Source organism: Pinus tabuliformis, chromosome J (genome assembly GCF_031772625.1).
Source record: "Pinus tabuliformis cultivar Carrire ecotype Pingquan chromosome J, CPIR1, whole genome shotgun sequence".
Lineage (NCBI taxonomy): Eukaryota > Viridiplantae > Streptophyta > Pinopsida > Pinales > Pinaceae > Pinus > Pinus tabuliformis.
The window spans coordinates 909,374,198-909,446,286 of NC_142295.1; positions in this window are offsets into that span (position 1 = coordinate 909,374,198).

Genomic DNA, 72,089 nt, shown 5'->3' on the forward strand with positions numbered 1-72,089 from the left:
AACCACTCCAAGATTTTCACTTGAGTTGGTTTGTTGATGGCTGCTTGAACAAGATTTTCACTTGAATTGTGTGTTGTTGGCTGCTTGAATATGTGATGGCTGTAAAGACATTTGGGTGAAAAAGCTTTTTCATTTGTTTTGAAAAGCTTTAAGAACATTGTTGAAGTTAATTTGTTCAGTGACATCATAATGAAAACTTCTACAAGTGAAGTTTCGTCCTTCACAAGGTTCTTCGATGAGGATATGAAGCGTGAATTCCTTATATTGAAGGATATGGTGCAGATCCTATTTGAGGATAGAAGAGAAAGCACGGAGCTTTGTGAGAAATTGTTGGCCATGAAGCAGGAGAAGGAAGAAATTCTTCAAAGATTGCATGATAAGGAGTTGCAGCTTCATCAAGCCTAAGAGGCTTTGACCAAGAACATGCGTGAGAAAGAGGTAATCCATTCTGATTTGTCTTCAGTTTCCTCTTTAGAAAGATGTGTTGGATCTTTTGAAAAGCATACAAGGGGAGTAGGATCCAAGTTAATGATTAATATGGGTTATGAAGGCAAAGGTTTGGGCAAGCATGCACAAGGCATTGTTGAGCCTATTTGTGTTGAGGAACAACCCAAGAATCTTGGACTTGGTTATCTGCAATCTAATGGCGAAGACTCAAAAGCCATGAAGGCATGTGAGGCTAATTCAAAGAGAACTTTTGTTCCAAGTTCCATGAGGCAAATATGTCAAATTTGTTTCAAAGATGATTGCCATTGCTTTAAGCCTTTGTTGCAGCAAGAAGATGGTAGACATGCAGCTTATGGAAAGCATGCAATGTTATGCAGTTTTCAAGACAAGAACGATTATGTTAGTTTGCAATTGAAAGCTGGAGCCTCTACTAGTTCATCTCCTCATGGAGGCAAAAAAGATGAACATGCAAAGCAGCACAAGAGGTATAAATCTTCTCATGATCAATTTGATTGTGTTTCTGCAAGGCATGATAATTTTACATGCTTTAATGGAAGAAAGTTTTCTTGTACATATTGTGGTCAATTTAACCATCATGTTTCGAGATGCTGGATGAGGAAGAAAGCACATAAGAAATAGATGAAGCAAAGACTACCTTCAAAGAAGGTGCATAAGATTTGCACTTTTTTCCAAAAGAAGGGACATGTTGTTTCTCATTGTTGGACTTTACATCCAATTCGTCGTCCCATACACATGCAGCAAGAGGACGAGAAGATTGGCAAAGGTGGAACCGCAGATTCCATTATTGATGTGAAAAGGGAAGTTTCACATGAGAAAGAATTGCAGCAGCTAAAATCGCCATGGAAATGGCTTGGTGAGAAGTCGATGGACTTCTTGACACAGTAAGACGTACTCCATTTGTACATATACAAACTTTGGATGTATGCATGTTTTTTTATGTTGTTGCAAAATTTCGCCATGGAAGTAAAAGATGAGTATGGTACTCACTATTATTGCAGCAATGTCTTTCATTTTAGCTCTTTGTCACCCACATGTTGTTTTTTGGGTTTATGTACTTGTTGGTCTTTAAAAAAAAAAAGAGTTGAAGTTGCACCTGTACATAGAGGTTGTAGGTGTATTTGTCGAACTGTATATAGTTCATTGTACATGATACATGCATATGTGTTTGTAAATGTATCTTGTTGTTGGTCGACTAGTGTCACTTGTGAGCACACTTTTTACATTGTCGATTGTGTCACACAATGCTTATCGACTTGTGTCGAGGTGTCACACCTTGATTATCGACTTATGTTGATTGTGTTACATGTTTTGTCAACTTGTGTTGGTTGTGTACACACTTGCTACATTTATGGTTGAGTTCATTGTTCAACACATTTCAGGTCAACTTATTGTTGATGATTGTCTTGTTGCACAAAGTACCTTTGGTGTCATTTGGTGCAGGGAACGAAATTGGTGCAAAGCAGTGCACAATTCCATGAGCTGGAAAATCATGCAAGCAAAGAGGCCTCAAATTTCAGCATGGTTCTCTACTTGGTTCATTATGGTTTGCTTACTTTTATTGTTCGTGAATAGAACCATTGTACTTTTTTTTTGAGAATTTTTGCAGCACGTATCCCAAGATTTTGGGATGAGCATTTGCATTACTTTCAACATGCTACAACCGGTACAAGCATTCTTCTACAACTACTTCATTTTTGCAAGTTTGTTGTGGGTATTGGTCTAAGTCACATTCAGATTTCTTTTTGGAGAAAGAGGTCGCCATTGATGGGCATAATGACATTGGCAAGCCTACATATTCAGTGGGAGAATTCAGTTCATACATCAACAAGTGTCATTGTTGGTTTATGCAATTTTCAGATTTGTCTAGCGAGAAAACTTGGTCGGGATTCGACAAATACTTGGCTTATTCAACAAAAATTCGTCATGATGAAAGTTGGCAAGGCAGGAGATTTTGGTTATCTTTATGCTCATTTGGATGAACGGAAGAGGATGTTTCTCTCATTTTCTGTACAATTCAGTTCAGAGTTTTCAGTAAGATTTTGGGGACCAAAAGCCTCTCATCTGGGAGGTGTGATCAGGAGCTCAAGACCAAGTTTTGAAAAATTCTCAAAAATGAAAGTGCTTAGAACTAGTTCAAACCTAAATGATTGGATAAGTCTTGTCTTCGTGATTCCAGCACCACAAACGGTTCAAAAAACGGACTTCGTATGCAGAAGTTATTCCAATTTTAAAATCGCCCAATATCCTCCATTTTTTGAATTAAAAAAAATTATAATAAAATATTCCACAAAATATTCATTGGAATATTTTGTTTCTGACAACCAATAGAATGTTGCCACATGGCAGGCCCGGAAGCCACCATGTGGCCCAAGGTGACGTCAGCATATGGGTGGCGCATATTAAAAATTTTTGGCAGATTTGTGGGTTGAACCCACGACCTACTCACTACCAACACAATGTGTTACCATTAGACCACATGGGCCAAATTTGAAATGAAACAGAAACATTATAATGTTAAAGGAGCTAACCTCCCAGTGAACGGTCAGGTGCGCAATCCAAGGCGCACTAACCTAGCCATGTGACCACGCAACTGCAGTTCAAATTGATGGTTAAGGGCCTAATTGGCAGTTAGGTTGGCGGTGGTGCCATTTTTGGCGGTCCTGCCATATTTGGCGGGCTTATCTGGCCCTTAACTAAAGTTAACTTGAGTTTCTTTAGGGGTTGACTGGCAGTTCATGAATATGCCATAACTTTGGCTAGGAAAGGCCTTTTGAGACGATTTTTTTATTTTTATTTTGGGTCTCTTCAACATTATGAAGCCATTGGCACATGTTTCATAGCCAACAGAGGTCGTTTGCAGGTGTTTCTACTTCGGGGAAGTTCCAGGAGCCACTAGGGCCTATTTAGTGTTGGAGCTGCATTGGGTTGTGTGCAGCCATTGAATGTGAAACGAAGGTCATTCCTGACTGTATTCAGTGTTCTGAGTCCATTTCTACAACTCATTTCACCTATTTATGCTTTCTTCTCACTGTTTAGCTTAAGGGAAGCTTTCAGGGCCATTAGGGCCATTTCAGTGATTGAGTTGTGCTGGGCTAGGTTCATCTATTTGAGGTGAAAAAAAAGCCTATTTCTACTGTATTCGACCTTCTGAATTCATTGGCAGAGGTCTCAAAACCATTGGAGTACTTCTACAACTCGAGAAGTTGATGTGAAGTCGTGGGCAACCCTGGGCAAACCATGGAGGAGAGCCATTTTTGGGGATGCTGTGCTTGATGCATGCAAATAATCAGTTGGTATTTGGTGTCTGATCATTATTGGATACAACAATAGTAGTTTCAGTGATAGAAATAGAAATATGAGGGAGTTTGTGCCATTTAGAAGCTCAGAGAAGCTTAGTGCACCGACAGAAGGATGTGTATCCATGAAGCCTTAAGTTGTTTGCAGGAATTGGACAACCATTAAAGGGATTTAAAATGGTATTCTCAACCCTTTGAATCATTTTTGTATTCATTGTGGTTAAGTGTGGAACTTGTAAAAAAATTTAATTACCTTAATCCCAAAGAGTCTAGTCATGTTGACGAAGCTCAAAGGAGATGTAGCCCAAGAGTTGGAGTGAACTCCTATATTATATTGCTATTTTGCTTTGATATTCTATGGCTGAATTATGTTTCTGATATATATGTTAAGTTTCAGCAAAAACAAATAAACTTAGAACACATAAACATAAGAAAAGACATATACCTCTTTCAAGCTAAAATTCCGCGTAATGCCAGGTTCAAGCAAGGTTTTTTTTTAATTAAATCTGAGTGTTTACTTCTATTATTTCTTTAGGAAAAGTTTGTAGAGGGCCAGGTAACTTCTAGATCTCATCCTCTCTTTAGAGGTGACATATCCAGTAAATGTCCCTACAGTCTATCTCTGTATTAGAAATAAGAAGTTCTCACATTTTCAGATTTAAACTTGGAGTATTTTTGCACTCATTTACATAAATGAAAATGGATACCTTGCACCCTTTTTCAAGTACCTTCCATTTTCAAATCAGTAACACACGAGCATAATGGCATCACATGTTGGAAGCGGAATAGTCCACAATCCAAAGTGACGGTTAATACAACAACATGTCTTCAACAAGATTCATACAATTGCATACAAAATAGTCCATACACATGCATAAGTTAAATAACATACATTGCTAAAGTAACCTTAATAGTTGAAATACAATAACAACATATGCATGAAAATGTGTTGGCTTAGTTATATGATTAAGTGAAAGTTCCATCCATACATACACCATTGACAACCACTAGCCCCAATAATGGAACATTATAGTTAACACCGCCTTCTCCTCCAAAGAGATGTACTCACTCTACGCTATGGAGAAGCCAAGGCTCGTCACAATACTCTCCAAGCCTTCTCTAAGAAATGCCTAGCCAAAAGCTTGGCTCCCAAAAGCCCGTACTATGAGTTATGAGGTTCTATATATAACAAAGGGTGGGGTGACCCTTGACATTCCCCTTTGACTCTTTGACTACCCTCATGACTCTTCACATTACATAGTGACTGTTCACATTCCACTAATGACACTTGGAATTTCACTTACAATATATTTACAAATAATCATACAATTTCCACATATACCCATGTGGGACAAAATAGGCTTGATTCAACCTAACAAGACAAACATCATCACTCGGGGTATTGGGGAAATACCAACTCGACAACATCCCCTTGATGGTCTTAGGTGAAAAACTAATACCAAGCTTGGTACTGTGCTATTGTGTCCCCGTATTGTTTGGTGATGTCTTTCTCAAAATGAGTCTTGCCTCCATGGATTCCGTGTATATGGTTTTGGAATCTTTGTCCAACTCATATTAAAACATGGGTAGCATTTTCCTGAGTGTGGTTGGACCACCGATGTACTTCTACACATTTTTTGCGCTCGGTTGCAAGTCATCACTGGTGGCCTCTCACATCAACTTCTCTATGTACCTGTTGACCTCCAACAGGACTTGGTTCTTCTTCATGGCTTGAGTGAGGGATCTGATTGAAGGGATCATGTGTGTCCTCACTATGAAATCTAGACTCTTGAACAACCATGCATAGGAAGCCTCAATGCTGGTGATAAGTAGAGGGAGCTACTCATAATTCTGGATCAACATCTGAATCCGTGCTTTGTCTAGCTCTGCCTACGACTTCATTATCTTCTGCAAGTAAAGCGAGGATCCCTTGTACCTCATTGTCTAGTCCTATTCATGGGTAATATCAGCGTGGATTTCCTTAAGAGTTTGGGCTATATTCGCGCACTGCTGCTGAAAACCATATAGATGCACAACTGGCTTGTGCATGGTGACAAATCTGCCATATCATTTTTGCATGGTGGTCTCAAGAGTCGATACTTCAGCAAGTATCAATTTTCTCATCTCTTCCATAGTAGATCCTACAGATTGTTCTATTCTTTGCCTGACCTCTTGCAAGTCATTTGCCATCCGATCATTCTATGCTATGAAGAAATTGACCATTGAACTCGTGGCTTCTGCATAATCCTTAAAAGCATCGACCATGGCAGCTGGATGTCTTCTAACATATGACACAATCACCCTTTCCTCTACATGTGCAGGTGATGCGTGATCATTTGGGAGCTGATTTATTCATGCCTATACAATCATTTGTTTTGACTCATAAAATGACAAATTATACACATCCATCACTGGATAATCATCAAGGAGAAAAACCTCTCCTTGCTCGCTCGAGATTGGTTCTGATTCTAGAGGTGGCGGAGACTGTGGGGCGATCTTGGATGCTCTCAGCAAGAGGTCAGTGTCTTGGTCCCATTGATCCTATTCCAACTCCATGTTTGTTGCTTCGACCATCTGCTCAATCACTACAACAAAACATGCAATTTACGCCAGATTTAGCACCAGATTTTAGTGTATTTTTCTCTCCATTGGGATGAGCAGCCTGGCGCTAAATCTGGCTCTATTGTACAATTTTTAAAGCATCCTTTTTTGCGCCAAATTTTGCATCATTATTTTATGCCAAATTTTGCATCATTTTTTGCATCATATTTTGCACCAAGATTTGTATTTGGTTTTACAACAGGTTTTGCTTCTAGTTTTGTGCCATTTTTTGCATCATTTTTTGCTCCCTGTTTTGTGCCATTCTTTGCTTCTATTTTTGTGTCATAATTTGCATCGAGTTTTACACCATCTTTTGCATCTAATTTAGTGCCTTTTTTGCATCGAGTTTGTGCCAGTTTTTGCATCTAGTCTTATGCCATTTTTTGCTTCTAATTTTGCACTTATTTTTACATCTATTTTTGCACCAATTTTTCTGCCTTTTTTTACATCATTTTTTGCATCTAATTTTTCACCATATGTTGAATCTGATTATTGCCAAATTTTTCGTCCATTTTTGCACTATTTTTTTCATCCACTTTTTCGTTTCATTTGTCTCCCTTTTTTGCATCCTATTTTGCAGCTAATTTTGCATCATTTGTTGCATCCAATTTAGCATCATTTTTAACAACATTTTTTATATCCAATTTTGCATCCTTTTAGGCATCTAAATTTTCACCCTATGTTGGACCATGTGTTGCGTCCACCTTTGAATCCCATTTTGTGTCTAATGTTACGTTCAATTTTGAGCCATTTTTTCGTCTACTTTTGCATTTGTTTTTGCACCAAGTTTTGAATCATTTGTTGCACCTCATTTTTCATCCAATGTTGCATCCAAATTTGATCCATTTTTATGCCCATTTTTGCACCATTTTTTCTACATTTGTGTCCAATTTTTCACCATTTTTTTATGTCCCCTTTTTGGTGTCTAATTTTGCATCTTTTTTGGCATCCAAATTTGCATCATTTTTTCTGCCACATTTTATGTCCACATTTTCATCTCATTTTGCGCCTAGATTTTAGTTTGAATTTTCATCTAGTTATGCATCATTTTTGGCATCCTTAGTTTTACCCTTTTTTAGTCCCATTTTGCTTCTTTTTTTGTGTCTTTTCTTACATCCTTTGTGCACCCAATTTTGCATCCTAATTTTACACTATTCTTTGCATCCTCATTTTGGTGTCTATTTTTGCATCCTTGTTTGCGCCCAATTTGGTATCTTTTTGTATGCCCTATTTGGTTCCCTTCTTTGTGTCTAGTTTTGCACCCTTTTTTAATTCTACTTTAAAACCCTTTTTGTCTCATTGTTTGCATCTTGTTTTGATGGCTAGTTTAACATCCAATTCTACTCCCAATGTTGCATCGATGGCTACATCCACTTTTGGCTTCTTATTTAGAGTTTTACTTTTACTTCTATTTTACTAATTTTATTACATAGTGAAATATATTACAGTTTCTAAATATCATTTTGCTGTAGGATTTAATGCACAGTTAGATGAACATAAAACCCTCTCAGTTTATCCCAGAAACCTAAGATAGACTTATTAAGAGAAAGGTTTTTCTAAGGCTCAGGATTCTTAGTAGATCAAGATGTAGAGTATAGATTAAGAAAAGAAGAATGAATTCATGTGAGTCCTCGCATGCAGGTCTTGTTGGAGTTTTTAGTGTAGCTGGGAAGCGCTCCTAGATAGCTCTAAATCTTGGTCCTACACACAAGATAGAGAACAAAGAAAACTTCACAACATAATATCTTGATAATTGAAACTATCATAAACATAAATATTACTGAATAAATAAATATAAACCAAAATCCCATACATTCATTAGTTAAATAGGATAAGTAAAGAATGAATAGTAGCATATGGAAGGAAGAACAACTAATCTATATCAATAAATGAGTTGGAGGAAAATTACAACCATCAAATGCAGTTGCAACAACACCTCCCCTAACTCCTAGCTCCAAAACCATCCCTCTCAAGATAGATCTCAGTAGCACCTCCCCTAACTCCTAGCTCCAAAACCATCCCTCTCAAGATAGATCTCAGCAGCGTGACAATACACAAATTCCCATCATTTCCTCACTGGCCAAGCCTCCAACATATAGGAAAGTGAAGGCTATGAAGATTTCCCAAATTCCTCATTAGTTCAATTTTGGCAAAAGCTTTTGGGTGAATAATGTTTCCTCATATAAAAATGGCATTTTCCACTTTTTAGATGCTTTTGTGCTTAGGAAAAAGCTTCTCCATGCTTTATGGCTCTTTCCCACATTTGTATGATTTTATTTTTAGGAAAAATCTAAAGATGAGGATAAAGAGATCACATTCCACCATATGAGTTTCCGAAAGTGAACAAGAGTGTCAAATTCTAGTTAGCTTGAGCTTTTTTCCTCACATTAGAGGAATTTTCATTTTAAAATGTTAACATTGAATTTCCATGTCATAATGTGTAAGCCAATCAAAATCCTTTAAAATTTAAAAGACATACAGGTGTGACTAGGCAGTGGATTTTTTTTTAATAATATAACTTACCTAACTTAACTGTGAATGGTGCCCAAGTGACCCAAAATTATATTGAATATTAAAACTAAAATTAATATCTTAATCTAGAATATCAAGAATATTTTTAATGAAGGGTAAATCATGGCATGTTAAATAAATAAATATAAATATGAAATCCTAAATCCTAAATTTAATTTAAATTTTGTTAAATCGTGTATTGATAAATTTTTTTTGTTTTTTTTCTCGGTAAAGACTAATTCTATTAAGTAGAAAATATAGTACAATCAGGAAAAGCAAGAGACCGGCAGACCGGAAATGATGTATCCATCAACCTCGGTCCCGGTGAAAAGATTTAAACTAATGGCAACAGCAGATAGCATGTAATCACAGACAAACCAAATGATCTTTACCCCATGGGGGTAGAAGCTACAACGCATTGTTTTTTCCCTTTCTTTTTGTTGACTTTTGTCCAGCCATCCTGGGGAGGATGAGCTAGGACAACTTGAAGACTGGGAAACTCTGACATCTGGAATTCCTTTTCAGAGTCTGAGGAGGTCTCATGGCTGCGCTTCAGGGCGATTGCTGTGTCCGGGGGATGGCCCATGGTATCCATGGGAGGATCCATCGGCTGAGGCTCCTGATCTGGTTCTGAATCGCTATCCCCATCCTTAGAACCTGGGGAGCTGGGGCTCCCAGTCGGCGGAGGAGGGCAGGGAGCCCAACGCTTGGGCTTGGCTTTTGCGTTGAATCCCTTTTTCGATCTTGCTGTCAGCGATGGGCAGGAGTTCTGCAGGTGTCCTGTAAGGTGACAATGGCGGCACCGAAAGGCAGTGTTCTCGTAGTCTAGAAGCTGAGTCCAAACAGAGTCCTTGATCTTGAGATTGATTAGCTCTGGCAATCCCTTGCTTAAATCTAGCTCCACGCAAATTCTGGCATATGTGTAAAGACCCTGCATTTCCCTCTTGTAATCTCCCATTAAGAAGCAACCCAAAGTGTTGCCTATTTGCCTGTATACCTCTGTGCGCCACAGGTGAATTGGGAGGTTTGGAAGTCTGATCCAGACAGGGGCTTTTGTGATAACTGCAGAAGCTGGATCAAAGTCTGGGAACCATGGAGTTAAGAAGAGGCCTGCCGAACCCATGAACCAAGGGCCTTCTTTTAAGGCCTCTTCGTAGTCCTCGAGATTGTCGAACAACACTATAAAATATCCCTTTGCACAGAAGTAAATCTTGCATCGGTGAGTCCAGGTGTCCTTGATCCAGTCATAGAGATCCTTTGAGCGTGGCCAGAGTCCATTGAATCTGCAGATGATGGCCCTTTCAGCAAATTGCTGGGTGTCATCTGCTAAGTCAGGGTAAGAGATCTCAACAGAGGGGACCTCTTCCGATTTGTCAACCAGAAAGGGTTTGGGAGGAGCTTGAACTGGCGGATCTGTCTTTTCAGGCTTATTAGCATGGACTGCATCTTTATAAGAAAAAGCCTTAGCTGAGGAAGACTCTCCAGCAGCTCCTCCCCTTAAACGAAGGGTTAAAATAATGCATGCATCTTTCTCAATGCCGAAAAAAGAAATGGGATAGGGATCCTCAAGTTGTTTACCTTCATGGAGAAGCCGTTGAGCTGCAGAGGGGATTCCCAGTTTGATGCTCAGTGTATGCTTGAGATTCTGCACTAGATCCGTCTGGTTAACCCATTGTAGCATAGTTTTGCCTGTAATGAGCTTGATTTGTATCTGGAATGATGCAGAAAAGTCCGAATGCCTCTTTCCATTGCAGATCTGTGCAGAGAGGCTGCATGCGTGAAGATTGGTTTTCGTATCTTGGATTTGCCTCATTTGCGGGGGAGGCATACCGCCCATCGAAGCAGGCTTTTCCTTCCCAGTATCCAAGATCAGTGGATACGCTGCGTGGGGTTCTGCTGGAGCGCCCTTGGCTGCTGCGCCGACAGGCTGAGGATGGCTCCATGAGTTTTTTGCAAAAGCGGGGAGCTGATGCCGTGCTACTCCAGGGCACTCTGCAAAGAGATCCGCGCGAGTAATCTTGTTTGCGGCCACAGCATTCACAAAATGAGCATCCTGTGCGTCTGCAGTGAGGGATATATCCCTTGATCTGTGCCTGCGGTGCTCGATTCCATTCGCGGCAGGGGCGATCTGAGAAACTATGGCGGCCGAGGGCATGGCGGCGGCTGCAGAGCTAGGGTTCCCCCAAGTCATTTTTCGTTTAATCACGTATTGATAAATTAATTTAAATGTAAAATATAAATATATGGTTATTTTGATAAAAGTGCATTTATTTGAGTAACTTAAATTTATATATTAAATTTTCCTTTTAAATTTAAATTTTCTTAAATCTTGTGTTAATAAATTAATTTCAATATAAAATACATGTAAACGGTTATTTTTTATAAAAGTGACATTTATTTGGGTAATTTAAATTTAAATTTAAATTTCCTTTAAATTTTGAATTTGTTTTTTTTAATTTAAATTTTATTAAATCTTGTGCTAATATATTAATTTAAATATAAAATACATATACAATTATTTTGATAAATGTGGCATTTATTTGGGTAATTTTAGTAAAAGAATAATAAAAATGATATATTAAAAAATTGTCTACATGGCATTATTTTATTAGTTTCTTAATTTTTTCTTAGGTGGTTATTTTTTGAGTTGAAAATTCCTCTAATGTGAGAATTTTGGTAACAAAAGTTAGATGAAGGGGACAACTTGTTATAGACTAGGATACCGTGGTTCTCATGGTACATAACTTATATTATAGGCTTATATAGTTTAGGAGAAAGGGGTATTTCGACCAACAACATAGTATTCTCCTCCAAGATGATCAGGTGGCATTTTCATGTATAACACATTTAAGAACATATCACAATTCAAATTCATAACTTAGTATTTGTAAACAAATTTAGGGGTAATTGACAACATTCATAAAAAAATATAACAGTATCCTCATATATAACAATTCTCCATCAAAAAATCATTGACAGTTTTCAATATACATATATTACTACTAAATCAACATTTATCACAGATATCATTACTCCAAGGTAAATTCACAACATTACATCCAAAAATAGTAATATCATCATACATAATCATTCTCCATAAAAAAACATTGACAGGTTTCAACACATATATAAAGTAAAAAGATAATACTAATAATATCCTCATCATCTTTAATCAAATCAACTAAGATATGAATGTGTGATTATCATATCAAAATATTTTATGAACACCATTATTCTAAGGTAAATTCACAACATCCATCAAAAGAGAGTAATCTCATCATACATAATAATTCTCCATCAAAATAATGTTGATAATTTTCAATATATACATGAAATAACAAGATAAAAATGGTAATATCATCATCATATTTAATCAAATCAACTAAAAGTCAATGTAACATTACCAAATAAAAATGTTTCATAGATATCATTATGTTAAGGTAAATTCACAACATCCATAAAAAAATAGGAATCTCATCATACAAGACAATTCTTCATTAAAAAATTGTAAACAATTTTTAACATATTCATAAGGTAACAAGATAGTACTGATAGTATCATCATCATTAGTCAAATAAACTAAAATGTAAATGTATGATTACCATATTAAGACATCTAACTAAATATAAAAAATAATGCATGGCTAGCTAGCACCACGAAAATCATAGTCAATCTCATCCTCATGATCATTTCCATGATCATCATCTTGACCATCCTGATAATATCATCCACATAATCATCACCAATGTCATCGCCATCCTCATCATCATCATCTCTGATATGTGATGTAATCTAAACATAGTCTATATCATCATCTTCGTGGTCATTACCTATAGCGTTCTGGAAAAAAAATCAATATTACATGTTAGTACTAATTCTATAGCAAAATGCATATTTTAAATTACAATGCCAACAATAAAATGAGGTAGGACATAATAACATTTAATAGTACTAAAAAAAAAATGAAAATATGGCTTAAGATATATTGGAGATCCAACTAATATTACACTTGTAATTCCATTTAGTAGAAGCATTTTTTAATCCATATGAAGTAGGTACCCATTTGTTCTTCATATTATATTGTGAATGTTTCTTATGATTTCCATGTAGAATTGGTAAATTAATATTTACTCGAAGCTTTATTTCAAATTACAATTTTAATTCAGAATAGAAATAAAAGAAATTTTAACAAAAAATGAATTCACATGAAAAAGTAAGTTGTTTTTAATGAAAAATAAGTCGCATACAATATGAATGTCACATGAAATATTGAGTTGTTTTTAATGCATGTACTTTTCTCTATAATAAGATGGATCCTAATGTTCGTTCGAGAACAAATGCTCACAAATAATTACTGCATTTTATCCATTATCACACTTAATCCATTATACCTAGTGACGACAATGATTCCATTCAAATTGCTTTGAACTCCTTAAATATAATGTAAAAGAGAAAACTCCACGACCACGACCATGATCACAACCCCCTCCTTTGCCTCATCCACCATCAAAGACAATGAACTTGGAGTTATGACCACGATAGCAACCCCTCCCTTGCCTTGTGTCCACCATTAGAGGCATTGAACTTGGAATTAAGAGTACTCATGTTTTCTTTGCTCTAATTAATCTCCAAGGAATCAAAACTTGATCAATATATCAAGGACTCCATCAAGGAATAGATATATCATAAGAGAAGCTCAATAGGCTTTGCCAAAAGAGTGTGAAATAACACTTATCTTTGTTTTATGAAATAACTCGAGTGAGTGGAATGAATGGTGGGAAACACTTACCAAGGAAAGGAATATTTTTGGTCCGTCCTTATTTCTATTATTATTTTTGCTTCATATATATATATATATATATATATATATCTATTCTTAAGTTTAGTTTCTTTTTAAATATATATTCAGTTTAGTATTTTTTTATTTTCTAAAAAACTATATTTAGTTTCTGTTTTTTTTTATAACAAAAATTATATTTTCTTTTTATAAAAATGGATTTTAAACATCCATTCATGCTAAATTTGTGATTTTATGATATAAGTTTAAATTATATATAAAAAGTAACTTAATGCCATGCGTTGCGTCGCTGAGATGGGTATTATACATCTCTTCCTTGCTAAGTTATAGAATGTGCTTGGGTTTTCTTAGTGCAATAAAATTAATTCTTCTCTTCATTATATCTTGAGATGTTCAACTTGCACCTAATAAAACAATAAAGTTAAAATAGTTTTGCCTTTGTCCTTTGTAGATTTCTTTCCCCATTAATCCTTGCCTTAATAAATTAATTGTCTTATGGTGGCCTTGAGTGGTCACTCCCATAACATTTTATTTAATTTATGAAAATGTATTATTTTCCATACTAATGTTAAATATTAATATTAAATATGTTGGTTTTGAACATGGTTTAGCAAAAAGTTCCCAAAAGGTTTATAGATTGTAATTTATAATGTAATGCTTCATTGCTTGATGAAATTGTTTTGAGTATTTTTTTAAAGATTCATTGGTTGATGAAATTTTTATGGATATTTTTTTTAGTATATTAACTTGTATGTGATAAAGTCAAAAGTCACCTCTTTTTGAGATTTTCATTTGTTAATTTCCCTTAAGGCTATCAAGTTCACCATTCAGTCCTAGGTTAGGGAAATATAGGAGTCATGAAGTGGCATTGTCCAATAACTTAAATCTTGGAACATGTTTTTTTTAGTCACATTATACTTCATTTTTGTGTAAATTCTCCATGAAAATAGTCTCATGGAACATGAGGGACCTCAATAGTAAAGGAAAACAAATACTCCTAAAATAAAAATGGTACGCAAAGCACCCATCAATAATGTTGATATAAGAAATAAAAATATTAAGTGAGGTTCTACCTCATATAATTAGAAAATGGGGGAGGAATTTCCAAGTAGTAGTGATTGATGATTAGATATACTTGGGTGGAATGGCTATTTTTTGGAATGATCAGGACATCAAGGTTACCAATATGTTTACCTCTTTTCACATTATGACAATATAATTTTAGTTAATTGACATCTAGGACTACTACCATGTATCCAATGTCTATGACTCCAATATCACAAATGGAAAACCTCTATTTCTCAATTCTATTTCTAGCACAAGTAATTTATACTCCCCATCTGTGTGGATTATCGAGAGTGACTTCAATATTATCAAGTGTCTCGAGGAAAAGAAAGGATGAATCACAATGTTTACCAAGAGATTTTGTAAGATATACCATCAAGGCCCTAAAGTAGTATCCATTAAAGTTCTCAAGCAATGAGTCTCCAACCCACACATGTGGATCAATGACATGTAATACATGTGTGTGTGGTGACTAACTTAATACACTGTTCTAATAACTCCACAAACTTAAGTATTTCATTCTGTCACATGATTGACCGTAGTGTGACATAAGTAAACCAATAGTAGAAATGAAACCCTTAGGCAAGAAAAATTCCCTAGATCCTCAATTAGGTTCTTAAATGATGAAGTGAAAATGAAATGGGAAAAGAAGACTTCATGATTTAACCATAACAAACATATGATCAAGTGTGACTAGGACTGTATATATTCATATGTTTTCCAAAGAGGGTGTGAATACATGAGTTACCATTCATTGGGCCTTATTTTTCTTTCTTTTGATTTTTCTTATATATAGGACTTAGGGAATAAGGTTTTCATAAGTTTTGAACAACTCATAGATATAATATTTACATAAATTTTCACTTTAACCTTAGATTTTAGACTTAGATAAATCATTATAGTGTATCTTTAATGATTTTGGCTTTCACTTTTTGATTTTATTTCATCACAAATGACAAAAGGGGAAATATTTTGCCACAAATCTATGAATGCTCAATCATAAAGGCATCATGTGATGAAAACAAATTAATGATGTTATTCACTATGAAAATGATGGGTATTCTTGAGAAATGCTTATGCTTGTGGATGTCTCCTCCCTGGTTGAGAGGGAGTGAGCATTGACACCATATTATCCATTTGTCATGTACTATGGCCAAGACTAACAGTCATAAGCCTACTAAAGACACCAGTAGGGAGAATGGTGGATTAGATAAACATCTGGGACCAATATTCTTTGAGAATTTGTGCTTTGACTAGGACTAACCGCCATAAGTCAAGTACATTAATACAAGATAAGAATAGTAATGAGGATCAACATTTCCTGATATCAAATATTATGACAGTGGATTAGGAAATGATCATGTGAGGACATGCTTGATGAACATCCTAGTGCGGTAAGTGCCTAAAGAGGTAGTGGTGTCCAAATTTATGCCTCCCAACATTGTGCTATGATCTAATGGAGAGATATAACTTGTTAGTCAAGGCCTTTCTATTTTGACAATGTTGGCTATGATGATGTAAATCATCATTGATGCTTATCAATCCAAATCCCCTCTTATATGAATATTTCAAAATGAGAGTACTTTTTTGTCTCATTATGAATATCTCCCTAGTTTAGAGGGAGTGTCATCATCTTCATTATAATCATCATCACCACCATCAATCTCATCATTGCATTATTGTCATAATCACCATTCATGTCGTCATCGTCATCATCATCATCATCATGATTATGGACATTTTCGTCAATTTTTCATAATTATAGGTGTCGTAAGAAATATCATCAACCCAAAAAATATTACGAGTGCTCAAAAAGGGTTGTTAGGACACATGATATATGCAAGAGAAATGACAACTTTATTTTTTAGAGATGATCGATGATCATCATCATCACTACCATTATCATCATCATTATAATTTTCATCATCCCCATCATCATAATTAATGTAATTTCTATCATCATTGTTGTCAACTTCGTCATGAACATCATAATCATCATTCATGCCATTATTGTTGTTGATTATGACCAAGATGAAAATAATGATAATGATGATCAAATGATGATGACTTGGAAGATGACTCTAAAGATAATGATTATGATTATGACCATGACAACATTTAAAAATTGGGAAGATTGTCCAAGGTCATTAGCATCGCCATCATCATTTTCATTATAACCCCCATCATCTTTATCATCATTTTGATTATCATAATAATCACAATTCATGTCATTGTCATCATCTTCGTTATCATCATCGTCATAATTATTGACATTGTCATCAGTTGTTCATAATTGTTAATGTCATAAGAAATATCATCTATGCAAAAAAAAAATGTGGGAAAATGGATGCAAAAGTCAAAAAAAAAATTGGGGGCAATACTAGATGTAAAATTGGATGAAGAGTGGACACAACATAAGTAGATGCAAAACAAGACAGAAAAATTGACACAAAAGTGGATGAAAAAATAGATGCAATAGTTGATGCAAACTTGGACACAAAATAGGATGCAAACATGGATGAAAAAGTGGAAGAAAACATGGGTGTAATAGTAGGCATAAAAATTAGCATGAATTGTTGTGAAATAAATGGGGATACAATAATGAAAAAAAAAAAAAAGACACAAACTTGGATGCAAAAAGGAGGAAAAATTGGATTAAAAAATGGATGTAAACATGGACCAAACATGGGTGCAATAGTGGACACAAAATTAGATTCAAAATTGGATGCATCAGAAGTGGATGTAAAAGTAGATGCAAAATGGGATGCAAAAAACATAAAAATTATTTGATGCAAACTTGGACACAAAAAAGGATGCAAAATTAGAAGAAAATGTGGGTTTCAATGATAGGCACAAGATATGGGACAAAAAAAGTGGATGAGAAAGTGGATGTAATAAAAAACACAAAAAAAGATGAAAACTTGGATGCAAGACAAGATGCAATAAGTGATGCAAAAGTGGATGCAAACATGGGTGCAACAGTAGAAACAAAATTGGATAAAAAGTATGGATGTAATGGAAGTAGATGAAAAAGAATATACAAAATGAGATGCAAAACCCAATACAAAAGTGGATGCAAAGTTGGAAGCAAACATGGGTACAACAGTAAGTACAAAACATGGTACAAATAGTGTCACAACAAAAGTGGATGTAATGATAGATGCAAAAAAAAGAAGAAAATGAAGATGAAAAATAAGATGCAAAAAGGGATGCAAAAGTGGACGTAAACATGGGTGCAACAATGGATGAAAAATATGATGCAACAAAATTCGATGCAAAAGTAGATGCAATATGAGACACAAAACATGATTCAAATCTTGACACAAAGGGGATGCAAAAAATGATGTAAAAATGGATGCAAAAAATTATTTAAAAAACGATGCAAAAGAGGATGCAAGAGATGATGAAAAAGTTGATGCAAGTGTAGAAGCAAAAAGTGGATGGAATAAATGATACAAAAGTTGGAGAAACAAAATTAGGTGCCAAACTTGATGCAAAACATGATGCAAAGGATGGCACAAAACTTGGCATAAAACCTGGCGTAAAACCTGGTGTAAAACCTAATGCAAAACCTATTACAATTCTTGGTGCTAAACTTGGTGTAATACTTCGTGAAAAACTCGATGCAAACTTTGCATCAAGTTTTGCACCATATTTGATAAATGGACACAAATAGCACAAAAAATGGGCTCTAGACACAAAAAAGGAAGAAAAAAGGGACGCTAATCATAGGGTTTTGTTGTAGTGAATCTGTTGAGAAAGTTCCTAAACCTGCACCTGCTCACCATCTTCTTCATCTATTGGTTGCTCTAACTCCTACATTTTCTTCTCTCTCTTCCTCCGTTCTACTCTCCTTTCACCTGTCACCTCTTCGCATTTATTTCCAAAGCTACTTTCTCAACAAGAGGATCTTCTCTGAACTTTTATCTTTGTTCAGCCTCTAGGTTCTCGATAATCTTCCTCTTGCCTTTGTCTTATGTCGATTTGCTGCTCATTACAATTATTATTGCTACTTCCTTTGGTGCTACTACCTGCAAAGATTCTTTCCATTCTATAGCCATGTTGACTGGTTCATTGAGCCTAGAGGAGTTGTAGCAATACCTCCAAGGGTCTTCCTCTGGCTAATGACATGCCCTGTGGACCCATGGATAAGACACCTTCACACCATTGTTCTTTCATTTTCAGTGAGGATCATACAGATTGAAACTCTTGGTGCTGAACTCAAACTTCTTCAAGTCCTCAGCCTCAACATCCACATCCTTCAAGCTCCGGATCTCATACAATCCAATCTGCAAAGGAAGAGCATGCCATGGTGCCTTCTTCCTCATTTGATGTCCTACTAATAACCTTGTGGAGATGTGATACACAACCTCTTGCATGAAAAAATTATCCATGGAAAACCTTGGTAGCACATGTGGAGGCTTCTCTCTGCAAAACATCCTGATGAAGGTGCCACTAGGTCAAGCATACCAATCTACAATGTTAAGCAATGGCTGCATTTCTTCTTGGGACATGCAAGGTGGATCCTGTTCAAATATCATCTTGTCAACTGCAGTGATGAAGTGATCAGATAACCTCATCATGACTCCTCGGTAGCTGCACTCAAAGAGAAACTTTCAATAGATGTTCACAACATCATCTGATGGTTTCCATGTCCAACCCATGCCAATAAACTGTTGTTGGGAACATATTGCATCAAGTAGGTATGCAGACATATAGAATCACGCTTTCTTGTCCTTAGGTGGATTCTAGATATTAGACACATGCACTTTCAGCTAAAGAGCCAACATGTTTGACCAGTTGAATGACCTTCCTTCATTTTCCAACTGATCCAACACAACCACCCAACTCTGTGGAAAGGTCTCCGTGCTCTCTTGACCATACAAGAGGCATGCAAAGATGATCAAGAGTTGGTAGGCCTTCTTGAGTGACTTAGTCTTGTAGACCTAGTTGGGTGTCGACCTGAACTTCAATGGCTCTTTTACCCAACGCTTCATGATGTCTCTAGTGTTCACATTATTGTTGGGAGTAAAGAAGAGTGCATCCATGCAGTTCACCGACTGTGGTAAGTGATACATCTGATGGTAATTTTCCATCCTGAAGGTAGAAATCTATGTTCCACTGGCACTGCTCAATGTCATCATCACGGGATTGATATGTGAGACAATCTAGTGAATGATGTCTGCATATGGGAAGGAGGGGTACCTGCATGCAACCCTGTACAAGCTTGACTTGTGGATGTTGACATAGACCTGTCGATCTTCCAAATATTCCTTGAAACTGCCTGTAAATATGTCCTTTATTTCCTACCATGTAATCTTCATGTTCTTCTCTATTAACAAATGTATGTTTGCATGGACTAGAAAGTTCATTGACACCTGTTCAACTACATCTCCAGTGCTGCTCTCTACAATATCCTTTGATCCAAATCTCTTGGAAACCATGTTGCTTATACTGCTGAGAAGCTGCTCAACAAATCTTGTACCTAGAGACAGAGAGGACATTCATGACATGCAAATGTTAGCTTAAAATCAAAATCACTTCACGTTTCGATCATGCAACAAACTAGGAAATTGTTGGGAAAAATTGTGTAATTCAGACTTTCAGAGGTGAGGGACTGTTAGCTGGATTTGCGCATTGTACAATTCCAACTGCCAGTGAGAGGTGATGATGACTGGAACTGCACAATGCACAGTTTAGTCCAGCTTTGATGCTGGTTGGGACTGTGCATTGCACAATCACAATGGGCAAGACTCTGGGACTGCCTCTTGGAACTGTACAGTGCGCAGCTGGAGCCAGTCACTGGCAACCTCTGTGCAATTCCTAGAGCCAAGGAAGAGCCTTGAGATCTAGAAATTCATAGTGCATGCGAGGAAGAGCCAGGGTTGGCCCAAGGCAGCCCAGATCTACCCAAGGGAAACATGAAAATGAGTAGATCTAAGTGCATGAGTGAAGGATGGTGCAGATCTGAGTAAACAATCATGATGCATGCAATAAAAAATGTAGGAATCAATCAAATAGAAGAACAACAAATCTTGTGGGGAGAGTTGTCACAACAACAACCATTAGTGCAAAAACTGGGTTATGCATCCAACACTTAGGAAAAGCAATGAAAAACTTAAAAAAAACACTTCTACAAGCTAAAGAAAACCAAAACATCAACGACCATTCAGTAAAACAAGAAAAATAATGTTCACACAAGCCAATGAAACAAAAGTGACAAAAACAACAACAAAATACTTGAAAAACAAAATTACATATAAAAGTTGTGTCGTCTATGCTGAAGGTTCCTAGATGCCTCGGGAATGCTAGAGATCCAAGATCAAATGTGAAAATGAGCTCTGGAGATGTCCATTAAATAGATTTGATTGATTTAGGGTTTATGACGCAAAGGCCAAAAATCTAGGAAAAAGCAACAAGTGGCGGTAGTTTCTAAAATTAACTCAAGTGTAACTCCCACTGCTAAAAATAGATCCCTATTTTTTAGGGATTTTTTTTTTTTTCTTTTTCGGGAAGGGCTGCCATGCATGCATGGAGAAATTACACAATTTTGGGGGGATCTTGGCAACTTACCAACACATGCATCTTGCAGTAGCCGAGGGAATGCTTCTGCGCAATTCTTGGGCTGAGTAGCTCTAATTGCATCTTATCCTTTATGCAGTTTCCCCACTGAAGACAAGCTACTAGCTGGGTCTTCGTATTTCATGAGCTGAAGCTCAATGTTGGGTTGAAATGTGTATTCATTGAGAGCAAGGCAGGTTTCCTGCGAGGACAGCACAAATTTCCAAGACAGTGCAAGAACTAGATTGTAACCAAGTCATGGGGAGGTTAACTTGTGGTTAATCATCAAAGCAAGTAAGAAAAAACAAGTTGTAAATCAAAATATAAACTCAAAAGAAAGCACAAGTACCTGGGTAGTGTAAGACAAGATGTTGAGATTTTAGTAGGGAGGCTCCAAAACGAAGAGAAGGAAAATTTTTGGAGGGTGGTTGTAGCCACTACAACATTAGCGACACACTGGTAGAACTACAGTTCTCTGTATGGACCTTGTCTCGTGTAAAGTGATTCTAACTCCTCCAGAACTATTGTTTGATTCTTTGATCATCATGGTTCCTTCACTAGCTTAATTTAAAGATATAGTCCTTTCCATTCTCTTAATCGGTCAGCACACATACCAAGCCAAGTCAACTAAGTTGTTTCAATTAGGGATGAGGGGTATATTTATGCACAAGTAATAGTGACTGTCAGAGTATCATCTCTGGTGTTTCTCCACTGTCAATAGGCCTGGATAGTACCTCGACGGAGTCACTTCAGGAACACAAGCATTGCTTTGCTGCCAACGAGCTTGGATAGTACCCCGGCAGAGTAACTTTCTTCATCTCTCTGTGTAGGAAGCCGTTCTCTTCTTTCGCCTTTATTTTTTTTTTCATTTTTCAGAGACCTGTGCATAAGCACTTATTTATTTCAGGAGGCAAAAGAGGGATCCCGACTTATTGAGAGCAGAAGAGGTTTTCCCTTCAAAGAATTATGTTATATATACATTTGAAATACTTGTTAAGGTTTTCCCCATCACCTTACTCTACTTGACTGAGTTGAAAATGGTTAAATGAAAATGGAAAACTGATTAGAGTAGGCGGTACTAGTTAAAAGTGAAAGTGTTGTGTTTTCACTAGGACTTACTCTGAAGAGAACGTATTTTCCATTAGGGTATCATCGACTGAAGTAACTCATGATTTTCATAAGGAGAGGGAATAGACAAATAACCAAATGTTGATAGTTGTACAAGTCCTCTTTATTTCACCCTGCTTGTCTCAAGAAGCCAACACAGTTTCATGTGAAAGCTAATCTTACGAGTGCGTAAACAAGTAAACAAAAAAGAAAGCAAAGGAAAGAAGTAAAATGAAAGCAATACAAGTAAGAAAAAGAAACACAAGAAAGAAAAACCAAACAAGAAAGAAAACACTACTTCTACTCCTAAGATAAGCAGTGTCATAAGCCTTCTCACGTGAAGTGATATTTTTGATGCAGCCATCGGCGCATTGGTTGGCCCATGTAGGTGAAGGCATGGTTGATAAGAAAGATATTCAGGCAAACAAACATGCAAGAAAGATAAAACAATGAAAACCAACACGCTCGAAGTTTAAATGCGTCCACAAAAAAGAAAAGGGTAAAATCACAAGATAGACTCTCTGCGGACATACCATGGTGTTGCATCACACTGTGCACAAATGACAAGGATGCACACTCTTTTGATCTTGATAAACGAGCAAACATGCAGAAAGAAGAAAAAATTTTCTTTGCAACATGACTTGATACATATGATTCCTCCATTGCATGAGTGATAGGATCATGAGATTTTGGTGGAGGATGTGAAATATGTAGACTAGATTGATTTTCAATGTAAACAAGAGAGTGATGAGGAGCCTGAAGTGTTTGAACAATTTTTTGATCAGTAGTGGAACTGACCTCAAGACTGCGAGAAATTGACATAACCATAAGCTCGGGCTAAAGTGCCTCGACAACTTGAGGGGTTTCCATTTCATCAATAAATATTTCATCAAATACCGATGGCTTGGAACGATGAACAACAAGTGATCGAATGAGTAAGTGAAGAGATCATGACAATCACGATAAAAAAATTTGACATGTGCATCGACATCCTCATGATTTGATGAATCATACAGAGGGTTGATGAGAAACAAAATTTTTCACCCTTTGAATTTCCAAAAACAAAAGATGACAGATTGGGTGGATTCGAAAAGAAAGATCGATCCTCTCCACAATCAAATTTCATACTGACATCCTATGTGTCCTATGAATGATCGAAAGTAGAAACATCTGGGAATGAATTTTCACAATAAAATAAAAAATGGCAGAATCACAAAAGATGTTAGGATAGAGCAGATGAGGTGCAGACAGAAGGAGGTCATCCTTCACCACGGTTTCTTCTTCAGATTTCCACACATACTCATAAAAAATAACAACGCAGGTTCCCTACTCAACACCAACTCCATCGACAACTTGATCCTCGTGAACAACAGATGCTGAGTCTGCAACGGATGAACACAACACAGTACAATCTGGAGGATCAAAGGAACCAGAATATGGATGTTGAGAAGACAAGACCTCGTGACAAACAACAGGGTTTCATTCTAAATCTACGCAAATGTTCAGAGTAGGTGGGGTGAGAGGATGTGACAATTCAACATATGAGTTTGCAACTTCTACCACCTCATCCTGTGGAGCTAGAGATGTTTGATGAGAAGGGGACGAAGGGTCACTTCTGACAACAACCTTGTTCGTCTTAGATTTGGAATATATAACACCAAGGTATGATGGGAGGGGTTCGAATGATTCTAACTCATGTGTATTTTCAGACACGTGAAGAAGATACTGAAACCTTTCTTTGAGAAATTTCCAATCATTTTCATCTTCAGGGATTTGAAAAGCGAGATTACAGAAGCGGTCCCAAAATTGCGCAATAGATTCATCAGGTGGTTTCTGTAATTTTAGATTTTTTTATTGAGTTCTTTATGGTCATAACAATAGAAAGCATGGATTAACTCTATGATCATGTGGTCAAACGAGTGAATAGAGGTTGCAGGCAATGTGCTATACCATTGGTCGACATGCCCTTTGAACGTGTAAGAAAAAAACCCACAGCAAACGAACAACCCACAGGCAATGTTGTTCGGAGTGACTTTATTCCTGTGACAAAAGCCTAAGAATGCAACTCTGTGTCTTAACAGGGCTACTCCGCCTTCACCATTGTACTTTATTTGTGACAAGTCATTGATGACATCCTCCGGTGCTTCGAAATCATGTGCATGAGAAAAACACGTCGAAGTTGAGATTGCAATGTAAGTCATGAATGATGTGCAAAGATTCAAAACAGAATTTAAGGGCTCAACTTGTCATCTGGCCTTCCTTCTGGCGCCAAAAATGTTGACGGCACTGGACTCGCCAACATGTCAAGGGATCTACTCGATAATAAGTCCCAAATAGATCTCATATCATTTGGAGTAGGAGTCCCAACAGTGGGTAGTAAATTAGTGCCTTGACTGCGGTAGCACAAAGAGGTAAGTATGATATCTTTTTCAGAAGCAAGGGTGTGACCTTGCAGCGAGTCAAGTGAGATGCATGGGGTTTCTAACACACATAGGGGAAAATGAAGTGTGTCCCTTAGAAGCCTGTAATAGTATGTGGCCTGAAAGGAACACAAAGGCAAAATGACATCACAAGCTAGAAGTGAAATAGTCCACAATCCAAAGTGTCAGGTTAATACAACAACACGTCTTCAACAAGATCCATACAATTGCATACAAAATAATTCATACACAAATGTGTAAGTTAAATAACATACATTTCTAAAGTAACCAGAATAGTCAAACTACAATAACAACATATGCATGAAAATGTGTTGAATTAGTTATATTATTAAGTGAAAGTTCCATCCATACATAAACCATTAACAAACACTGGCCCCAATAGTGGAACATTACAGTCAACACCGCCTGCTCCTCCAAAGAGATGTACTTGCTCTACGTTGTGGAGAAGCCAAGGCTTATCACAATACTCTCCAAGCCTTCTCTACGTAATGCCTAGCCAAAATATTGGCTCCCAAAAGCTTGTATTATGAGTTATGAGGTTCTACATATAACAAAGTGTGGGGTGACCCTTGATATTCCCATTTGACTCTTTGTCTACCCTCAAGAATCTTCACATTACATAGTGATTGTTCACATTCCGATAATGACACTTGGAATTTTACTCACAATATATTTACAAATAATCATAAAATTTCCACATATACCCATGTGGGACAAAATAGGCTTGAGTCAACCTAACAAGACAAAAATCATCACTCGGGGTCTTGGGGAAAGTCCAACTCAACAACATCCTCTTGATGGTCTTCGGTGACAAACTGATACCAAGCTTGGTACTACGCATTGTGTCCCTGTATTGTTTGGTGATGTCTTTCTCGAAACAGACCCTTGTCTCCATGGCTTTCGGGTATATGGTTCTGGAACCTCTGTCCTCATCTTGAAGCATGCACAACATTTTCTTGAGTGTGGCTAGACCACCGATGTGCTTCTGCATGTTTTCTACACTCAGCTACAAGTCATCGTTGGTGGCCTCTTGTAACAACTACTCTATATACTTGTCAATCTCCAGCAGGACTTGGTTCTTCTTCATGGCTTGAGTAAGGGATTTGATTGAAGGATCCCGGGTGTCCTCACTATGACGTCCAAACTATTGAAAAATTGTGCATAGGAAACCTCAATGCTGGTGATGAGTGGAGGGAGTTAATCATAATTCCAGATCAACATTTGAATCTGTGCTTTGTCTAGCTCTACCTGTGGCTTCATTATATTTTGCAAGTAAAGCGGGGCTCCCTTGTACCTCATTTTCCATTCCTGTACATGCGTAATAGTTGCATGGATGTCCTTGAGAGTTTGGGTTATCTTCATGCACTACTACTGAAAACCATATAGATAGAAAACCGCATTGTGCATGACGACAAATATGCCATACAGTTTCCGCATGGTGGTCTCAAGAGTTGATACTTCAACAAGTATCACTTTTCTCATCTATACCATAGTAGATCCTATGGATTGTTCTATTCTCTGCTTGGCATCTTGCAAGGCCTTTTCCATCCAATCATTCTCTTTTATCAAGAACTTGACTGTTGAACTTGTGGCTTTTGCATAAGCCATAGAAGAATCGACCATGGCAGTTGGATGTCTTCTAACATTTGACACAATCACCCTTTCCTCTATGTGTGCAGGTGATGTGTGATCATCTGAGAGCTACTTTGTTCACGCTTGTACAATCCTTTTTTGTGACTCATCAAATGACAAATTGTACACATCCATCACCAGATCATCATCAAGGAGAACAACCTCTCCTTGTTCGCTCGGAACTGGTTCTAATTCTGGAAGTGGCAAAGACTATGGTGCGACCTTAGATTCTCTCAACATTAGGTCGGTGTCTTGGTCCTGTGGATCCTGTTCCAATTCCAAGTTTGTTGCTTCGACCATCTGCTCAATCTGTTGAGAAAGTTCCTAAACCTACACCTGCTCACCCTCTTCTTCATTTGTTGGCTGCTCTGACTCTTCAACCTGTATTGGCACAATTTTCTTTGTCATTGTGCCTTGCCTTTCCTCCTATTCCTATTTCTGCTTCTCTTCCCTTTCTCTCCTCCTTAGCTCGTACTCTTCTTTCAACTTCTTTTCTGTTTCCTACAACTTTCTCTCTGCATCCTCCAACCTTTTCTTCTTTCTCTTCCTCCGTTCTACTCTCCTCTCGCGTTGTCGCCTCTTCACCTCTATTTCCAAAGCTACTTTCTCAATAAGAGGATCTTCTCTGAACTTGTAGCTTTTCTTAGCCTCTGGGTCCTCAGAAATATTCATCTTGCTTTTGTCCTGTGTTAGTTTTCTTCTCATTGTTTTTGTTGTTGCTGCTTCCTGTGGTGCTGCTACCTGCAAAGCTGCTTTCCATTTTATAACCATGCTAACCGGTTCATTAAGCCTAGAGGAGTTGTAGCAATACCTCTAAGGGTCTTCCTCTAGTCAATGACATGCCACGTGGATCCAATTATAATAAACCTTCACACATTGGTTCTGTCATATGCAGTGGGGATCATACGGATTGAAACTCTTGGTGCCGAACTCAAACTTCTTTGAGTCCTTGGCCTCGACATCCGCATCCTTCAAGCTACGGATCTCATACAATCCAATCCATAAAGGAAGAGTAGGCCATCGTGCCTTCTTCCTCATGTGCAGTCCTGTTGATAACCTTGTGGAGATGTGATACACAACCTCTTGCATGACCAAATTATCCGTGGCAATCCTTGGTAGTGCATGCAGAGGCTTCTCTCCACCAAACATCCTAATGAGTTTCCATCGAGTGAGGCACACCAATCTGTAATGTTAATTAATGCCTGCATCACTTATTGGGACATGCAAGGTGGATCCCGTTCGAAGATCATCTTGTAAACTAGGGTGATGAAGTGGTCATATAGCCTCGCCATGACTCCTTGGTAGTTGCACTCAGGGATAAACTTCCAATAGATAGTCACAACATGATCTGATGGTGTCCATGTCCAACCCATTATAGGAAACTGTTGTTGGGCACAAAATGCATCAAGTAAGTACACATACATATAGAATCTCGCTTGCTCATCCTTAGGCGGATTCCCGACATTAGACACATGCACTTTCAACTGAAGAGCCAACATGTTAGACCAATTGAAGGACCTTCCTTCACTTGCCAACTAATCCAACACAACCACCCAAATCTACAGAAAGGTCTCCATGCTCTCTTGACCATACACACAACATGTAAAGATGATCAAGAGTTCGCAGGCCTTCCTGAGTGACTTAGTCTTGTAGACCTGATTGGGTATTGACCTGAACTTCGATGGCTCTTTTACCCAATGCTTCATGATGTCTCTAATGTTCACATTGTTGTTGGGAGTAAATAAGAGTGCATCCATGTGGTTCAAAAGTTGTGGTAAGTTATACATTTGATGATAATTTTTTGTCCCGAAGGTAGCAAGCTATGTTCCACTGGCACTGCTCAATGTCATCATCTTGGGATTGGTATGTGAGACAATCTAGTGAATGATGTTTGCACATGGGAAGGCGGGGTACCTACATGAAACCCTGTACAGGCCTGACTTGTGGACGTTGACATAGACCTGTCGACCTTTGAAATTTTCCTTGAAACTGCCTGCAAATATGTCCTTTATTTCCTTCCATGTAATCTTCACGTCCTTATCTATGAACAACTGTGTTTATGCATGGACTAGAAAGTTCATTGACACCTATTCAACTACATCTCCATTGTTTCTTTCTACAGTATCCTTTGATCCAACTCTCTTGGAAACCATGTTTCCTGTACTGCTGAGAAGTTGCTCAACAACTATTGTACCCAAAGACAAAGAGGACATTCATGGCATGCAAATGTTAGCTTAAAATCAAAATCACTTCAAGTTGTGATCATGCAACAAATTGGGCAATTGTTGGGCAAAATTACGCAATTCATACTTTCAGAGGTGAGAGACTGTCAGCTGGATCTGCACATTGCACAGTCCCAACTGCTAGTGAGAGGTGATGATGACTATAAATGTGCAATGCGCAGTCTAGTTTGCTTGTTGATGACTGGAACTGCATAATGCATAGTTCAATCTAGCTTTGATGATGGCTAGTATTGCGCATTGTGCAATCTGAGTGGGCAAGACTCCGAGACTGTCTCCTGGAATTGCGTAGTGCATAGTTGGAGCGAGTCACTGGCAGCCTCTGCACAATTCCTTGATGCCTCAAGAATGCTAGAGATCCAAGATCGAATGTGAAAATGAGCTTTGGAATTGCCCATTAAATATATTTGATCAATTTAGGGTTTATGACACGAAGGCCAAAAATCTAGGAAAAAACAACAAGTGGTGGTAGTTTCTAAAATTAACTCAAGTGTAACTCCCACTACTAAAAATAGATCCCTATTTTTTATTGATGCTTTTTTCTTTTTCTTTTTTTCTTTTTTCAGGAAGGGTTGCAATGCATGCATGGAGAAATTGTGCAGTTCTGGTCGAATCGAACAACTTATTGGTACATGCATCAGGTAACAGCTGAGGGAATGCTTCTGCACAATTCGTGGGATGAGTGGCTTTGATGCCCTCTTATGCTATCCATAGTTTCCCAGCTGAAGACAAGCTGCCAGCTAGGTTTGTGCATTTTTGGAGCCAAAGCTCACTGTTGGGTTGAACTGCGCATTTCCTTAGAGCAAGATTGATTGCCCTCTAGGACTGCACATATTTCCAAAGCAGTGCAAGAATCAGATTGTAACCAAGTCACAAGGAGTTCAGCTTGTGGTTAATAAGAAAAGAAAGTAAGCAAACACAAGTTGTAAATCAAAAGATAAACTCAAATGAAAGAAAAAGTACCTGGGTAGTGTAATACAAGTTGTTGAGATTTTAGTAGGGAGGATCCAAAACAAAGCGAAGGAAAAATTTTGGAGGGTGTTTGTAGCCGCTACAACAGGCCCCGATTTGGATTCGACCTCTGGGACTAAAAGTACAATTTTGGTTAGATTAGGTTCTCAGGGAAATTGGAAACAAGATGGGGGAATGCTTGGAGGTCAACCTCACTTTCAAAGACTATGTGGAGATGAATATGGTTAGGCTATTAGTAAATTTGGATATCAGATTTGGCTTATGGGGTGAAATGTAACTCCAACATCAAGGCATTTCTTCTCTTCAGACTTTAGACAATGAGGGCATTCCCTTCATATGCCATAGATGTCACAAACACAACCATAATGCTACAAGTTTTCCACTGGGCTTCAATGGAAACAAAAGAAAGTACAAGCCCTCGTCTTCCACATGAAAGAGAAAGGCTTTGTCCTAATGGAAACGACTTCTCTTGTCCTTTCTGCAACTATCTTAGATGCTCCTACCGTCTCAACGACTCTAACTCCATGCCTCACTGTGAATTTTCTTATGATTGTTGATGGGGCTTCCACGAAGCACATATCTGATCATCCACAACTCCACTTAGCCACTACTTCGACAATGCTACCCTTGGGTACTCTCTCTTCATTTGTTTCTTTATCTTCTATTGTTAGCTATATTTTGGATTTGGGGAAGGATTGGAATACAATAGAACATGTACTCCCTATATATATGTTATTGAAAGCAATTATAAGTTTGTGTGGCTAGGTTCATGTGGTAGATATCAACTTCTTTAATGAGTCCTAGAAGTCACATCCTTTGGGTGGGTGACTTCAAGAACAAATCGAATCTTCTTTCCATTATGGCCAATAGTTGGGCATGGTTAGATTAATAGAAAAAACGATATTGTAGGAAAGCCTTAGGCTTTTTTGATAGCATGATAAGATCCTTAAATCAAATTCCATTTGTACATGTTTATGTAGAACTTTTATGGTGCTGATAAAAATTTCTTGAAGTCAAAACTTAAAAGGTGTATTGAGCTTCATTAACCCAATATGGGAGTGCAATCATTTTGTTAATGTTCATAATTCTAACAAATAAAAGGGAATGTATGAATATCCAAGATGAATGTTGAATCCATAATTTGAAGATGTATATGAAGACACCAAGTACGTTCATGACCCTAGAGAAATATTTAGAGAAAATTATTTAGTCACATGTGCCATTATCTTTTGCTAATTATTGTAGCCTTGCAATGAAACACTTTTTGATGTAAAGGGAATTATTTTGTTTGCTTGATATGGCATGTTGTAGCTAAAAGGAAAATATAACAAGAGGTTGTATATCCTCTAGTTGTTCATTAATGAAAGGTTGTTTAATGAATGTGGTGTCATAAGTCCTTAGATTAGTAGGTATAGAGTGCAAGACCATTTTTGATGAATTTTATATCTATAACATTTTCCTAGAGAATTAGTGGGAACATTATTTGGGTACATAGGTATCTTTATAGATGGAAGTATGTTCATAAAATTCCCTATCATTCAATGTTTATAGTTAGGTTGATGTTAGGCCCTAGAGTACAATAAGTTCCTAATTATTTTTTGTTGTCCCAATGTGTGGCCAAAATGTATGATTAGCCTCCAATTCGTATGTTGTTTGAGATGAAAATACTATAAGTAAATCATAGTGGAGGAACATATATGAAGAATTTGCTGTAGATATATTATAAAGTTTCTACAATGAATAACTAGTGGTTGGTTTTTATAGTGGTGAAAGATGAATTGAAGCAATATTGTTTGACGCCTAGTGTTAATGGTAGATATTTCTTAGTTGGAATTATGAGTTTGCAGCAAGGAGGAAATAATGATGTTCTAGACATAATAAAGGTTTTTTTGAATTTCATCCAAAATCATGGCAATTATATTCCTTGTGGTAGCAATGGAGATTGGTTGGAGATGGACAAACAAGATACACCTTTTATTATATTGAATCAAAACCAAGACCATATGGAAAGATGAATCACATCTTATATTTGGAGGATGTCTAACATGGTGTGTGTAGATTATATATATTAGTCATTGATGTTTATTGCCTTGACATTAGTTAGAGTTGGTACTTGGGAGGAATACTGTAATAACATGTGATATTATAAAAGCTTGTACTTATTGCCTCCATGACATGGAGCATGCAAATATTATGTAACCATATCTATCTATGTATTATGTAAAGGGAATATCATTGTATGACTCTTCTAAGAAGGCATATTGATTATCCACATGTCCTTGATGATTTAGATAGTGTAGAAATTCTCACTGTCGATTAAACTGATTATGCAATGTAGTAAAGCAAAATACTTAATCTACTTCTACAATCAAACTTGCGGAAGCTTAATCGATTTAGGCAAGATCAAACATAACACATATAACAGAGAAGAAGATTCAATCACACATGAAACACATAAGAATACTCTGGGGAAAGCCTTAGCTAAAAACCTTGCTATCTGTATTATCATACAAGTGGAAATATATCAGGATTACACAAAGCTTTAGCTCTCAAGCTATCGATCTCTCAGTACAATCCCTCACTGCTGCTCATAGACAAAACATACAACACATATGCCTTTTCCTCTGTCCTCCAAGCCTCCTATTCCTTGCGCTATTTCTCCTGAGTGATTCAGAGCTAACCTGTGTGATTCTCACCTCACACACTGCTCTGACCTCTGTAGAAATTTTGCAATCCTCAAGGAATGAATTCCTTCTGCATGCAAGAGATTTCCTCATGGGAATATTCTTGCAACTGATAGTACATTGTCCCTACCTTTAATATCAACTGGGTCTTTGTTTGAACTGACATGCATGATTTATTTATGAGAGAATATTTAGTTATCCGGAGAACACTAGTTGCATGCATGCATGCGTTAATTGACTGAACTCACAATTAGTTCCTCCAAATGTTTGGAACTAATTTAACTAGAATTAACTCAGTTAACTGAGCTAACTAATTACAACTCAAATACAACTCATCCTTATCTACTTAATTAAGGGATAACTTCCTCAATCAAAGGGATAACTGTTGCATGTCTTCACAAAGACTTCATGTTTGAATTTATCCAACTAATTAACTCAAGATGAATTAATTAATTATTTTTCAAATAGCTGGTGAGACTAAATTCGAATTTTAATTCAAGGAAAAATTAAAATTGGAATATATCCTGAAATGCTATCTATAGCAATGCTATTTTTAGCATTTCTTGTTGCTATTTTCAACACTCCCTCTCAACAAGAAAGGGATTATCTGCCACCTCGATCCTGTCTCTATGGAACTCAAATTTACACTTTGACAATGCCTTAGTCAAAATGTTAGCATCTTGCTCCTCGGTCGAAATATACTACAACAACATGATCCTCCTCGCCACACAATCTATGAGATGATGATACTGAATGTCAATGTGCTTGGACCTGTCATGAAATACTGGATTCTCAAAGAGTTTGATACAACTTTGATTATTACAATAGATCACAGTTGGATCCATCCTCTAATCAAACAAACCAACTAGAATTTTCTGCATCCAAATGGCCTCACATGCTGCCTAACTTGTAGCCATGTATTCAGCCTCTACTGAGCTTAGTGCAACTGACCTATGTTTCCTGTTGTACCAAGAAACTGCAGTTGAACGAAGGTTTAAAATTCCTCCTGATGTGCTCTTATGATTTGATGGACTCCTTGCCCAATCTGCATCTATGAAGTCCTGTAGCTTCAATCCCTCTGACCGTCTGTACCATAATCCATACTGAGATGTGCCTCTAAGGTATCTCAAAATATGCTTAGCCACCTTCCAAAACAGCTTGGTAGGCTGAACCATAGCTTGACTCAGCTGGTTCACCACATAGCATAAATCTGGTCATGTGTTCACTAAGTACATCAGTGAACCCACAAGTTGCCTGTACACAGTAGCTTCTACTACTTCTCTTGAAGTAGCATCCTCCTTCCTCCAGTTACCTACTAGAGGAGTCTGCATGGGCTTGCACATCTCCATGTAGAATCTCCTGAGTATCTCATTGGCATACTTTCCTTGAGACACAAACAATTCCCCATCCTTCTACCACACTTCCATGCTTAGAAAGTAGTGCATGAGACCCATGTCTTTCATCTCGAACTCTCTTGCAAGGTCCTCCTTGTAAGATATGATAAATTGATAATCACCTGTCAATATCAAATCATCAACATAAAGAACAATGATCAAGTGCTTACCTTCCACCATGATGTGGTAAGAGTTCGCATCCACTTCACTCTTTGTGAAGCACAACCTGGTGAAGTAGTTGTCGATCTTGGTGTACCAAGCACAAGGTGCTTTCTTCAGCCCATAAAAATCTCTCTTGAGTCAGCACATATGCGACTCACGATCGAAGGTCTCAAAACCTTTTGGCTGCTCTATGTACACCTCTTCCTCAATCTTGCCATTGAGGAATTCAGTCTTCACATCCATATGATGGATCTTCCAACCCATCTATGCTGATAGTGCCAACATCGATCTGATAGATGAGTACCTTGATACAAGAGAAAAAGTCTCATCATAGTTAATCCCCTCAACTTGTGAGAAACCATGGGCAACAAACCTTGCCTTATGTTTCTCCACACTACCATGAACAGCTTGTTTTACCTTGTAAAGCCAACAGGTCACAACTGACTTGTTCTCTGGTCTTGGAACACCATCCCAAACACTGTTCCGAACTATGGAGTCATACTCCTCGACCATAGCATCAACCCAAATCAACTGTTGCACTACTTCCTCAAAGGAAGATGGCTCAGTCTCAACACATTCCCCAACAAGGGCCATGTATCCAGTGTACCTATCGGGTGACCTCCTCTCTTTGTGCTGAGAAGATGGTTCTCCCACATTCTCTCTCGCATCCGACAACAATTTGTCAGCTTTTCTCGTGCACTTTCGCCCATCTTTGGAAGACTCTACTTCAGTGGATGCCTCCACTCCTGGAACCTCTGCATGCGGCTGCTCTGCATCAGTCTATGACTCCTCCTCCTTAGGAACCAAAAGTTCCTCCACAGCCTGTAGTTGGAGCTCCCTCTCAAGGGAAACTCGCATGGCCTTCTACTCATCAAACTTAAGATCTCTGCGAACCACTGTCTTCCAACTGGTAGGCAAATACACCCGATAGTTGTGGGGTGTACCAGTGTACCCCACAAGTATCCCCAACTCTGTTGTCAACTCAAGTTTCTTCTGAGCATCCTTGGTCACATGGAAATAAACCGATGAGCCAAAGATCCTGAAGTGACCCACATTTGGTCTCTTCCCGGAGAAAGCTTCCTCTGGTGTCTTCATCCCAAGAATGCGATGCAGGCTTCTATTATGCAAATAGACCACTGTGTTGCATGCCTCAGCCTACAAATCAAGTGGTAGGCCTTGGTCATGCAACATCACCCGAGCTGCCCCTACAATCATTCTGTTCTTCTTCTCGATCGCCCCATTCTGTTGTGGGTTATGAGGTGTCGTCAACTCTCGTTTAATTCCTTCTGTTGCACATAAGTCCTTAAACTCTTGAGAGACATACTCTCCACCATTGTCGCTTCTCAAGGCCTTGATCTTCTTCCCTGATTCTTTCTCAACCAAAGCTTTGAACTCACAAAACTTTGAGAAGGTTTGATCCTTCTTCTGCATGAAATAGATCCAGCATTTACGAGAAAAATCATCAATGAAAATCATATAATACCTTTGTTTAGTGATGGAGGATGTTGAGAATGGTCCACACACATCTGTATGAATTTGCTCCAAGATTGCTTCAGTTTGACTGTCTCGATCATGAAAGGAAGATTTTGCATACTTACCCAAGGTACAACCTTTGCATGTGTCCACTTGCTCAAGTTTACCTTTGGGAAGTCCGATAGAGATCCGTTTCATTATCTTCAAGGCCCCATGATGCAAGTGGCCCAACCGTCTATGCCATAACTCGCTAATATCTTGGCTTTGCACCAATTCTGCTTTGGAACTCAATGCAGCACAGTCATCTACCTCCAACTTGTAGATATTCTTCACTTGAATCCCAATCCTCTTGGTTTGACCCATGGCTATGTGTCTCAGGAACGCCTTTCCTTTACTGAAGACTACATCATAGCCTTTGTCTTCCAACATCACGACTGATACCAAGTTTTTCTTCAGTCCAGGCACATACTTTACATCAGTCAGGGTGAGAGGAGCTCCATGCTCCCTCTGAAACACAACCATACCTTCACCTGAAACACGGTACTTTCCATCATCGCCCATCTCTATGCACATCTTGAGGTCTTTCTCCTCCAAGGTACTGAATAAACTCTTATTGTCAATCATGTGGAATGAGGCTCCACTGTCCAGGTACCAAACACAACCCACCATCGATGAAACCATGCATGCGATGAGGGTAAAATACAATTTGAACTATGAGGCCAGTGCCTCACCTTCTGATCCTTTCGAGGATCCCTTCTTGGATTTCTTCAATGGACAATTAGTTGCATAATGGCCCACCTAATGACAATTAAAGCATCTCACTTTAGATTTGTCAATCTTCTTCCCACCACGAGAAGAACTCGATTTGGAATGGGAAGCCTTCCCTTTCCCTTTCCTTGCGTTACTCACTAAGGCTAGATTTTCTTCATCATCATGCTTAGATGAAGAACCATCTCTGGTGCTTCTCCTTATCTCCTCCTGCATCAGATCCGACCACAATCGTTCCCAATCCGGCAGTTTCTCTCTTCCGTTCACTAAGTCTTGGTAACTATGCTAGCTCTTAGGAAGAAAAAGGAGAGAAAGACTCACCATATTATCATTGGTTGTCATTATTCCTACACTTCCAAGCTCATCTTCACAGGTGGTGAGCTTGTTCAGATATGTAGAAATAGTGTCGCCCTTTTCACACTTGATTTTCTGAAGCTTGTCCTTTAGCGCTAGTTTCCTGTGGTCGCTGTTGTTCTGATATAGGTCCTTCAATGTCTTCCACATTGAAAACGAAGTCTCCTTCCCATAGAGACTCGAGACAATATGGTCTCGAACTCCCTCCAAACGAATCCTCCTCGCTCTCGCCACACATTTCTTCCATTTCGCCAATTCTTGGGAATTAGCTGCTGTTGGCTTGGAGACTTCTTGATCAATGAAGTCCTTCAAACCATTGTCTTCTAATACCGCTTCCATGGTATGTAATCCGAGCTGCCATCTAGGGCATACTCGAGTCTCAAGCCATTGAATGTCATTGGTGAACTTTGAAATATGATAAGTGTGGAGTACCAAAAAGGTATGCTTTTGATGATCATTTCAATAGCTTTTCAATAGAATTTGTAAACCTTTTTGCATCATGAATCTGGAAAACAATAAAGAATCATAACAAAACATGTGAATTAATATACAAAGACTTAATCACTGATAATTTTTATTCTTCTGTGCAGGAAAGGGTGAAAACAAAGAGTTTCCATTCCAAAGGAAAAGATAAAGACGAGATAACTCTTGTCCCTTTGAAGGGAAACCAAATGCAAACAAGGCTAAGCAGATAGAGGAAAATCAGCCCGGAAAAGGAGGAGAAGACACCAGCTCGGCCGAAAAGAAAGGAAAATATTAAGGACTAATAGTCTGGTGAATCCCTCAGGATCTTTGATCCTGAGGGATCGCTGCTTTATTTATCTTGTTACTTAGACATCTCCGCCGTCACCTTTATATAAAGGGACAACACTGTTAACCTAGATATAGGTTTTTTATGTAATCTTCTGTAAAAGATCAACTTTAATCATTGAGTCTTGTTGAGAACTGGTTCGTTGTACTTTTGTCTTATGTGTTAATATAAAACTTGGTGATTACCGTATCTCTGCATCTGGATTAACTCAAAGCGGTGTACCCTTGAGGCTAAGGGCCCGGCCCCGGAGGACACTTGCTTCTGTACCACTACGATTTGATTTCTGCGTGGTTTGCTTATTGTTGTTATCTGGTAATCTGATATGCTTTATGAATCGCCATTACATGCTCTATTAAGATTAATTCATTAAGGTTTCTACGGATAGAATTGTGTATTGACTCTACACCATATTACTGATCCTTTCAAGAGTTGATTGAATGATTATCAGTCTTGGCCGAATATTATTACTGCTTCGTTACAGAGCTCTTGTACTGAACATTTACGTCATAGATTCATTCGGAGTTTTATTCAGAAATAATGCTGTTAAATTAGGATTGATCAGATTACTATTTTAGAGTGTTATGTGTGTATGACCTATTGGCGCTGTTCCATAACTTATCGATAGTTAGTGCTGTTCCATTAGTGAGTCTTACTTGAATTGCCTTAAGAGTGAGAGATTGAGATTTGATTGAGAAGAGTGCATTTGGGTTAATAGATTAAGTCTAGTTATGACTTGCGAGACTTAGTTGTTTGATTGCTGTTCCATTTTATTATTGCTGTTCCACTTCAGATTTTCCGTTCAATTCTTTACTTGCTGTTCCATTTTGCTATTTGTTGTTCCATTTACTTGCATTTGTTATTTTGGTGTGAGAGATGATCCAAGGCTGTAGTGAGCCTCGGCATTCACTGCGTCGCTCCCAGACCTGTGATCCATACTCTAATCTCCTTTCCATCAGTTTCCAAAGGGATGGGCTATTGCTGCCGAACCCTTGACTGGTAAGTTGCTTAGTTTCCTGAATGTGTGATTTTCCTTGCTTTTATTTCCTTTCCGTCAGTTTCCAAAGGGATAGGTTATCGTCACCAAACCCTTGACTGATCAGTTGCCTAGTTTTAAGAGTGTGTGCTTTAGTCATTTGAAGTAATTTAGTTATAGGCAAGCATCCGTTTACTCTTGTATTTTTAAGAACACTGTACTACTAGCATTACTCTGACAAATAGCCTCGGATTGAGTCACTCTTTGTAATAACCAAACGCTCCCGGATTGACATTCTAATGTGGGATAACTAGAGGTGAAAGAGACCCTTTTTATAGCTCTACAATAAGAAATCATTTTTTTACCTGTAATCAAGAACTTCAAACTTTGAACTTCTCCCTTCTTTGTATACTGTTCTCAACTTTGATCACCTTTGCTCTGATACCATGTAGAAATTCTCACTGTAGATTAAACTGATTATGCAATGTACTAAAGAAAAATACTTAATCTACTTCTACAATCAAAGAAGCTTAATTGATTTGAGCAAGATCAAACAGAACGCATATAACAGAGAAGAAGATTCAATCACACATGAAACACAGAAGAATACTCTGGGGAAAGCCTCAGCTAAAAACCCCGCTATTTGTATTATCATACAAGTGGAAATATCTCAGGATTACACAAATCTTAGCTCTCAAGCTATCCAGCGCTCAGTACAATCCCTCACTACTGCTCATCGATAGAATAGACAACACATATGCCTTTCCCTCTGTCCTCCAAGCCTCCTATTTCCTTGCATTGTTTCTCCTGGGTGATCTAGCTGTAACCTATGTGATTCTCACCTCACACACTACTCTGACCTCTGTAGAAACTGCATAGTCCTCAAGGAATGAATTCCTTCTGCATGCAAGAGATTTCCTCATGGGAATATTCTTGCAACTGATAGTACATTGTCCCTTCCTTTAATCTCAACTGGGTCTTTGTCTGAACTGACATGCATGAGTTATTTATGAGAGAATATTCAGTTATCTAGAGAACACTAGTTGCATGCATGCATGCATTAACTGACTGAACTCACAATTAGTTCCTCCAACTGTTTGGAACTAATTTAACTGGACTTAACTCAGTTAACTGAGCTAACTAATTACAACTCAAATACAACTCATCCTTATCTCCTTAATTAAGGGATAACTTCCTCAATCAAAGGGATAACTGTTGCATGTCTTCACAAAGACTTCATGTTTGAATTTCTCCAACTAATTAACTCAAGATGAATTAATTAATTATTTTTCAAACATCTGGTGAGACTAAATTCGAATTTTAATTCAAGGACAAATTAAAATTGAAATATATCCTGAAATACTATCTATAGCAATGCTTTTTTTAGCATTTCTTGTTGATATTTTCAACATATAGCTTATTTAATATAATAGACAACCTCTGATAAAGTATGGGCCATGTGTCAGTTGAATTCTCTATGAGTGAATTGTGTTGGTTGTAAAATTTAGGGGGTGAGATAGGCCTAAAAACCTAATTTTTCCTATACATTTAGGTGGAGTTAATTGAAAAATGAAGAACCATGTACTCGAAGGAGATATTAGTTGTTCAATAGTTGCAATAGTTATGTACCCATGTATTTTGTTGGATTTCCACTCAATTATGTGGATGCTAACAATTTGGTGATGTCTACATGATATAGGAATGAGACACAAATTCCAAGTTAGATCATATATATAATTTAATGATTAACTAGAGTGTCTTTGATGTATTGAACCAATAGAAGATGACAATGAAGACTTACCTAACAAAGATAAAGACATGTCCAACTCACTAAGGGTGAAAGTTGGGATTATTAACTCCTACCTATCATATATAATATTATGTGATGCTTATGATCATACATGAAAAGGTTGTGGTGTGTTAATGTATTGATAAATGTGATGTAGAGTTGGTCTCAACATGTGTATTCTTCTTATGTGTTTTTAGGAGGTTGTTGGATCATGGTTTGATGAAAGATTTTGGTTAACAAGATTTTTTAAGTTAGTGCATAATTGAAATTTCCTCAACAAGTTTTTAATGTGCCAAGATAGCACGTCTATCTCAAAACAAACTTTTATTTATTTATATATGTACTATTACATTGTTAAATAAATTGAGCACACACAATTTTGGTGTATAAAATATGTTCACTCTTATTATTCAGATTAAAATTTCAAATATTAAAAGTTTTTTATTTTTTTAAAAATATATATCAAGTAAAAAAAGACAAAATAATCTTACATGAATTGCATTCTATAGCATGCATGCATATGTTATTCATCCATCGATACCTATGCGAACCCATGAAAAGAGAACTCTATGGTTAGGTATATCATAATCCAGTGAAGTTTCCTCATTATTGCTCAAACAAGCCATGTCAAGAGAAATAAATGGGAAACAACTGAGGTAGGCCCAAAATCCACATGGATTCATATGTTTATCGAATGGTTCACTTTAACATATTGATGTCACTTTTAGATATGGTGTACCAATTACCCTCTATAGAATAGAGATTAAAAATTTAACTACCTATAGGTTTTTTATTATTTTATCTGGATAGGAAAAGAGAAAAATGTCATACATGAAAAATAGTATGTAGGTCTCTCTGTCATGAAGGATATATGTGTGGATGAAAAGTAGTAGAAGAAAACACAAGTGCGAATGATATATGGTTATTTATAATGGTGCAAAGATCAAGAGCAGAGGTGATATATGCATTTTTTTCACCTACAACATCTACTCCGTCTACTCTTATCGGTTTTTCTTTGCACCTTTTAATGTAATTGCTAGTTTTAATAAGTTAAAAAATTAGAAAAGTGAGTGCCATAACAACATTTTTAACATTGAATCACAATGGAGGAAAAAATTTATATATCCCATTAGGAGGGAAAAAGGTATATATTCCATTAGGAGGGAAAAACATCCCTTTAAATTTCCTTTTTAATGAATTATCTCATTTTTGGAAACTCTCATTTTTCAAAACATTCACATCTTTTGTTGGACATTTTCCCCCTCCTCTACCTACTTTCAAACCTGCATTTATATTTTGTTATGGTCATAATAGCTCGAGAGGTGGCACTTAAGATTTTATCTATTCTCTGGTCACAATAGCTCGAGATTCCTTTGTTCTAGGAGAGCGAGTTTCTTTTTTCATTCACTAGTTTGAAGACTGAGAGCAAGGTGGTATGCTTAATCTTCTGTGGAGGACGAGTGGTACATTCTACTGTTGGACCAAAGACTTGTTCATAAGGCCTATTTTCATTGCTAAAGGCTAGACGAGTTCTTTTTATTTATTCTGACTCTATGTGGCCCTTGCTGAGGTCGTGGTGATTGTATATCAACTTGGAGAGGTCCAGAACATCCCTATTCAGAACCCATACTAACAAAAATCATAATGAATATCAATACCTCCTTTCATCTAGCTAAGCCTAAGAGTTACTGGTGCAAGTTCTGCTTGAATGAGGCAGAATCATAGTGAATATCAATCCTTCCCTTTGTCTAGCTGAGAGTAAGAGTTACTGGTGCAAGTTTTGCTTGAATGAGGATGATTTGAAGGGGAAATACTACTGCTAAATGAGTCAAATGTGAGCTGATATGTGGATTTGTTTCTCATGAGGAGAGATGACTAATTGCAGTCTATTTCACTGGAGTTACATTATCAGGTTCCTCTAATCCATTGCATGTAAGACTTATTTTCACAGTGATTAATAAAAATAATTGTTGCCATTGTTTTTATTGTGATGAGTTCATACATCAGTCTTATATGAAATTTCTGAATCAATAGATATTTTAATGAACCAACTAGGAGTTATTTTCAAGTTCCTATTGTTCATAATACAATCTAGTGGAAGCTAAATGTATGAAAAGACACCTACAATAGTGCAAATACAAATTGTTTGAAGAAATTTGTCTCTCAATATTTAATTGCAAACTCAAAAATTTATTGAAAATTGGAAGTTTTTCTAAGAAGGAACCTTATAATCTTTGGCCTCCACAGTTTGATATTTCCCTAAGTGAGCTTTGTAATGGTACCTTGGGTTCAAGAAATACTCAGTTGCATGTATAAGGCAATGTAATTAATTGTTCCATTTGTTATCAATGATGTCCTAGATAAGCACACACTTAGCTATTCTATCTTTATGGCTGCGCTTATTTTCTCTTCTACTTAATCCATAGCCTCATAGATGTGTCCCATGGCCAACTTTTCCCCATCCACCAACTGCAACAGCTTAACAAGAGGCTCACCAATTTCCCAAAATTTATGATTGTACGATTCTTTCCATCAGTCCATTCATCTAACGTAGGGTACAACTTGGCCAAAGGAACCTCTAAAATTCTTCAAGTATTCTTCTATGGATGAAATATATTTAGTAAAATAAATCCTTTCAAGTCATGCAAACTATGCCTTTGAAGCCTTTCATGCAGCAATAACAAAATCCCACATAGGCTGGTAGAAAGGAGAGAGGGATGCATTGAAGGGGATATCTACATCATACAACCATCTTGCTATGTATTACAAAAAAAATATTTATATTGCTTCTTCTAATGGGTATCTAAGGTGGGCTGATTTTGACTTGGTTGAGAGCCACTAGCATAGTTGGGGGTTATTGTGACATAACTTTGAATGTTCTTTGTTAGACTGCTTATCAACACTAGCAAGTGCAGGAACATAATGGAAGGGGTCTAAGACATTAGTATAGGGGATAGAGGGAGAGTCTTCAACCTCAAATTCAAAGCAAACATTTGCTTCCACTGAAACAAGTTGCCTCTTCCTATCTATTTCATTATTTACCTCCTTTTGCCTGGCCTTATCTTCTTCAATTTTTTAAAACTGACTTTGCATCTCTAATCCAATCTATCTAATCTCCTCTAATAGTGCCTTTCATGGGGAAATTTGGCCTCTTATACCAGCCAAGTGTTGTTTCAACCTATGAATCCCTATGTTTCTTGCAAAAGTTGTAGTACATCTCATTATCAAAACCATCAACATGGATCCATGCGGGGTATTTCACTCTTGGGGCCATGGTAAATGGAAAGAAATCTCCAAATATGAAACATTGAAGATCTACTTTAAACTTCAAAGTTCAAGTTTCAAACTAATAGAACTATGAACAATAGAAGGCTAAAAGTACAAAAATGAAAAGACAGATTTGAAATCTGCATTTTAAGGAGAGAAAAACACAGGGATGAACATCAAATCCACATTTTAAGGAGAGAAAAAAAACAGGGACAAACTTGTCATTTGACTGTTTACATACTTGGGAATAAGAAGAATGGACAATGGGCTCCTCCAAGCTTGAAAATGGGTTGTAGCATCCTCCCTTAGATGCCATATATCCACCACAAATAGCCCAATATCATTTGCAAACAAGGTTTAGCCTCCAATCTCACTCTAACTCACTGTGAGGAGACAACTGGATATTGTTCCATTTTTTCCAAAATAAAAGGCCCCCTGGATTTTTTTTGTACAATCCCATTGCCTTTATACAAGCACGCACACATGAGAAACTTTGATTTTTCCTGATAGTTCTGTAAAACAAGATTACTATGCCCACCTATGCCTTGCATGAGGTACTTTGAGGTTAAGACCTGAACTCCCACGTACTCGACATCCCAACCTGATTCAATCATTTTCCATCATGTTCCACCTAGAAAAGTGATATTTTAAATCACATATTTCATGTAAGACAAATCTCTAGTAGCCTCATGACGCCATGTTGTTGCCCAAAGAAGTTCGTATGCATATTTTCTCTTGGAGGCATAACACTTTTGTGCAACAACAATGTTGTTGTCATATTTTCCTTTGTACTTGTAAGCAAATGTGAAAAGTTGCTTAGCATGGTTGATAATCTCATTGGAGTAGGCGAGATCAGAGTGCCTCAAAACAATTGAAGCATCAACCATTGTTGTTGCAATTTCTCTTGCGAGATCCGATCCAACATTGCTTGCATCAATTCTATATGCCTAACGAGGCATGGTCATGTCTTCTGGACTTTGCCATCAATATGTGTGGTCATGTCTTCCTAGTACTTGTTGAATCCAAATATATATTTATCACTCCATTCTTGTTTTCTTCCATCAAACTTTTTTCCTCATTTAATCATTGGGCCTCCTTTGATAAAACATATGTTATCCCACTTTGCTCTCTAAAACCATGTGAAAGAAATTGTCTCAAATGAATTTGCAAGTATTGTTAATGGATCACCAAGTTCTTTACATATTTTTTTAGCAGTTGATTTGTGTCATTCATCCATTTTATATTTAAGATAGAGTCACTAAAGGCTTATATTGGTTTTGACATTTTTAAAGCACATTTGAGAAGTAACTTTAGAGCCACAATTCTTAGGCCTTCATCTTAACAATGTGATTATAAAAAAGATTCAAAATACATCTAGCACTAAATTTGTCTCATGGTTCTTATTTGGCTCCATTAAAGGATATTCAAACTTGTTTGTTGTGTATATAAAAATAATTCCACTATTCTCTCTCTTTTTTTAAATGATTGGCTTGTTATAGGCAAATTTCTTGTTTACCATTGTTAGGTGTAGCAATATTTTTATGCCATTCATCCATTTTATATCCAAGAGAGAGTCACCAAAGGCTTACATTGGATTGACATTTTTTGTAAAGTACATTTGAGAAGGAACCTTAGAGCGATAATTCCTAGGGAGACCTTCATCTTGACAATGTGATTCTAAAAAAGATACAAAATGCATCTAGCACTAGCTTTGTCTCGTTGTTCGTATTTGGTCCCATTAAAGGATCTCCAATCTTGTTTTTTTGTGTATATAAGTTATTTTCCACTATTCTCTATTTTTTTAAATGATTGGCTTCTTATAGGCAATTTTCCTCTTTACCATTGCTAGGTGTAGCCATATTTTTATATTGTTAGCAGTAAACTTATTTGTTTAAAAAAATCATACACTAAATGGATATTTTTTATACTAGTTTGTTATGGGTTGTAATTGGTTTGATAGTAGGTCAATCCAATGTTAATATGGTAGGATAATTTTATGTCTTACTCATAGTATGGGTATTTGAGATAAATGTGGAAGATTAAAAGGATCACCAATATATATTTGCTCACGTAAATTTCATGTGGTGGTAGCAAAATGTTCATTAATTTTATCTAACAAAATAAGCCTGTCACAAATGCCAGAGTAGCTAGGTGGTTGATTTTGTTGCAGGAATTCGATATCACAATCAAGGATCGCCCTGGCAAAGAAAACCCTGTAGCTGATTTCCTCTCAAGAATACCAAAACCAATCGATGCAGCAGCAGTTGAAGATCAATTTCCAGATGAGCACCTGTTTGCTGTTGCTGTTCAAACACCCTGGTATGCTGATGTTGCCAATTACCTTGCAGTAGGTAAGCTACCAAAACACTTAACCCCTAATGAGCGCAAGCAGATTGTTTAGAAGAGTACTCGATTTTCGTGGATTGGGGGCTATTTGTTTCATACAGGGGCAGACATGCATATCAGGAGATGTGTTCAAGAAGATGAAATCTTTGACATTCTAAAAGCCTGTCATGATGGACCGTGTGGTGGACACTTCGCTAAGCGTAGAACTGGACATAAAGTATTGCAGACAGGATACTACTGGCCCACGATTTTCAAAATGCAAAGAAATTTGTCCAAGCCTGTGACAGCTACCAGCGAGCAGGACGACTTGGTCAAGCCGATGAGATGCCTCTGAAGCCACAATTAGTCATTGAACCATTCGAGTGATGGGCTCTTGATTTCGTTGGCCCCATCAACCCATCATCAAATCAGAAAACATATATCTTGGTGGCAACAGAATATGTCACCAAATGGGTTGAGGCAGAAGCATTTCCAAGAGCCACAGAGGACTCTGTAATACAGTTCCTGTTCCATCTATTTGTACGTTATGGCCTTCCAAGGGAAATAATTACAGATGGAGGACCACAATTTATTGGAAATAAATTAGCCGCAACACTCAACAATTATCATGTCCAGCATAAAATTACTACTCCATATCATCCACAAGCGAATGGGCAGGTAGAAAGCAGCAATAAGATAATAGAATCAATCCTAACGAAAACCGTTGCGTCACATAGGCGTGATTGGGCTGCTAGACTACCTGAAGCGCTGTGGGCTTACAGAACAACATGGAGAAGCACCACTGGTTACTCACCTTATCAATTAGTGTTTAGAAAACAACCTATTTTCCCCATAGAATTTGAAATCCAAACCTTACGAATCACACAGGAATTTGGCCTAGATCTAAGCGAGGCACAAATCAATCGACTACAGCAGATCAATGAATTGGACGAAATTAGGCTCTCTGCACTACAAAATACAGCACTGATTCAACAGCAGCGGGCTAAATGGCATGATGCGCTCATCAAGAACAAAGTCTTCCATGAGGGAGACTGGGCTCTGTTATATGACTCGATTTCAGGACTTCCCTGGGAAACTCCAGACTCGTTGGTTGGGACCATATGAAATCCAGAAGGTTCATGACAATGGCACCATTACGTTAATCACCATTGACGATTCTGGATACGCCTTCAAAGTGAATGGCCACCGAGTTCGTCTCTATCACAAACCACTTACTCGGGAGTCCTTCTGCCAGCAGCTACGTCGAGACACTGATACGAAGATTTTAGGAGAGGAAGAGAAATCTTCCTCACCTGTAATTCATTAAGGAATTCACTCCTTTCTTTTTATAGTCTGTACATAAGTTCTTTTTTAAGATGTTCTTGTATATATGTTTGAACTCAATGTTTTTTGTTTTCTCAAAATTTTGATTTTTGCCGTTCTGTTTCTAAAAGAATGGCATTTGCATGTTTCGTTGTTCCTTTTTCAAAAGGAACAGCATTCTGGATTTTTTTTGTTGTTCCTTTTCAAAAGGAACATCATTCTTGACTTTCTGATTTTCTGTTGTTCCTTTTCAAAAGGAACAACACTTTTGATTTCTATTGTTCCTTTTTCAAAGGAACAACATCTTTGATTTTCTGCTGTTCCTTTTCAAAAGGAACAACACTTTTGATTTCTGTTGTTCCTTTTTCAAAGGAACAACATCTTTGATTTTCTGCTGTTCCTTTTTCAAAGGAACAACATCTTTGATTTTCTGTTGTTCCTTTTCAAAAGGAACAACACTTTTGATTTCTGCTGTTCCTTTTTCAAAGGAACAACATCTTTGATTTTCTGCTGTTCCTTTTCAAAAGGAACAACACTTTTGATTTCTGTTGTTCCTTTTTCAAAGGAACATCATCTTTGATTTTCTGCTGTTCCTTTTTCAAAGGAACAACATCTTTGATTTTCTGTTGTTCCTTTTTCAAAGGAACAACATCTTTGATTTTCTGTTGTTCCTTTTCAAAAGAAACAACACTTTTGATTTCTGTTGTTCCTTTTTCAAAGAAACAGCATCTTTGATTTCTTACTGTTCATTTTCCAAAAGGAACGGCTTCGCTTCTTCTGCTGATCCTTTTTCAAAAGGAACAACGCTGCGGTGTGTTTGCTGTCCCTTTTCCAAAGGAACGACATTTTTGCCTCTTTTTCTGTTCCTCTTTCAAAGGAACAGCATTTTTGGTTGTTGTTGTTCCTTTTTCAACAGGAACAACATTTGCGTTTACACCATTAGTATACTTTTTCTCTCCTTGTGAAACAACTTACTCCTTTTGCTGATCTCAATGAGAGGATGCTTCTTGCCCATATTCTTTCAAGTCTTTATACAGATAATGCACTTATGCAATGAATATAAAATCACAACATACCAATCTGCAAATCATAAATCGCTATATTTATAAGGCTCTGTATTGGTAAAAGAACAAAAGGAAGGATATACTTATTTCTTAACTTTTGTTGTCATTGTTTTACTAATCTTGGTCTGATTGGTTATTTTTGTCATGCTGATCCCTTTAACCCCCTTTGATTATTATTTAGGAATAAGACCAAAGGGCTTGTATCTTCCTATTGAGATGATAAGACTTCTTCCACCATTCCTACTCTTAAGGAGTGTTGAACCACCCTTTGTGTATAATAGGGAAAAGACTCTATGAAAAAGAAAAAATGTGTGTGAACATGATTCATGAGATGTCAAATGCAGGATAAGGGGTCTCATCAAGAGCTAGCTTACCATGATCATGAGGATGAAAGTGAAGTGGCATTCCCACTATGGCCACCACACCAGGGATATGGTCCTAAAGGTATATCAAAAAAATTGAACCTTGGAACAGGAGGTCTCATCACGAGCCGACCTGCCCATTTTTCACTCCTTCCTCGTGAATGGCATTATGATTAACTGGTCACCAAGCCAGCATAATGGCCTGCACTTTGACATAACAGCATTCCTAAGTATACACAAAGAATCATGGTCCCAGGGGCGAAAGTAACAACTCTGCCAAGGTTATGGACACCTGTCGGCAGCAAAGCACTGTTAATGGTATTGAAGTCACATTAGTTATTCCAATGGGTAAGATACTAATACCCTTTTGTTTCTTATATCCTAAGGAACTAATCATATATTATTTCATGATTTATACATCGCATGAACATTTATTACCACCAATCATGGCAAAGGAAGTGACAATGACCACTTGAGATTTCGCAAGTATGACAGACGTCCTATCCCCTAGCCTCATATCAAATCACAACAGCCTCTTACGTAATATGCGATCAACTCTCCACCTCGATTTCGGTAATTCATTGTCTTTCTAAAACATGGCATAATTCCACACGCTGTTCCTTTATGATTTGGTTGTAGATCGGGTGCTGCTCCTTTATTTGACGGCTGGGACAGCCTATCACATTGTGGGGGGGGAGGTTAACCTCATAATTCCCTCAACTACGTGTCAGCTCACTATTCGGGAAAGATAGCGTACGACGACATGGCATGGCTTAACGGCATGACATTTCTATTTTTACGCAAGCTGCTGTCCATAATCCATTTTTGTTGCATGCTCTGTGTTTTTTCTGTGTTTTTTTGCGATTGGCACCCTCTCTGTGTTTCAAATAGTACAATCAGTGTTGTTCCATTGAGGATCCACAGTGAAACCATGGGAGGAAGGGCAATTAGAAGCGAACCTCCGAAGTTGACAGTCTCCGCTGCTGCCCGGGAGATCCTGGAAAGAGCAGGGTGGCTGAATTATCTTAGTCGCCTGCAGGAGTCTAATGAAACAGTAGCGATCGAATTCTTGCAGAACCTGCAGGAGAACCACTCCACAATAAGGGGGAAGCGGATAGCGATCACCGACGACATAATTGCAGAAGTCTCGGGACTACTAGCCACCGGACCAGTATGGACACTGAAGAAGGAAAGATTACAGAAGATCATGGAAATTTTCCAAGACGAAGGCCAGAGCTTGACAATTAAGGGGAAGGGAGTTCTGCCAGCAACCCTTGGAGAACCCTGGACCGAATTAGCGAGAACAGTTCAGAGTTACATTACCTGCGAAGGGAGGAAAGACGTGGTAAGGCCACGACATCTTAAGCTCTTAGATGTTTTAAAGCAAAAATGCTCTGTAAATCTACCTGCACTTCTGAATTCATTACTGCATGATGCTGCACGAAGCCTAAAAAAGGCACAACATGCAGAGTCAGTCGTCAGTCACCATGGATTAATTCGACTAATAGTTAGTCATAGTCTTACCCAGCAGCAAAGCAGCTGGGATGAACTGATTGCAATGATTGAGGGGGGAGTGACAGCACCATCCCCAAAACGAAAACATTCTACAAGCACACCAGAACGTCCAGAAAAACACAGAGAATTGGTAAAACAAAAACATGTTGCTAGTGCATCTAAACAACCAGAAATACACCAGGAATCGGCAAAGCGTAGGCATGTCACCGATACACCCGAACAGCCAGAGAGGCCCAGAAAATCAGCCCGGTTAGCTCGAATAAGAGGAAGGCTGGAAAAGCTCCAGGGGAGCACCAGCCAGCCAGTGGTAATCGAGGACGAGCAACCCTCACGACTAGAAGTAGAGATAGAACAATCTGAAAAGGAGGCTGAGCAATCTGAAGAGAGGCTTGAGCAATCCGAAAAGGAAAATGAGGAAGCAGCTGAGAATTCCGAAACAGAAACAGAAGCTGAGCATTCTGAATCTAAGCAAGAGGAGGAAATAGGACAGCAGGAAGGTAGCCCACCACAAGATCCAGTGGGAGAAGACGAATTGGCCGCAGTTTTGGCCAATATGGGTGAGTATGGCCAACCTTCCAGTCCAGCAGACCTCCATGGCGAACCCCAAGAAGAAAATGCGTCTGAAAAATCACATGCAGTAGAGGCAGAAGAAGGAAAACTGCCTGGTCATGATGAAGCGGAGATAAGAGATACTGAACGGGAACACTCTGTCCCCAAGTCACCAGAGGAAATTCCGGAGGGAATAGGAGCAGAACAAGTAGTTGTCCAGGAAGAAACGGAACCAGCTAAGGTTCCTACCCCAGAACAGCCAGAACAGAACAGCGAAGAAGCACCCCGGGAGAAAGATCTAGAGGCTAGTAGACAGCCTGCTGCCCCTTCTAACGAAACGCTGGAAATTAAGAAATTGCGAAAGGAACGACAGAAATTATTAAATACAATAGTCCAGCTCCGACAGCAAATTAGAATTCTGAAAGCAAACCAGAAGGTAAGGAGGACCACAGGGAAGAAAAAGAGGGCCACTGCAGTAAAATCCCGTAAGGCAAAAAGGCGAAGGACCAACGATCGCCCTGCTGTTCCAAACCCTGCTGAAGAACAGACTGTTGTTCCAAACCCTGCTGAGGAACAGACGGCTGTTCCAAATAATGTTGAGGAACAGATTGCTGTTCCATTTGAAGAGGAACAACAACAAGCTGATATTCATGTTAAAAAAGAAAAGGAGAAAAAGGAAATCCAGACATAGGCACCACCCTCAGGGGTAATAAGGGTTCTGAACTCCAAACAGCGTAATAAGAAAGTTCAGGTAAAACTCCCGGCCTCCACTGACCTATGGAAAAGAGATCCGAAGACAAGAACCTTGCATAAGATGATGAAGCAAGCCCAGCGAGAAGCTGAACAACTTAGAGAGCAAACGGTCCCCCGTGCGAAATATGAAGAGTTACAGCAGCAGCTAAGGAACGTCAATCAATTCGAAAGCCAGGCCTTTGAAGGATGGCGGAAGGAACAAGAGAAAGCTGCAAAGGTAACCCGTAGGCTAGATACTGTTATCAAGCAGATGGATACCTTATGTTCTTTATACAATGACGTTTTAGCATGTAGGGCCCCTACCAAAAACTATGCTTTGTTTCTACTAGAACGATATTTACAATTAAAAATAAAAGCTGTTAAAGCAGGGGCCCCTATACAAATCAACACTGTCAATGACTTTATAGACTGTTGTAAACATTATGGGGTGAAGGTCCAGAGATTGCTGTGTGAATTTTATTTGCATAACCTCGTGCTAGATCAGGAGACTGAATTGAACCCTGGTCCTTTCGTTGGGGACATTCAGTTGCAAGCATTCATCTCATTCGGGGTTAATCAGGTTAAATGGCTCAAAGCCTATAACACTTTCCAGAGGCAGGAAAATGGCCTAGACTTGTGGGTAAGGGCTGAGCCTAGGGACCCAGTGCAGTTATGGAAAGCACATAGAAACCTTATGAGAACTTCGAGTGTTATTGAAACATTAGGACCTATGCATGAGGCACTCATTCGACAAAGTTTAGAGTATTTTCTTTCTATCAAAGACCTCGCCATTGATGCAGCCAAATTTCGGTACCGAATCTCTAATCCAAACATCCAGCTCAGGGAACCATTTAAGTATGAGAACTTTCAATTAGCTGCCAACCGTTTGAACCTCTATGGCGAGAGCATTTTGAAAGCAGGGCCATCCTGGTTAGGATATAGATTTCGCAGTCCAATTATTTGGCACCCTACACCCGGATATCACGCCCTGTATGAGATGCCTGAGGGTCAAACAGGTCAGTTCTTTGACTATTTAGTCACTCATCATGGCTGTAGGCCTCCGCATGAGATTCCTTCTCCAGCCTATTCTCTCACTGCCTTGCATGTCAACTACAATGTTTTCATGAGGGCATGAAACAGGGTAAGCAGGGGGGTGTGTGGAGTACCAAAAAGGTATGCTTTTGATGATCATTTCAATAGCTTTTCAGTAGAATTTGTAAACCTTTTTGCATCATGAATCCGGAAAACAATAAAGAATCATAACAAAACATGTGAATTAATATACAAAGACTTAATCACTGATAATTGTTATTCTTCTGTGCAGGAAAGGGTGAAAACGAAGAGTTGCCATTCCAAAGGAAAAGATAAAGACGAGATAACTGTTGTCCCTTTGAAGGGAAACCAAATGCAAACAAGGCTAAGCAGATCGAAGCAAATCGGCCCGGAAAAGGAGGAGAAGACACCAGCTCGGCGGAAAAGAAAAGAAAAGATTAAGGACTGATAGTATGGCGAATCCCTCAGGATCTTTGATCCTGAGGGATCGCTGCTTTATTTATCTTGTTACTTAGACATCTCCGCCGTCACCTTTATATAAAGGGACAGCACTGTTAACCTAGATATAGGTTTTTTATGTAATCTTCTGTAAAAGATCAACTTTGATCATTGAGTCTTGTTGAGAACTAGTTCGTTGTACTTTTGTCTTATGTGTTAATATAAAACTTGGTGATTACCGTATCTCTGCATCTGGATTAACTCAAAGCGGTGTACCCTTGAGGCTAAGGGCCCGGCCCCGGAGGACACTTGCTTCTGTACCACTACGATTTGATTTCTGCGTGGTTTGCTTATTGTTGTTATCTGGTAATCTGATATGCTTTATGAATCGCCATTACATGCTCTGTTAAGATTAATTCATTAAGGTTTCTACGGATAGAATTGTGTATTGACTCTACACCATATTACTGATCCTTTCAAGAGTTGATTGAATGATTATTAGTCTTGGCCGAATATTATTACTGCTTCGTTACAGAGCTCTTGTACTGAACATTTACGTCATAGATTCATTCGGAGTTGTATTCAGAAATGATGCTGTTAAATTAGGATTGATCAGATTACTGTTTCAGAGTGTTATGTGTGTATGACCTATTGGCGCTGTTCCATAACTTATCGATAGTTAGTGTTGTTCCATTAGTGAGTCTTGCTTGAATTGCCTTAAGAGTGAGAGATTGAGATTTGATTGAGAAGAGTGCATTTGGGTTAATAGATTAAGTCTGGTTATGACTCGCGAGACTTAGTTGTTTGATTGTTGTTCCATTTTATTATTGCTGTTCCACTTCAGATTTGTCGTTCAATTCTTTACTTGCTGTTCCATTTTGCTATTTGCTGTTCCATTTACTTGCATTTGTTATTTTGGTGTGAGAGACGATCCAAGGCTGTAGTGAGCCTCGGCATTCACTGCCTCGCTCCCAGACCTGTGATCCATACTCTAATCTCCTTTCCATCAGTTTCCAAAGGGATGGGCTATTGCTGCCGAACCCTTGACTGGTAAGTTGCTTAGTTTCCTAAATGTGTGATTTTCCTTGCTTTTATTTCCTTTCCGTCAATTTCCAAAGGGATAGGTTATCGTCACCAAACCCTTGACTGATCAGTTGCCTAGTTTTAAGAGTGTGTGCTTTAGTCATTTGAATTAATTTAGTTATAGGCAAGCATCCGTTTACTCTTGTATTTTTAAGAACATTGTACTACTAGCATTACTCTGACAAATAACCTCGGATTGAGTCACTCTTTGTAATAACCAAACGCTCCCGGATTGACACTCTAATGTGGGATAACTAGAGGTGAAAGAGACCCTCTTTATAGCTCTACAATAAGAAATCATTTTTTTACCTGTAATCAAGAACTTCAAACTTTGAACTTCTCCCTTCTTTGTATACTGTTCTCAGCTTTGATCACCTTTTCTCTGATACCATGTAGAAATTCTCACTGTATATTAAATTGATTATGCAATGTACTAAAGAAAAATACTTAATCTACTTCTACAATCAAAGAAGCTTAATCGATTTGAGCAAGATCAAATAGAACGCATATAACAGAGAAGAAGATTCAATCACACATGAAACACAGAAGAATACTCCGAGGAAAGCCTCAGCTAAAAACCCCGCTATTTGTATTATCATACAAGTGGAAATATCTCAGGCTTACACAAATCTTAACTCTCAAGCTATCCAGCTCTCAGTACAATCCCTCACTACTGCTCATCGATAGAATAGACAACACATATGCCTTTCCCTCTGTCCTCCAAGCCTCCTATTTCCTTGCATTGTTTCTCCTGGGTGATCTAGCTGTAACCTATGTGATTCTCACCTCACACACTACTCTGACCTCTGTAGAAACTGCATAGTCCTCAAGGAATGAATTCCTTTTGCATGCAAGAGATTTCCTCATGGGAATATTCTTGCAATTGATAGTACATTATCCCTGCCTTTAATCTCAACTCGGTCTTTGTCTGAACTGACATGCATGAGTTATTTATGAGAGAATATTCAGTTAGCTAGAGAACACTAGTTGCATGCATGCATGCATTAACTGAATGAACTCACAATTAGTTCCTCCAACTGTTTGGAACTAATTTAACTGGACTTAACTCAGTTAACTGAGCTAACTAATTACAACTCAAATACAACTCATCCTTATCTCCTTAATTAAGGGATAACTTCCTCAATCAAAGGGATAACTGTTGCATGTCTTCACAAAGACTTCATGTTTGAATTTCTCCAACTAATTAACTCAAGATGAATTAATTATTAAGGAATTTAGACTTCTGTGATCCATAACATTGTTAAGATAGTCTTCGGCAAAATCACATAACCAATCTTTTGTCGACGCGTTTCGAACCAACCAGTGTGGTTCATCGTCAGGACAAGTTGAAGAACCAATCCGGCTCAGCTCGATTAAATAGAGTGTGCAGAGACTCCAACGGCTATAATGCTAACGGCTAATTTGACCTAATGAACCTGGTCAAATCCTTAAAATAGTAATTACTATTTCTAGAAATAGTTAAAATTGGTAAATAAAGGAATAGATATATTATTAATATTATTTCAATTAATAGAATCTATAGTATAATACGAATATTTTAATTGTAATGGTCATTATATGTTAAATGATTTATTATTATTTATTATTTAAATAATTGAATAATAATAAATTAATTTAAAAATAGATATATTATTAATATTATTTCAAATCTCTAGTATAATATTAATATTTTAATTATAATGGTCATTATATAATGATTTATTATTATTCAATTATATTATTAAATAATTATTATTTAATAATATATCTATTTAATAATAAATAGATATATTATTAAATAATTGAATTCATTTGTTAGTTTAAAGATAAATAGATATATTATTCATATTATTTCAAATATTAAGAGAATCTATAGTATGATATTAATATTTTAATTATAATGGTCATTATATAATATATATTAAAGGATTTATTATTATTCAATTATTATTTAAATACAAGTGAATGGTAATAAATCACTACTATTTTTATAATTTAGTTACATTAGGTAATTATGTAATAATTACTTAATGGTCCATTGGTAAGTTAGATTTCCATTATTTAGTTCTTTAAAATATATCATATTCATTATTTAAATATAATGGTCATTAAAATAATAAGTTATATAAAGTAATATATGTTTATTGAATACTCTATAACTACTAAATAATTTTTAATCCCAAACAAATTGTTAAAACATTATTCTTCCTAGAGTCTTGTTATCCTAGGTAATAGCCAATAATATTGGTAAATCAAAATTTTTTATCCTTTAAACTTAATGGTCAAATAATCAATATTAGTTCAATAATAGAGGTAACTAAGTCCTTAGGTAAATAAATTGTTACCTATAGGGTTGAAACCAAAATTATTGGTCTATCACAATTTATCCTTTAAACCTAAGGTCAAGTTTCCATTAATAATCGATATTTATTCAATATTTATTTATTCAAAAAATATTAAAGTCAACTATGTCATAAGGTAAATATTATTATTATTTATAAGGATTAAAAAAGGGGGTCTTTATAGACATTAATAAAAGGGAAACTCAAAGTATAATTAATAAATTTATGAATAAATGCCCAATAGTATCATAAACCGGTAAAGGTTAATACACTAATAAGCCCGAGACTGATTCCTAACTTATTAAAAACACTCCAAAAAATCAGACAAATCTGCCAAAAGAAAATTAAAGGAAGGGGAAGATAGAAACCCTAAGACCAAACAAAAACAGGGAATGAGGAGGCTAGGAAGATAAGGTTGGGACCCAGCAACTGCTGATCTTCCAGCCATCATCCCTATTAAGATTGTTTGGCCTTTTCTCAATCTCCAGGGCCTCTCTAAATTTACGATGGTGAAACTGCGCAACTTTGGCAATGACTTGAGCCTCCTCTATACATACATGATGCATAGTCTTCCCCGCATGCTCAGCCAGGGCCGAGGACTTGGTCCTACCATGTCTTAAATCCGCTGAATGCTCGCTAATCCGCTGATTGATAGAGCGACCAGTCTCACCAATATAAGGGGTCCCACAGGAACATGGAATGACCATTATAATTATAATATTCGTATTATACTATAGATTCTATTAATTGAAATAATATTAATAATATATCTATTTATTTTTAAATTAACAAATGAATTCCTTTATTTACCAATTTTAACTATTTCTAGAAATATTAATTAACTATTTTAGTAATTTGACCAGGTTCATTAGGTCAAATTAGCCGTTAGCATTATAGCCGTTGGAGTCTCTGCACACTCTATTTAATCGAGCTAAGCCGGATTGGTTCTTCAACTTGTCCTGACGATGAACCACACTGCTTGGTTCGAAACGCGTCGACAAAAGATTGGTTATGTGATTTTGCCGAAGACTATCTTAACAATGAATTAATTAATTATTTTTCAAACATCTGGTGAGACTAAATTCGAATTTTAATTCAAGGACAAATTAAAATTGAAATATATCCTGAAATACTATCTATAGCAATGCTTTTTTTAGCATTTCTTGTTGATATTTTCAACATATAGCTTATTTAATATAATAGACAACCTCTGATAAAGTATGGGCCATGTGTCAGTTGAATTCTCTATGAGTGAATTGTGTTGGTTGTAAAATTTAGGGGGTGAGATAGGCCTAAAAACCTAATTTTTCCTATACATTTAGGTGGAGTTAATTGAAAAATGAGGAACCATGTACTCGAAGGAGATATTAGTTGTTCAATAGTTGCAATAGTTATGTACCCATGTATTGTGTTGGATTTCCACTCAATTATGTGGATGCTAACAATTTGGTGATGTCTACATGATATAGGAATGAGACACAAATTCCAAGTTAGATCATATATATAATTTAATGATTAACTAGAGTGTCTTTGATGTATTGAACTAATAGAAGATGACGATGGAGACTTACCTAACAAAGATAAAGACATGTCCAACCCACTAAGGGCGAAAGTTGGGATTATTAACTCCTACCTATCATATATAATATTATGTGATGCTTATGATCATACATGAAAAGGTTGTGGTGTGTTATTGTATTGATAAATGTGATGTAGAGTTGGTCTCAACATGTGTATTCTTCTTATGTGTTTTTAGGAGGTTGTTGGATCATTGTTTGATGAAAGATTTTGGTTAACACGATTTTTTAAGTTAGTGCATATTTGAAATTTCCTCAAAAAGTTTTTAATGTGCTAAGATAGCACGTCTATCTCAAAACAAACTTTTATTTATTTATATATGCACCATTACATTGTTAAATAAATTGAGCACACACAATTTTGGTGTATAAAATATGTTCACTCTTATTATTCAGATTAAAATTTCAAATATTAAAAGTTTTTTATTTTTTTTAAAATATATATCAAGTAAAAAAGACAAAATAATCTTACATGAATTGCATTCTATAGCATGCATGCATATGTTATTCATCCATCAATACCTATGCAAACCCATCAAAAGAGAACTCTATGGTTAGGTATATCATAATCCAGTGAAGTTTCCTCATTATTGCTCAAACAAGCCATGTCAAGAGAAATAAATGGGAAACAACTGAGGTAGGCCCAAAATCCACATGGATTCATATGTTTATCGAATGGTTCACTTTAACATATTGATGTCACTTTTAGATATGGTGTACCAATTACCCTCTATAGAATAGAGATTAAAAATTTAACTACCTATAGGTTTTTTATTGTTTTATCTGGATAGGAAAAGAGTAAAACACCATACATGAAAAATAGTATGTAGGTCTCTCTGTCGTGAAGGATATATGTGTGGATGAAAAGTAGTAGAAGAAAACACAAGTGCGAGTGATATATGGTTTCTTATAATGGTGCAAAGACCAAGAGTAGAGGTGATATATGCATTGTTTTCACCTACAACATCTCCTCCATCTACTCTTATCGGTTTTCCTTTGCACCTTTTAATGCAATTGCTAGTTTTAATAAGTTAAAAAATTAGAAAAGTGAGTGCTATAACAACATTTTTGACATTGAATCACAATGGAGGGAAAAATGTATATATCCCATTAGGAGGGAAAAAGGTATATATTCCATTAGGAGGGAAAAACATCCCTTTATATTTCATTTTTAATGAATTATCTCATTTTTGGAAACTTTCTCATTTTTCAAAACCTTCACATCTTTTGTTGGACATTTTTCCCCTCCTCTACCTACTTTCAAACCTGCAGTTATATTTTGTTATGGTCACAATAGCTCGAGAGGTGGCACTTAAGATTTTATCTCTGCTCTGGTCACAATAGCTCGAGATTCCTTAGTTCTAGGAGAGCGAGTTTCTTTTTTCATTCACTAGTTTGAAGACTGAGAGCAAGGTGGTATGCTTAATCTTCTGTGGAGGACGAGTGGTACATTCTACTGTTGGACCAAAGACTTGTTCATAAGGCCTATTTTCATTACTAAAGGCTAGACGAGTTCTTTTTATTTATTCTGACTCTATGTGGCCCTTGCTGAGGTCGTGGTGATTTTATATCAACTTGGAGAGGTCCAGAACATCCCTATTCAGAACCCATGCTAACAAAAATCATAATGAATATCAATACCTCCTTTCATCTAGCTAAGCCTAAGAGTTACTGGTGCAAGTTCTGCTTGAATGAGGGAGAATCATAGTGAATATCAATCCTTCCCTTTGTCTAGCTGAGTAAGAGTTACTGGTGCAAGTTTTGCTTGAATGAGGATTGTTTGAAGGGGAAATACCACTGCTAAATGAGTCAAATGTGAGCTAATATGTGGATTTGTTTCTCATGAGGAGAGATGACTAATTGCAGTCTATTTCATTGGAGTTACATTATTAGGTTCCTCTAATCCATTGCATGTAATACTTATTTTCACAGTGATTAATAAAAATAACTATTGCCATTGTTTTTATTGTGATGAGTTCATACATCAGTCTTCTATGAAATTTCTGAATCAATAGATATTTTAATGAACCAACTAGGAGTTATTTTCAAGTTCCTATTGTTCATAGTACAATCTAGTTGAAGCTAAATGTATGAAAAGACACCTACAATAGTGCAAATACAAATTGTGTGAAGAAATTTGTCTCTCAATATTTTATTGCAAACTCAAAAATTTATTGAAAATTGGAAGTTTTTCTAAGAAGGAACCTTATAATCTTTGACCTCCACAGTTTGATATTTCCCTAAGTGAGCTTTGTAATGGTACCTTGGGTTCAAGAAATACTCAGTTGCATGTATAAGGCAATGTAATTAATTGTTCCATTTGTTATCAATGATGTCCTAGATAAGCACACACTTAGCTATTCTATCTTTATGGCTGCGCTTATTTTCTCTTCGACTTAATCCATAGCCTCATAGATGTGTCCCATGGCCAACTTTTCCCCATCCACCAACTGCAACACCTTAACAAGAGGCTCACCAATTTCCAAAAATTTATGATTGTACGATTCTTTCCATCAGTCCATTCATCTAACGTAGGGTACAACTTGGCCAAAGGAACCTCTAAAATTCTTCAAGTATTCCTCTATGGATGAAATATATTTAGTAAAATAAATCCTTTCAAGTCATGCAAACTATGCCTTTGAAGCCTTTCATGCAGCAATAACAAAATCCCACATAGGCTGGTAGAAAGGAGAGAGGGATGCATTGAAGGGGATATCTACATCATACAACCATCTTGCTATGTATTACAAAAAACATATTTATATTGCTTCTTCTAATGGGTATCTAAGGTGGGCTGATTTTGACTTGGTTGAGAGCCACTAGCATAGTTGGGGGTTGTTGTGACATAACTTTGAATGTTCTTTGTTAGGCTGCTTATCAACACTAGCAAGTGCAGGAACATAATGGAAGGGGTCTAAGACATTAGTATAGGGGATAGAGGGAGAGTCTTCAACCTCAAATTCAAAACCAACATTTGCTTCCACTGCAACAAGTTGCCTCTTCCTCTCTATTTCATTATTTACCTCCTTTTGCCTGGCCTTATCTTCTTCAATTTTTTAAAACTGACTTTGCATCTCTAATCCAATCTATCCAATCTCCTCTAATGGTGCCTTGCATGGGGAAATTTGGCCTCTTATACTAGCCAAGTGTTGTTTCAACCTATGAATCCCTATGTTTCTTGCAAAAGTTGCAGTACATCTCATTATCAAAAACATCAACATGGATCCATGCAGGGTATTTCACTCTTGGGGCCATGGTAAATGGAAAGAAATCTCCAAATATGAAACATTGAAGATCTACTTTAAACTTCAAAGTTCAAGTTTCAAACTAATAGAACTGTGAACAATAGAAGGCTAAAAGTATAAAAAAGAAAATACAGATTTGAAATCTGCATTTTAAGGAAAGAAAAACACAGGGATGAACATCAAATCCACATTTTAGGGAGAGAAAAAAAACATGGAAAAACTTGTTATTTGACTGTTTACATACTTGGGAATAAGAAGAATGGACAATGGGCTCCTCCAAGCCTGAAAATGGGTTGTAGCATCCTCCCTTAGATTCCATATATCCACCACAAATAGCTCAATATCATTTGCAAACAAGGTTTAGCCTCCAATCTCACTTAAATCACTGTGAGGAGACAAACTGGATATTGTTCCATTTTTTCCAAAATAAGAGGCCCCTTGGATTTTTTTTGTACAATCCCATTGCCTTTATACAAGCACGCACACATGAGAAACTTTGATTTTTCCTGATAGTTCTGTAAAACAAGATTACTATGTGTTACACAGTAATTTGTCACTGTCTCCTTGTCAGTCTCCCTACTGTGTCATGAACTCCATTTGATCATGCTCCTGCTCCCTAATCTGGCCAAATGACCCACTTTGCCAAAGTTTATTTGATCAACCCGACTGTTATTAAAATAACCGCGCTGACTGGCGGTTGATAGTACAACTGATGCACTGCCAGCGCGGAAGCACACGGGTTTTCCGCGTTGGTCGAATTTCATGAGCCAGCGCAACACATATTTGTATTAAGCCGCACTGACACAGCCTGTCCCGTTATCCAGACGCGCTGTAAGAGCTCCAGTCCAGTTATGCACCCGCGCTGATCCAGTTTGGGCGAATTTGTTCTAACAGCCAGCCTTCCAGATAACTCCAGACTTGGTTGTTGGCCTTGTGAGTATCACCCTCCTTTCTATGGCATGTCTGTTCGTCATTTGAAACCACCTTCCTTGAAGATAAGCTCATCCTCCCACCTTTCATGGAGACTCCTTCTCCTATTTAAACCTCTACCATTACCATGAGCAGCTAGTTTTTGATTGTGTGGAGTTTATAGTGCTCAGATTGCTGCTACTAATAGGTAGTTGGTGTGATAGGTGTGGAATTGCTAGATAGCTTGAGGAAGGTTATGAAGTGTTGCTTGTGTGAGAGAGAGTTCTTGTCTTGGGAGATCTATCTCTAAGGGTGAATGCTTAAGAGACTTGCTGGCTGGACCCTCCTGAGAAGGATTCGACGTCAAAACATTTGGTTGTACTCTTCTCTGTTATTGATTAATAATAGATGACTACTATTATGGTTCCATTCTCATTTGTCTTTGTAATGGTTAATGTGAATTACATCCTTTCTGACTGATGTATAATTGCTTTTATTAGATTTCATGCTTGTGTTTGTCTTTCTCTTCGTGTGTGCAGGTATCTATTCGCGGAGATCGTGGAAGATCGTGACCGGCCAGAGTGAAGGAGCGAGAGCGGCATCTCTTCATCAAACAATAGCATTGGAATCCAAGTAGGTGTCCATTGCCTGCCTTTTAATTGCAATTAGGAACTTGCGTAGTAGCATTGACTGATTGTTGCTAGACCCGTTCTGGGCTAGTAGGGATCGCCTCTATCCGTAGAGGTGATTTACCTCTCCAACAATTTGGCGACTCCGCTGGGGAGCTGGCCTTTGTCTCTTTGTGTTCATTCTTGTTTTGAGTTTGATTTGTTCCTCTCTTTTCAAAGATCAGGGGTTAGTCCTCTGCTTTTAATCTTCCTGGTTCAATCTGGGAGGTGACTTAATTGTTTAAGAGTTACTACCTTGGTTTGGGAGTTTTTTGCTTGTTTGTGCTTGTTTTTTAGCCTCAGCGCGGTTTATATCAAAACAGTCACGCTGACAGCGCATAGCTGTCTCTTTGACTCCGTGGTCATCGCGCTTGTACACGAAACAGTCGCGACGATTCTGAAAAACGAACCAGCGCGACTAAGCCGTGTGCTTCCGCGCTGACAGCGCTTTGTTGCTATGCGTGACCTCTGGTCAGCGCATTGTTGCTGAGTTCTACCCGCGCTGATCCTGTAGAATTCAATTTGTTTCAAATTTGCCTCCTGAGCCTGTTGGTTTGACTGCCCCTTACTCTTTCCACTTGGTTTATGACTTGTTTTTCATTGTTTGAACTGTGAAACACTTGCTTGCGAAGTCTTGTCGGGCGGATCTTGTTTTGTGTCCGGTGACCTAGTCTTATCATCCCGTTTTCACTGGATTGTTTTCGTTTTATCACTCGTTCACAAAGATTCGTTGCTACTTGCCTTTGCTTTTGCGGGAACCTTCCTTTTTTGCTTTCTTTGCTTGGTTGTTTAGGTGATTGTCATCGAACCGGTCTTTGGATTGTTTCGATTACTTTTCGCTACCCAGACACGGATTACAATTGCTTGGGTTCAACCGGCTCCTTTCACGCTTGTTGTGTTTTTCATTGAGTGATTTTGTTTCTCTTTACTCGGTGTTGTTGTCTCTCAAAATTCATTGTAAGTGCATTGTGCCATTGAAAAAGAAATCGAACTAATATCTTTTGCATTCAATAGTTAATGAAAAGAGGAGCATTTCATTGATTTGTGTTCTTAAAAGAAAAGTCTCATTTCTTCGCCATTAGCTGCATTAGATTGTTTGATTGTTTGAGTTCATTTTGTTTGATTGAAAACTCTTAACCCTCTCATAGTTAGAATTCATCGAACGAAATGGTGTTCTTTGGCATATAGCTTGCATCTAGGTAATTGTGAGAGATCACACGATAAGGCCTGAAATCGAAACTTAAATTCAAGATCAACCATAAAATAAACTGAATAAACCTAAAAACGCATTGGAACTTAACGCAAACATCTAGAGGTCTAGGTTAGAGACATGTTCCGGCGTCTTTAAACATAGTCACTATTGTTTCACATTACGGTTGGGTGATTCCTCCTTCTGTGACTCGATAGTGGTCTAACACGGATTGTGCTCCCACGTACCGTCGCGTATATAGGGAGACCCCACTAGGCTTTTATCCTTGATCCATAGGAAGCCGAGTCTGCCGCCTTGTGAACCGTAACGCACCGAACACAGCATTCGGGAAGATTGACTGCAGTATGGAAAGTCCTTGGTTCTCATACGATTGCCAAGGTGTATAAGCAGTTTTACGGATTGCTTGGTAAACCCTTTGCCTAGAGTCTCCAGAGCAGTCACTTTTGATCCTTTTCGGACTCCCTAAAAGAAAAGGTGCCAGTGAGCGTCTTGTCACTTCGTGCTCATTAAACATTCGAAGGAGACTAGAGTCATCTTTTCATCCTTTTCTCGACTCTTAAAACATGAAAAGGTCAAGTTTAGTTCCTGTGTCTTAAAAATTTATTCGGCCACGATAACACTACCTAGTTAGATCTTGTGTGCGTTAGCTTGAGTAGGGTCTTTGTCGTTAGTTTCCTTTAGGTTTTGTGCGGGGTCTTGTCATCCTGGCTGACCCATCAACTCCCGGTCCAAGTGATCAAGGTTCTCCATCTTCTGTCGCTTTTGAGGTACCAGTTGTAAGCGATACTCTTCCTGTTATCCCGAGTATCCAGCCTATCAACGTACGTGCCCCGGGCGACGAGGATTACGAAGAAGATTGGAATCCTATCTGGGAGCCCGACGAGGACGATATTCCTGTTACTCCTCCCGGTATGTCGTCTCCGATGTCCACTTCCCACATGGATGAGACATCTCCCAGCGCAGGTGAGACACCCGTGGTGTCGAATATTGACACTCCCATTCCAGCTACTTCTCCACTCCCTCCACGATATCAGTCGATGAGGGATAGAATAGCTGCCAGGAGTCCTTCTACGACTATATGGGATCCTAGTGTCATTGCCACCATGGAACCCTTTGTTTCACAACCCCTTAATATGCCTGTTACCTCGGTTCCCACCAATCCAACCGTTTGTGTAGCGTACTCGACTCCGGTCGTTAGTGCCGTGACAACGTCTTCATCTACAAACAATGGTGTTGGTCCTTCTCACAGTCAAGTGAGTAATGGCCAGCCAGAACTTTCATCTGGAGTCGTCAATCCTGCACAGACTGCTCAACCCTCTTCTGGTCCTGTTCTAGGAGGGGGGCCGTATGATGCCCAAGGGCAACCCATTGTGGACCCGAATTACCAAGGTCCACTCTTTTATTATGATTCTACTGGTCAGTACCTCCAGTTCGCTCAATCCGCGCCTCTTCAACATTTCGTTGAAGTCTCGGTACCATTATCCATCACTTGGGACGCCAGTACTCATTCTTTTCATGGGGGCCAGGCAATCCCTGGGCAGCCTCAAGGACCACCTAATCAAGGCCAGCCACCTTATGTGCAAACCCCTCAAGGGCAACCACTTTATGGCCAGTCTTACCCAGGACAATCTGGGGGCCCGCAAGGACAATCCTATCCAGGACAACCTTCGGCCGTTGGTGGTCCGTCGTTTTCCTATCAGAGTCAACGTTCTGGTTACCCAGGGCAACCTGGTACCCAGCAAGGTTACCTGACTGGACAACCAGGGCAGCCTTATATCCAACAAGGCCAACCTGGTCTCCAGCAGGGTTACCCCTCTGGACAAGCTGGGCAAGCTTATACTCCTCAAGGTCAACCAGCAGTCCAACAGGGGTATCCTCTTGGGCAAGGGGGGCAACCCTACATACAACAGGGCCAACCTACTGCTCAGTCTGGTCATCTTTCTGGGCAAGGGGGGCAACCCTACGTACAGCAGGGCCAACCCACTGCTCAATCCATGCATCCTCCTGGGCAAGGGGGGCAGCCTTCTATACAGCAAGGCCAACCCACTGCTCAGCCTGTGCACCCCTCCGGGCAGATGGGCCAGCCTTCTATGCAGCAAGGCCAACCCACTGTCCGCCCTAATCATCCATCTGGACAGGCTGGCCAACCTCAAGGTCAACCAGCCGTCCAGCCGGCTCGGCCATCTGTTCCGCAAGGACAACCCTTGGTGGTTCACGGACAACCTGGCACCCAGCAAATTCGTCCTTCTGGGCAAGCAGGTCCATCCCAAACCCAACCAAGTCAACCTTCCGGCCAGATGATCCAAGCCCAACCGGTTCAAGGACATTATTCTGGGCCCCAAACTCAAATGGGTTATCAAATGCAAGGCAGGCCACGGCCCCAACCTTCTTACCAAACGCAGCCTTCTTATCAGGCTCAGTATGGAGCTCAGCAAATGTATGGCTACCAGCAACCCCAGGGGCAAACTCAGTTTACCCCTTACCAAAATTATCAACAGATGCAGGTCACTCCTTACCAAAATTATCAGTATGCTGCACCTGCAGGTCAAATTGCTAATACATGGGGTGCTGGGGGGCAGACCCAGGGACAACTGTCCGCATATGGCCAGAATCCGTATGGACAGAACCCCTACGGGCAAGGTCCCTATGGGCCAGGTCCTTTCGGGCCGGGTCCATCTGGACAAAGTCCATGGGGGCAACCACCATCTGGTTGGAACCCTAATACTGCCTCGAATCCGCAGCCACAAATGTCCTTTAACCCTCAGTTGCCTTTCTTAGCGACGTTGGAACTTCCGGATGTGTCCAAGTTGACAAATGATCCTATTTTGCATAATCCGTATTGGCCACCAGTTCCAACTAAAATACCCGGTGATTGCCCGAAATTTGATGGCAAAGCTGGTGAAGATCCTCAAGCCCATGTCATGACCTATCACCTTTGGTGTTCATCGAACTCATGGCTTGATGACTCTATCTGGCTCCGCCTCTTTCAGAGAACTCTCACTGGTTCAGCCGCTAAGTGGTACATTGAGCTGAATCGCGGCACGTTTCAAGATTTCAACTCGCTGGCTATGGCGTTTTTAACTCATTTTCAGTTACCCATTCGGTACGAGACGGGGACACATCTCCTCACGTCTCTTAAACAGGATACGGCTACGCATATATCTGATCATATACATGAATGGAGAAGGCGTCGTCGCTTGATCAAATTCTGGATTCCTGATCAACTCCTGACCGATTGGTTCATGACTTCCTTTGTCCCCGCAATTGCGCGGGACATCGCCATGGGAGCTTGTGTAACTGAAGAGCAAGCGATCGCGCATGCTCAGTACCTCGACTTAGTGTACTCTCAGTCGGGTACTTTATATGATTATTTGCTAGACGCCCCGAGGCCTGGACAGTCCAAGGCTCCGCCAAAACCATCTGTTGATGGAGTCATTGGCTCTGTGAATTCGTCATCGAAGAAATCGGCCGTGAACCCTGGGAAGCAAAAACATAACGCTTCTAATGGAAATGCTTTTCAGGGCCAATCTAATTCTGGGAGTACCTCCGAGGTAAACGCTGTTCAGTCCACCGCAGCGGATAAATCCTCAAAAGGGAAAAAGAAAGGGAAGGCTAAAGATAAATCTGGACAACCCAAGCAGGATCCCCCTAAGCCTCCCTCCGAGGAAGGAGCTAAACGAAAACCTAAGTATCCTTGTCTCATCTGTGATGAGGATCACTACACTAAGGACTGCCCGAGGCGGTTCGAAGTTAGTCGACTTTTGAAAGGTGCTCCTGGGCCTCCTGCTGTGCTTAAAGAGCCTTTCCCTTCCCAGCAGACTCAAATGGTGGCAGACCCGTCTCAACCCTCTTCCTTGTTCGGTTCTCAAGTGTTCATGGCTGGAACGATTCCCATCCATGTTTCAACTCGAGCAAAAGACTATCCATCTCATGCCGGGAAAGAGCCGGAGGTTCCCTCCAGCACTCCTCCGTCCCGTTCTGGTCCCCTTCACATCGAACGGCCCAGTACTGAGACGATCCCCCGACCCCCTCCAAAAGGTGTACTCAGGAAGTCGTCTTATAACCCTAATGCTTGTGCTGCCCAGCATTATAGCATTGTTGAGGACTTAGCTCAGGCTCCATCTGCTATGTCCGCGTTAGAATTCCTCCAGAGCTGCCCCTCACAGAGGAAGTCCTTGCTATCAGCTATTGGTGGCATCGACCCGACAGATTCAGATTTGATTTCTTTTGATCTCGAGGGTTTTACACAGAGACTGCCTCACCAAGTCGCTTTCCTTATACAGGTCATCATCAATAGCAAAACGATTCATCGTACAGTTATTGATGAAGGTGCCTCAACCTGCATCATGTCTGTTGCTTGCTGGAAGGCTATTGGTTCTCCTACTTTGAGTCAGTCTCCTACGACGTTAGAAGCTTTCGATGGAAGAGAATCTCGTCCTTACGGTATCCTCCAACGCTTGCCCATCTCTTTAGAAGGGAAGACCGTAGAGGTGGAGGTCGAAGTTGTTGACGCCAATCTCACCTACAACCTCCTCCTTGGACGTAGCTGGACATACGCCATGCAAGCCGTGGCTTCCTCCCTGTTCCATGTCGTTCGTTTCCCTCACCAGGGGAAGATTGTCACGGTGGACCAGCTCTCCTTTTTCGCTTCTTCTTCTTAAGGTAATGTGCCATTCGTGGAGCATACCTCCAAGTCATTAGAGAGTGTGGGTGCCGGACTTTTCAAAGATCCCGCTTTAATGGGAGTTTTTCCCCTCCCACCTCCAAATCTCGCCCCTATCAACATGATCTCAGTACGTTCTGATCCGTGGGTTCTTCCTCCCGCTAATCAGGAAGACTCTTGGGGTGATATGATGCCGTTGAGTCCTGCCGAGCTCAACTACATCGAGATTGTCACTGCATCGGCTCCCCCTGCTGAACCTGCTCTTCCAAGCAGTGTTCCCGATTCATATGATCATTTCCCTTGGCTAGGAGATGAGGCTACTTCGGATCCATTGAAGGAAATATTTCCTTCCGATGAAGCCATCATAGAGACCATGTCTCTCGAAGAGCTCCCTTGGTCAGATCACCACCATCACTCTTCGTTTCTCCCTCCACATTCGGAAATGGTCGCGTGTCTCGAGCGGTTTGCTTCGTGTGTCCCATCCCCGCCCCTCCAAACACCTATTCAGCTGTATCAAGTGTCTTCTGAGGGCAATATGGGTAACATCACGCAAACCCAACCCATCGACATCTCTGTCAAACCAGGGATTGTCGAATACATTTACATAGGAGTCACCTGTACTCCTGAGGAGGTTCAACTCTATACTGCTCTATTTCGCGAATTCCGTGATGTCTTCGCATGGTCCTACGAGGAAATGCCCGGCATCGACCCTAGTATCGTGGTGCACGAAATACCGACATACCCAGGGGCTAAGCCTGTCCGTCAGCGCCTACGCCCAGTGCACCCTCGAAAGGCTGCAGCCATCAAGGCCGAAGTCGAAAAGCTTCTTAAAGCTGGTTTCATTTACCCCATTCCCCTTACGGATTGGGTGTCTAATATAGTCCCTGTGAATAAAAAGCAGGGCACTATCTGGGTCTGTGTTGACTACCGCGATATCAATCGTGCCTGTCCGAAAGATAACTTCCCTACGCCCTTCATCGATCAGCTTATTGATGAATGCGCAGGAAGTGAGATTTATTCGTTTATGGACGGCTTCTCTGGCTATAACCAGATCAACATAGCCCCTGCAGACCAGCATAAGACAGCTTTTATTTGTCCTTGGGGCACCTTTGCCTATAAGAAGCTCCCTTTCGGTCTCAAGAATGCCGGCGCCACTTTCCAACGTGCAATGTCTTACGCCTTTCATGATATTCGTCACATTGTACAACCATACCTGGATGACCTTCCGGCTCATTCAGTCAAGCGTCAGGACCATCCCTCTCATCTTCGCGAAATTTTTCTCCGCTGTCGACACTACCGTATTCGACTCAATCCTCATAAGTGTGTCTTCTGCGTAGAATCAGGCCGACTGCTCGGGTTCATCGTCTCCCGAGAAGGCATCCGTCTGGATCCCCTCAAAGTCGAGGCCATCCTGAATCTTCCTCCCCCTGCCTCTTTGCAGCAATTGCAGAGCTTGCAGGGCAAAGCTAATTTCCTTAGACGATTCATTCCGAATTATGCCGAGGTGGCTAAGGGTTTCACACGGTTATTAAAGCGAGACACACCCTTTCGTTGGGATGCTATCGCCCAGGAGTCTTTCGAGCGACTCAAGGACCTCCTTGTCTCGGCTCCACTCTTAAGACCCCCGAACTACCACCGTGATTATACTCTCTATCTAGCTGCCGCTGACACCACCATCGGCATGGTTCTAGTGCAGGATGATGATGACGGCAACGAGCACGTTATCTATTACCTTAGTCGCAACCTTCTGGATACGGAAACTCGCTACGCGTATGTCGAGAAGTTGGCATTGGCAGCTGTTTGCGCCGTCCAACGTTTCCGGCACTATATCCTGTTGCGCACCACGACCGTGATTTCTGACTGCAACCCAATGACCTACATTTTGTCGCGTCAGCTACTGGGGGGCAAATACTTGAAATGGATCGTAATCCTCCAAGAGTTCGACTTGGAATTTACTGCGGCCAAGTCTAAGAAGTCTCTGGTCTTTGCTGAATTGCTCTGTTCCTTGCCATCTCATTCTACACCATCTCGTTCGGAGGAGCATATCCCGGATGAAACATTGTTTCTCATCAACACCCTCGACCCGTGGTATGGGGACATCATAGTATATTTGCAGACGTCTTCCTTCCGTCCCAATGTATCGAAAGATGCTCGACGGCGGATTCGTCACTAATCTCAACCCTATCGCATTCTTGGTGATACCCTGTACCGCCTCGACACTGATTCTGTTCTCCGCCGATGTTTGACTCTCGAGGAGGCTGAGCGGGTGTTGAATGACTGCCACTCCGGTGCTTGTGGCGGCCACATGTCCGGATATGCTACCGCCCAGAAAATTCTCCGTGCTGGTTACTTCTGGCCTTCTATCTTCAAGGATTGCATCCTTGTCGTCCGTGCATGCCATGAATGCCAGGTTTACCACCAAAAAATGCGTGCACCTCCTGCACCACTGCACCCTATTGTTACCGTAGGTCCATTTGCCAAATGGGGCATCGATTATACGTCCTGTAACCCTCGTTTGGCTGGGGGGCATGGGTATATCATTGTTGCCGTGGATTATTTCACCAAATGGGCCGAAGTGATGCCTACACTGAACGAAGACGGTTACACAGCAGCGCAGTTTTTGTTTAATCATGTCATTACCCGATTCGGAGTCCCTCAGGCTATCGTCACGGATCACGGAAAACATTTCCGTAATCACATGATGACGGAACTAACGACCCAACTAGGCTTGCGTCAAGATAGTTCGACGTCGTACTACCCCCAATCCAACGGCCAAGTTGAAGCTGTGAACAAAGTTTTGATCACAATGCTCCAACGTACCGTTGGTGCACACAAGTCTAATTGGCATCTGATGCTGTTCCCTGCCTTGTGGGCCTACCGGACCTCTGTGAAGGACGCCACCGGTTTCACTCCTTTTCAGCTTGTTTACGGACTGGAGGCCACCCTTCCTATTGAATGTGAGATTCCTTCGTTAAAGTTAGCTGTCGAGTTGCTTCCCAACACCACTCCAGTGGAGGAACGGCTCCTTTACCTAGAGCGGCTAGACGAGACCCGTCACTTAGCTTCTCTAGCTATCGAAGCGCAGAAGAAAAGGGTTAAGGCTCATTTCGATAATACCATTCAACCTCATTCCTTTGTTGAGGGAGATCTAGTACTGCTCTACGATCAGGCTAAGGATAAGCTAGGGGCAGGCAAACTCGAATCCATGTGGCTAGGCCCCTATATCGTGAAGAGAGTTTTGCAGAAGGGCGCATATGAGTTGATTGATTACGAAGGAAATCCTCTCGACAAGCCCCGCAACGGGCTTTATTTGAAGAAATACTATGCATGATTTCGTGCACCTAGCTTGTACATACGCGTGTTTTAGTGTGTTATGTGTGCATGATTTCACGTTTTGCTTTGGTGTGAAGGCGTGTTTGCCTCTTATTGTGTTTTCTGCTTCTTGTGCAGATGTCTAGTGCACCTTATGTTGGTTTCGCTGATGGCGCCTGCCGTAGTACTTGCAATTTGTCTTCTGCGGCGTGGGCGATCTATGATCCTCACGGAGAGTTGCTAGACCTTCAAGGCGTGTGCTTGGGTCGTACCACTAACAATGTTGCCGAATACAGTGCTGTAATTGAGTTACTAGCCGAAGCAGTTGATCTCGGCATTCGTGCAATGGTGG